Source organism: Adiantum capillus-veneris, chromosome 11 (genome assembly GCF_014529385.1).
Source record: "Adiantum capillus-veneris isolate H3 chromosome 11, ASM1452938v2, whole genome shotgun sequence".
Taxonomy (NCBI): Eukaryota; Viridiplantae; Streptophyta; class Polypodiopsida; order Polypodiales; family Pteridaceae; genus Adiantum; species Adiantum capillus-veneris.
The window spans coordinates 88,824,778-88,896,866 of NC_140941.1; the positions used below are offsets into that span (position 1 = coordinate 88,824,778).

Genomic DNA, 72,089 nt, shown 5'->3' on the forward strand with positions numbered 1-72,089 from the left:
CTCATTGACACACACATCTAAGGTGGCCAAAATTTGAGTCCACTACAAGGTTTCCATTCTTTCTTTGGAAAAAAGTTCAGGTATATAGTCAAAACCTTCAAATGGTCTATCCTCCTTGCGCTCTTCTTTTACAAGACTGTCACAATCCAAAGCTCCACACATCCATAGATGAGCTTTAGAGTTCAACCACATGGATACTTCAGATTCTGTAGTTGTAGCCAAATCAAATTGCTCTACAGGAGTCCCTTGTACATCTTTGTAGCCATGTTCTCTTAAATTGATGCGAGTGGTGGTTTCCATGTGGTGCAAGTGATATAATCATAGCCCAAGTCTTCAACCATTGTTATATGACGCATGAATGATTTTCCTAGAATAACATCATAGTTATTCTCAATACCAAAATCTACCACTACAAGTGTATGTTCACACTCAATTCCGTAAAAAGTCATCACGACTTGCTTCAAAACTCCAATAGGATTTGCAATATAGCCATCAACTGTCATAATAATCAATATATAATTCTCCTAAATGATTTTATCATGTTAAACTGATCATTTAATATAGGGAAGTGACAGGGGAGAAAAAGCTAGAATATTGGTTACGCTAGCAAACCGGCCACAATAGGGATCCAAAGCAGGGAAAATAGGGATCCAAAGGGGGGGCCATCCGCAAAAGATCAATGTGCAACAATGGCCTTAAAAGACCCTAAGGTTCAGCCCATTAAGACTTCCAAAATGCTAAGGTTCCAAAATTCAAAGGTTGTGTCCAAAGGTCAAACATTAGGGGAATTGGATGCTTTGTGTGTGTGTCACAAAGCGTCTTCATAATCCCTACATAGGAGGGGGTGAGCCTTGCAAGTAGGGTATGAGAGAGAAACTCACACACACACTCACAAGCTTCATTTGTACACAAGGGGAAAGAGGGACGGACACATGTCAGTTCCCTAGCCCAGATGCCCACAAGGTGTACTCAAATCCTATTGGATGGCCTTGGAGGTGGACCAATGAGAATTAGGCTAGAGTAAATCTAGTTTAATCAATTTAAAAACACTTAATAAAAGAACCAATAGGAATCAAGCTCTCTAGAAGACTATTGGACAGTCTCCCAAGGGGACCAATGAGCATTCAGCAGCCCAATGGCTTGCCTGATTCCTATTGGCCATGAGGAAAAGGGGTCCAATGAGAGTTTAGTTGCATTTATTAATTACCTAAATCTCTCACAAAAGGGGAAAGGGGAACACATGTGAGAAGGCTATCACTTATGCTGCTTAATTTTCGTTGGTAGGCCTGGGGAGGTCCAATAGGGCTGTAGCATGAGCAATTAGCAAGGGGGGTCGACCAAGAGAGAGAGGGGGATGATTTTTGCAAGGCATTAACACACACACACTCACACAATCTCATGTGTGAAGCAAAGAAGACTCTCTCTCCTTCTCAAGCTTTAATGGAAAGCTTACCACCTACTCCAAGCTTGTGAGAAGGGAGGCCTACACCAACAACTCTTGCCTTTGTGATGAAAATCCAACCAAGAGCCAAGCTTCAATCATGCTCATCTCCTCTACCATGCTAATTACTAAGCTAAGCTATGCTAATATCAGTGATTATGTGAGGAGATGTACATCTTTCTCATAAGAATACTCCTTCTTCCTCTCAATCTACTCTCATACCCCGCTAGCTCTCACCATTTTAAAAGGTGTGTGAGGTCTTGGGTCTGAGACCGTGAGGGAATTGATGTTGTGTTTGATAAGTGTTTTGCGTAGTGCATGAAGTTTCCATCTTCATTGCACTAGCTAGCATTGAAGGAACACAAAGAATTGTATTGTAAAATGTCCCTCTCAATGGGAGAAACCATAATACAAAGCCTTTTGGAGGGGGGACCGGCTCCATGCAAATCCGGTCCTCAATTGTTGTCAATTGCTTAATTTCTCTCTCTTTTGAAGTATTGTTCATGCTATCTAACTAGGTGTAATGCTTTTTGTTGCTCTCTCCACCCAAGCACTCTTGTTATTCTCATTAGGAATATATTCTAATGAAATGCTCACTATGTTCATGCTATTTTCCACTACACACAAGTTACTAGACCATTAAATGTTACATTGGTATCAGAGCTCAAGGTTTCTCTTTTCTTGCTCAAGAAGGGAGGTCCTCAAGCTAGCTATAAATGGTTGGTACTATTAATTGCATGTGAGTAAGTAGAATAGGGATTTTTCAGCCTTGGAGTGCGCCTGCCTTTGTGCAGTTAACGGGGCATCACCGTCGAGAGCTATGGTCTTAATAGTGGAGTCCTACGGGGCTTGCCTACGGCTTAACCACCATTGAGCTATTAGAAGCTTGACAGGAGCCGGTGTTGTTTTGGTGTTGAACGACCCTCTCTTCTATTCCTTGCAATTAATGGTATTCGAACCACGGGTACAGTAGCTTTAGTGCTTTTTCTAAAGGGGTAAAGAAGAGTAGCAACTAGGGCTTGAAGTGCCAAAGTACACCTAAAACGTTTACACCTAAAAGTTGTTAGAATGGCTGACAATAGTAAAGAGAGTGAAATTAATGTTGATAACTTTGATTTAGCTAATGAGCAAGCTACAAATGATGCCCGATGCTTGTTAACTATCTTGTTTCTACGCTTCAACAAGCTATGGGCAATCCATCCCTCCAAAGTGAAGTGCAACGGTAGCTTCGTGCTCATGGGATTCTCCAAGCTCCCCACCATGACGAGAGAACACCTAGGAAGCCTCCTTGCGAGACTTCCAAAAGAGGTCTCTCTCCGATTCGGGAAGAAGAAGAGGATCCATATGAAGGGCTCAAAAGTTTGCTCCTTGATGACGCATCTCCTTCTCAAAGGAGAAATCAAGAGCCTTCACCGAAAGAACGAGAAAGAAGTGAGTCTCCTGCCACCTTGGCGGAGATGTCTCCACGAAGACGGCAGGCTAAACGCTCTCCATCACCTCCAAAACGGAGAAGACCATTGCATACTTCTCCACACCATACTTCAAAGAGGGATGAAAAAAAGCAAGAGAAGAAAAAGGCGAGAAAGAGGACACCCTCTTCTCCATCTTTTTCATCCTCTTCCTCTTATGATAGTGACGGTGAAGACAAAGAAGATCAAGGAAAGAAAAAGGTGAGAAAGAGGTCACCCTCTTCTCCATCTTCCTCAAATTCTTCATCTTCTCAAGAAAGTGATGGTGCAACCTTTGAACCATCAAAAAGAAGAGGCCATAGGAAATCCTATGCCACGTGGAAGAGGTTGTCCAAGCTCAAGAAATTCAAAGAGCAAGGGAAGAGCATCTCTTTCCTTACCTATGATGGCACTCTTGGTGCTACGGACAAAGTCTTGGCCTTTATCCAACAATTTGATGTGGCGTTTGGAGATGAGGGCTTCACGGAGTCCTCTAAGCTACACCATGTAGCTATGCACTTTCAAAAGTCTGCCAGACAATGGTGGTCTAGCCTACGAGACAACGGTGAAGCTCCACGAACATGGAAAGCTTTAAGAGCTTCCATTATGAAGCAATTTTTGGCCACCGATGCCAAAGACAAAGTACTCATCGAATGGAGAAGCTTGAAGCTCTCTCCCTACAAATCCATTCACAAATATGTAGACAAGTTTTGCGATTTACAACTCAAAGCCAGTGTCTTTAAGAAGTTGGATTTTGGAGAGCAAAGGCAACAATTTTGTGCGGGCTTAACTGAAGAAATGGCGGAGTATGTCAACTCCCAAAGGCCACGCACCATATCGGCGGTTATACACCATACTATGGTGGCCTCTCGAATCAATTTCCAAACGGGAGCTAAAAGAAATTCTAAGCCCACGGAAAACAAGGGTTCCAATGAGTCTAAGGGGAAGGAGAATGTCCAAAAGTCTCTTAAGGGCAACTCCAACAAAGCTAACGAGAAGGGAGTCTATAAAGGCAAAAATAAACTCTCTCCTGAAGAGCTTGAGCGTTATCGCAAGGATCACCATTGTTTCAAGTGCGGCGAGCAAGGGCATGCATACCGCGCTTGTCCCCAAAAGAACACCCACCATGAACCTCCTAGAGCTACCTTGGTCGAAATCCAAGAGGACGAAATTCACCGCAAAGAATCTCCTCTATGCCATGCTTGGGGAAAGGTAAGAAAACATGATGCTTTTATTCTCTTTGACCCTATTTCTAATCACAATTTCCTATCTATAGAGTTGGCCACCAAGCTAGGCATACAAGCCTACGAGATGGGAGATGTCCTAGATGGTGCTTTCAAGGGGCAAGAAGTTTCAGTCACTCCCTTAATTGGGAAATTGAGGCTCCATGTCCAAATCTATGTGGACAAAGAGGACTTCTTTATCTCTCCTCTCAAGCATGAGGATGTAATCCTAGAGGCACCATGGTTTGATCGCATGGCTGCCAATGTTAAATTCCTTGAAAGGAGAATCTCCTTTAAGTTCGGGGAAAAATATATGTATATAGATGCTAAGGAAATGGGTAACACTATACCCATTGTACATACACAAGCTTTCAAGAAGTCAATAAAGAGCTCTATTTTTGTGTACATGATTTTTGTTAAAGATTCTCAAAATGAACCTAATGTTTTAGCAAAACAAAATATACACAATCAAACGGAAATATAGCTATCCAATTTTCTCAAGGGGTTCCAAGATGTCTTTATTGACGACATCCCTTGTGAGCTACCTCCTATACGAGGTAATGATGACCATGCAATTGAACTTCTTCCAGGAAGTTCACCGCCTAACAAACCTCCTTATAGAGTTTCTCAAGCTCAACAACAGGAGATTATGTGGCAAGTGCATGAGTTAGTTGAGAAGGGCATGGTTAGTCCTAGCTCATCTCCATTTTGTTCTCCTGTGCTACTAGTGCAAAACAAAGACGACACGTATCGTATGTGTGTCGACTATAGAGCACTAAATAGGATCACTACCAAAAATCAGTTTCCCGTTCCACGGGTAGAAGACCTATTTGATAAGCTACAAGGGTCCACCTACTTCAGTAGGATTGACCTAAAAAGTGGCTATCATCAAATAAGGATAGTTGATCAAGACATTGTAAAGACCGCATTTTGCACTATGTTTGGTCTTTACGAATACATTGTCATGCCTTTTGGCTTAACCAATGCACCAGCCACATTCAACTGTTTGATGGAGAAGCTATTCAGGCCTCACCGAACCTTTACTCGAGTGTTCTTTGATGATATCATAATCTACTCTAATTCATTAGACAAACACAAGCAACGCCTCCAGGTACTATTTCAAGTTCTAAGAGAGAATAAACTTTATGTTAATTGAAAGAAAAGTGAATATTTCTTACAAGAGATTCAGTATTTAGGTCACATTATCTCTCAAGATGGCATCCAAATGGATCCATCAAAGTTAGAGATAATAAAAGGATGGCCTAAACCAAGGAATCTTCATGAGTTAAGAATCTTTATAGGTATGTGGGCATATTATAGACGCTTCATAGAAAATTTCTCACTAATAGAAGGACCATTACATGACCTAACAAAGAAAAACGTTAGGTACACATGGTCTGCCAAGGAGAACAATGCTTTCAAAAATCTTAAAGAAAATCTTATCTCTCAGCCTGTGCTTACACTACCGGATCTCTCAAAACCATTTGAGGTCCAATGTGATGCTTGTGGTGATTGCCTTGGAGTTGTTTTGCTTCAAGAAGGGCACACCATAGGCAATGAAAGTCGAAGGCTCGACCCTGTTGAGCAAGCTCTAGGCATATATGAAAAGGAACTCCTTGCAGTTCTACATGCCTTAGACTCATGGAAGCACTATTTTTTGGGGACTCCTTTCATTCTGTGAACGGATCACCAAAGTCTTAAGTACTTCATGACGCAGACCAAGCTCTCCGACAAAAAAATGAGGTGGGCAAACTTTCTTTCGCAATTTCATTTTCATATTGCTCACATTGCTGGCAAGCATAATCAAGTAGCCGATGCACTCTCAAGACGGCCGAGAGTGAATGCGGTTTCCATAGCAACTCACAATGATCTATCTTCTATGATAGATGAGTATGCTATTGATCCCGATTTTAGAGATGTGATTTCAGCTGACCCTTGCACTAGGGAAGAAAGAGGAACCATTTACTTACAAGATGGTTATCTTCTCTACGGCAATAGACTATGTGTTACTAGCTCACTACGTGAGAAAGTAATGTATGAATCTCATGCTCCTCCTTATGCAGGGCATAGAGGGATTTAGTCTACTCTAAAGGGGATTGAAACATATTTCTATTGGCCTACCATGAAAGCAAACATACAAGAGTATGTTTCTAAATGTGTGGTATGCCAAAAGACGAAGTTTGAGAGAGGGAAGCAACCTGGATTGCTTCAACCTTTGCCAATCCCTAATTCACCATGGGAGAGCATATCCATGGATTTTATCTTTGGAATGCCTAAGTCTATCTAAACGATTTTCTCATGATAAACTGATCATTTAATATGGGGAAGTGACAAGGGAGAAAAATCTAGAATATTGGTTAAGCTAGCAGACCGGCCATAGTAGGGATCCAAAGGAGGGAAAATAGGGATCCAAAGGGGGGGCCATCTGCAAAAGAGCAATGTGCAACAATGGGCTTAAAAGACCCTCAGGTTCAACCCATTAAGACTTCCAAAATGCTAAGGTTCCAAAATTCAAAGGTTGTGTCCAAAGGTCAAACATTAGGGGAGTTGGATGCTTTGTGTGTGTCACAAAATGTCTTCATAATCCCTACATAGGAGGGGGCAAGCCTTGCAAGTAGGGACACACTCACAAGCTTCATTTGTACACAAGGGGAAAGAGGGACACATGTCAGCTCCCTAGCCCACATGCCCACAAGGTGTACTCAAATCCTATTGGATGGCCTTGGAGGTGGACCAATGAGAATTAGGCTAGAGTAAATCTAGTTTAATTAATTTTAAAACACTTAATAAAAGAACCAATAGGAATTAAGCTCTCTAGAAGACTATTGGACAGTCTCCCAAGGGGACCAATGAGCATTCAGTAGCCCAATGGCTTGCCTGATTCCTATTGGCCAGGAGGCAAAGGGGTCCAATGAGAGTTTAGTTGCATTTATTAATTACCTAAAGCTCTCACAAAAGGGGAAAGGGGGACACATGTTAGAAGGCTATCACTTATGCTGCTTAATTTCCATTGGCTATGCCTGGGAGGGTCCGATAGGGCTGTAGCATGAGCAATTAGTAAGGGGGGTCGACCAAAGAGAAATGGGGCTGATTTTTGCAAGGCATTAACACACACACACTCACACAATCTCATGTGTGAAGCAAAGAAGACTCTCTCTCCTTCTCAAGCTTTAATGGAAAGCTTACCACCTACTCCAAGCTTGTGAGAAGGGAGGCCTACACCAACAACTCTTGGCTTTGTGATGAAAATCCAACCAAGAGCCAAGCTTCAATGCATGCTCATCTCCTCTACCATGCTAATTACTAAGCTAAGCTAGGCTAATATGAGTGATTATGTGAGGAGATGTATATCTTTCTCATAAGAATACTCCTTCTTCCTCTCAATCTACTCTCATACCCCGCTAGCTCTCACCATTTTAAAAGGCGTGTGAGGTCTTGGGTCTAAGAAAGTGAGGGAATTGATGTTGTGTTTGATAAGTGTTTTGCTTAGTGCATGAAGTTTCATCTTCATTGCACTAGCTAGTATTGAAGGAACACAAAGAATTGGATTGTAAAATGTCTCTCTTGATGGGAGAAACCATAATAGAAAGCCTTTTGGAGGGGGGACCGGCTCCATGCAAATCCAGTCCTAAATTGTTGTCAATTGCTTAATTTCTCTCTCTTTTGAAGTATTGTTCATGCTATCTAACTAGGTGTTATTCTTTTTGTTGCTCTCTCCACCCAAGCACTCTTGTTATTCTCATTAGGAATCTATTCTAATGAAATGCTTACTATGTTCATGCTATTTTCCGCTACAACACAAGTTACTAGACCATTAAATGTTACATCAACCAACTGTAATTTCATCCGTGTCTATCTAAGGAAATATTTTCTCCATTTCTCCAAAATAAATTTGATGGAAATGGCAACACCCGGACCGATGTCCAGAATAGCAATGGTTTCTATTCCTTGATACTCTGTGGTGGGCAATGTGATGTTCCCCTCTTCACCTTCGCTCTCCTGCTTATATGAATCCATGATCCTTGATGAGTAAGGATCACATGCATTTTATGATCTGTAACTTCCCTCTAATACTTCTATGTTGGCACTAGAGTGTTCTCTTCCTAGTGTTGTTCTGGACACACATATCTCATTGCTGCCTGATCTTCACCCGACAATGGCATTTGATGGCCTAACACTGGTCTCGCCTCTCTACTCCTAGTTATGGGTTTGATGGGCCAGTTGCATACCTTGGAGGTGGCAATGCTGGTCTATTTTGTTGATATTAAAGATTTATTGGGACGTTCGGTTGGTACTGAGGATTAGGCTGATAAGACCTTTCCCTAACATGTCCTTGGTTGTAGTAACATTCCTTAGTGGTATGGTTTGTCCACTTGTTCTTGATGGCACACCACTTTTGTTTAGGATATGGTTGTGGCAACATGGAGCCCTCTTGCATCAGATGGTCTCCTCCACATGTCAAGCATCACCTCAATGGTGGTACTCTCTCGGGGGATTCACCATGGAAAACTTACTGCACCATGTAAGTGCAGGGGAGGGGGGGTATTTTTACAAGTTACATAAGCGTATAAGTTAGGGACGGGCCCCCAATAATTTATCTCGCAAGCTTAAAAATAAGGGAGAGGGGTATTATATTTATGGGGGGGAAGGGGGGGAACCGTACCCGGGTTCATTACTTGTAATGATTGGTCACCAATGTACACTAGAACTTGGATGAATTTAAGGGAAGTTATTTATCACATCACACATCAAATTTTGCATCAAGCCAGTCATAGATAAGGGCTGATTTGAATCAGGTCAAGGATTGATATATACTAGCTTTGGATGGGTTAAAATGGGACCAGAGTGCAGGCTATTGGGCACATAAGTTGGAAAGTCAAACTAAGATACATTGAGGGTACATCTAGTCATCAATAGAAATGGCTCCTTAGTACATTGCCAATCATATGCTACAGAGTCTTTGACTAGTTATACTCACTTAGATCATGTGAGACCTATATTTTATATCTTAGATAGGGGTATGATAGTTTTCTTCATTGATTGTTGTATAAGCATAGAAAGGGGGGTCATGTTCCCTTAGTATGAGTCATATATAGGGTTTTTATTAAAGTTGTCCGCTCGCTGGTGGCGTCCCATTTTGTATATAGAGTGAATCCCCCGGGGGTACTCTTTGGTTCTAAATTCCCAATTTTTGCCCCATTCTTCGCACAAGCTCTTCTGCTGCAAGCTACTCAATATACATTGATGTCTATTGTAGTGGAATCATTTTTGTCGTATTTGATCCTCTAGTTGTGGATGAGAATCTGTCAAGATAGCATCCGTATCCTGTGATACTTCTCCATAAATTTGGCAGTTGTTGACTAGGTTGATAGCTTCTTTTGTGACCTCGTCTAAAGTCATGCATTTTTTCAAGTGAAAATCCTTCTTGAGGTGCTCGTTCCCAAGCCCCTCAATGAATGACACTACCACGGTTTCTCACGTGGTGGGAACCTCTCAATGTATTGCTTGAATTGCAAGGTAAACTCTCGTACTTTTTCACTATATTTCTGCTTAAAAGAATGAATTTGTGACACCGTATTGTGCTTGATTCCTCTCGTGGGAATATCCTCAATGAAATCATGTGGCAACGCTTCTATGTTTCCATTGTATTCCTTTTTCAAGGGCTGTAACCAAGTAAGGGTTGTGCCTTCTAAGGTTAATCCAAAACCTTCAAATTGGATGTGAAAATTTGTGGCGTAGTCAGTTCTCAATACCTGCTTGAATGATGTTGAATGTGCATGGGGATCCCCTGATCCATTGTACTTTGATGCCATGCATTTCACAACTTGAGACGGCCGCATGGGCCTTGGCTTAGCAATATATCTCATCACTCCCGGAGCTCCTGAAAAAGCTTCCTGATAAGGAGGTGCTACCATTCTGGGTGTATATCTCGGTACTTCTCTCGCAGTCACATATGGCATTACCCGCTCAATATGGTGTGGCATAAATGACCCTGTAACGGTCATATAGCAACCTCTGATAGGCTCTATTTATAACAAGTAACAAGGATCTAGAACTTCTTGTAAACTTCTAACCTCTAGATTTGAAAAAGGAGAGAAAATCGTGACTTTTTCTAAGGTTCACCCAAAAATGCTCTTTTTTACCTTTTCCCAGATCTATGGCTTTTATACCACTCTTTTAATCACAACTACCAGCCTGTAGCTTGTTTTAGCCTTGTAGGTTGGAGTCAGTGAGCAATTAGTCCTCTTGACACCAAGCCCACTAGCTCTTTCTCTCACTATACAAATCAACTTGCAACTAATCTTCATACATGTGGTTTGTCAAGCAAGTCAAACACACATGTCAAATCACAAGTACCAAATTGCCTTTAGCTTAGCCAAGCAAGAAAAAATTATGATTTTCTCTCACAAAGATTAATGACCAACTTTTTGTAAAATTTGATTGTCGTTGTGCATTCACACACACTAGTACGTGCAATCCATACCCTAAGTCACAATTTTGCAAAGATGCACTATCTTCTTTTGGACTTTCACCACTTTAGAATCCATAAACAATAAAGGTCTCTTTAGTAACACACAGATCCGAAATGATGAGAGTACTTGTGGGAACTTGTCTACTTACTCTACTCCTAAGATGAAAGAAATTACTTAGAAACCACCTCAGAATACTCAACAAGCAACTCCCTACATGAACTCTGAAATTTTTCCGTTTTCTTACATTTTTCTCGCCTAGTGAAAACTTCACCGCTCTAACAACCAATGAAGCCTTGCAGCAAGCTCTTATTCTATCAAAAACACTTATCTTAATTGTCTAACACTCTTGCAGTGAGAAACTCATCACAACAAAACAAGACCAAGGAAACCCTGATCTCCTCTTCTTCTAATCTATCATATCTACTAACCTAACTAAGGAAACTTTGTTGGACGCGTGTGTGTTCAAATTATTTTAGGTACTCGTTCCTTGGCAATGGCACCAATGTCTCAGGACCCAACGGTCAACACCTATCACATCTCAAACAGAGACAAAACCAAGACTAAAATGTCAATTTTGGAAAGTAAGTAATTTGACTAGGTCATGGAGGCACGCCAAGAGGTTGTCAATCTCTCGTCTAAACACAATACACTGCACTTTGGTGATCAATGTTCATTATATCTACAGAAAAACCTACATTCTTTCCTCTAATCCCTTCACACGATCGTCAAACTTACAATCTAAGCATTGGGAAAAAGTGTTGGGAACCTCTGGGGTGGTGAGATAAATCACCTGGAAGGTTGAGGAAGTTGATGCTCGGATCTTGCGACGCACTTGCAATGTAGATATCCACGCGTAGAGCTCAATGAGACCAGAACATAGTGATGCCCTCAAAATTTTGATGCGACAACCATGCGGTGCAGTGCCAAGAGATGAGCTCACAATAGAAAGTAGAAGCACATGACGTACATAAGAAAACCTTATTTGCTCATTCCATTCATAACAACAATCAAAAATTTATAAAGTTGCCTTTTATACCTTGGCTTTGGGTTTTATGTACAAAAGCTGAATTTGCCGCAATAATAACAGGAATTACAATTTGGGACCGCATTCCGCACCACGTTTGGTCTTTATGAAAACATTGTCATAATTTTTGGCTTAACCAATGCACCAGCCACATTTAACCGCTTGATGGAGAAGCTATTCAGGCCTCATCGAACCTTTACTGGAGTGTTCTTTGATGAGATAATCATCTACTCTAATTCACTAGACAGACACAAGCAACACCTCCAGGTAATATTTCAAGTCTTACGAGAGAATAAACTTTATATTAATCGAAAGAAAAAGTGAGTTTTTCTTACAAGAGATTCAATATTTAGGTCACATTATCTCTCAAGATGGCATCCAAATGGATCCATCAAAGCTAGAGGTAATAAAAGGATGGCCTAATCTAAGGAATCTACATGAACTAAGAAGCTTTATAGGTATGTGTGCATAATATAGATGCTTCATAGAAAAGTTCTCACAAATTGTGGGACCATTACATGACCTAACAAAGAAAAAAGTTAGGTATACATGGTCTGCCAAGGAAAACAATGCTTTTGAAAAGCTTATCTCTCAACCTATGCTTACACTGTTGGATCTCTCAAAGCCATTTGAGGTCCAATGTGACGCTTGTGGTGATTGCGTTGGAGCTGTTTTGCTCCAAGAAGGGCATGCCATAGCCTATGAAATTTGAAGGCTCGACCTTGTTGAGCAAGCTCTAGGCATATATGAAAAGGAACTCCTCGCAGTTCTACATGTCTTAGACTCGTGGAAGCACTATTTACTGAGGACTCCTTTCATTCTACGAAAGGATCACCAAAGCCTTGAGTACTTCATGACATAGACCAAGCTCTCCGACAAACAAATGAGGTGGGAAAATTTCCTTTCGTAATTTCATTTTCATATTGCTCACATTGCTCGCAAGCATAATCAAGTAGCCGATGAACTCTCAAGACAATCGAGAGTAAGTGCGGTTTCCATAACAACTCACAATGATTTATCTTCTATGATAGATGAGTACGCTATTGATCCCGATTTTAGAGATTTGATTTCTACCCTTTCATTAGGGAAGAAAGAGGAATCGTTTACTTTACAAGATGATTATCTTCTCTATGGCAGTAGACTATGCGGTACTAACTCACTACGTGAGAAATTAATGTATGAATCTCATGCTCCTCCTTATGCAGGGCATAGAGGGATTCAGTCTACCCTAAAAGAGATGAAACATATTTCTGCCGCCCTGCCATGAAAGAAAACATACAAGAGTATGTTTATAAATGTGTGGTATGCCAAAAGACGAAGTTTGATAAAGGGAAGCAACCTGGATTGCTTCAACCTTTGCCAATTCATAATTCACCATGGGAGAGCATATCCATGGATTTTATCTTTGGATTTCCCAAGTCTATCCATAGGAATACAGGAATATAGATAGGTTCAGCAAACAAGCTCATTTTATACCTGTCAAAAAGTCTATCAAAGCCCATCAAAATGGAAACCCTCTTCATATCATAAATTTTCAAATACCATGGCTTGCCAATGTCCATAGTGTCTGATAGAGATCCTAGAATGACGAGTAATTTTTGGAAAGGTCTCTTTGAGAATCTAGGGACAAGGCTAAACTTCTCTTCGGCCTATCACCTGCAAACGGATGGCCAAAGTGAAATAGCTAACCTAACAATTCTTGATCTACTAAAAGCCTATGTAACGGAAGTAGATCAAAGGTCCCAATGGGAGAAGTACTTACCCTTAGTGGAGTATGCCTACAATAATATTGTACATACCTCCACGAGAAAAGCACCTTTCGAGGTAATTGAGGAAAAATCTAAAATTCCCCTGCTACTTAAGGTACACAGGAAGATCTTCGCTGCAGATAAGTATAGCCGAGACCTACAAGAATCTTTCCAAAAGATTAAGGATGCTATCTCTATCTCACAACAAAGGCAAAAGGCTGTTGCTGATAAGCAAAGAAGAGCCCAAGCCTTTAAAGGAAATGATTGGGTCTTGCTTAAATTTCCCAAAGCTCGATTAAGGCACACGACAAGCAAGAATCCTACGGCACACCAAAAGTACTATGCTAAGTTAGCAAAAAGGTACTATAGTCCCTTCCAGATTCTTAGACCAATCAATGAGATGGCCTCTCAACTCAAGTTGCCCTGTCATTGGCTCATACACAATGCTTTTCATGTGAGCCTACTAAAGCCTTACAAATGAGAGCTTCCTCAAGGACCAACTATTGAAGACCCACCGGAGATCGAGGACCAAGAAGAGGTGCTACAGCCCGAGTCCATTCTTTGACATCAAGACAAGGTATTGAGAGGCGGTAAGATTATCCGACGGTATCTTATTAAGTTTAAGGACTATCCTTTTGAAGATGCTAGATGGATGCAAGGCATACAACTAAAGGATAACCTAAACCTTGTCAATTCGTAAGCAAATGTACAAATGTTTAAAAATGAACAAAGTTTTTGTTTTATAAGACTCTCTTTTTCTTTATTGTGCACAAATGTTAAATAGCATGCATGCTTAGAATCAAGTTTGCGGAGATGACGTCTTCCAAACACCAAGTAGAGCTTGTCACTCTACTATGGAAGATTGATAGGACTAATGCACAGACATGCTTGCGGCAGCTTAAGCTCTCAAGCGCCAAATGGATTAGTCATCCATTCTAGAATGATGTCGTAGGGTAAGATAGGGATCCTCTACCCGCTAGAAAAAGGACTAATGAATAGGTGTTATCTTCTCTACCCCATAGTCGAGGACGACTATGATTTCAAGAGAGAGTTAATGTCATAATAACTAATATCTAATTCTCCTAAATGATTTTCTCATGTTACACTAATCATCTAATATGGAAAAGTACGAGGGGAGAAAAAGCTAGAATATTGGTTAAGCTGGCAGACCAGCCACGATAGGGATCCAAAGGAGGGAAAATAGGAATCCAAAGGGGGGGGCATCTACAAAAGAGCAATGTGCAAACAATGGGCTTCAAAGATCCTAAGGTTCAGCCCATTAGAACTTCCAAAATGCTAAGGTTCCAAAATTCAAAAGTTAGGTCCAATGGTCAAAACCTAGGGAAAATTTAATGCTTGTGGGAAGACACAAAAGTCTTTCCACATCCCTATCTTGGAGGGGGAAGGCCTTTCTTGTAGGGGATGAGATAAACACACACACACACACACTAGCAGTCTCCCTTTACACAAAGGGAATAGGGGACACATGTCAGCTCCCTACGCCAAGCCCCCAAGATGCCTTCAATTCCTTGGATGGCCATAGAGGTGGACCAATGAGAATTAGACTAGAGTACATTTAGTTTAATTCATTTTTAAAACACTTGATAAAAGAACCAATAGAAATTAAGCTCTCTAGAAGACTATTGGACAGTCTCCCAAGGGGTCTAATGAGCATTCAACAGCCCAATGGCTTTCCTAATTCCTATTGGCCACAAGACTAAGGGGTCCAATGAGAGTTTAATTGCATTATTTAATTACCTAAAGCTCTCACAAAAGGGGAAAAGGGGACACATGTCACAAGGCTATCACTTATGCTTCTTAATTATCATTGTCTAAGCTTTGCAGGGTCCAATGGGGTGCCAACATGAGTAAAATGCAAGAGGGGTCGACCAAGAGAGAGAGGGGGCTGATTTTGGCGAGGCATTATCACACACACACAGACACACTCACACAATCTCATGTGTGAAGCAAAGAAGACTCTCTCTCCTTCTCAAGCTTTAATGGAAAGCTCATTATCTACTCCAAGCTTGTGAGAAGGGAGGCCTACACCAACAACTCTTGGCTTTGTGATGCAAATCCAACCAAGAGCCAAGCTCCAATGCATGCGCATCTCCTCTACCATGCTAATTGCTAATCTATGTGAAGCTTTTATGAGTGATTATGTGAGGAGATATACTTCTTTCTCGTAAGAATACTCCTTCTTCCTCTCAATCTACTCTCATACCCCGCCAGCTCTCACCATCTTCGAAGGTGTGTGAGGTCTTGGGTATGAGACCGTGAGGGAATTGATGTTGTGTTTTATAAGTGTGCGCATGGTGCTTGAAGCTTCCATCTTCATTGCACCAACAAGTTATTGAAGGAACACAAAGTATTGTATTGTAAAATGTCTCCCTTGATGGGGGAAACCTATAATACAAAGCCGTTTGGAGGGGGGACCTGCTCCATGTAAATCCGGTCCTCAACTGTTTTGTCAATAGCTTAATTTCTCTCTCTTTTGAAGTATTGTTCATGCCTATCTAACTAGGTGTTATGCTTTTTGTTGCTCTCTCCATCTAAGCACTCTTGCTATGCTCATTAGGAATCGATTCTAATGAAATGCTCACTATGTTTATGCTATTTTCCACTAACACAAGTTACTAGGCCATTAAATGTTACATGACCTCAAGTGTCTCTAGTGACAAAATTTACAAGACATCTACACAGGATTTGAATTTGGATTTGAGCTCAAAATCAAGCCGCTCTAGCATCCAAGAAGACGATCACAAAGGTAAAAAGAAGAACAATGATCATTTATTATGCCATGAGCTCAGCAAAAAACCAAAAGCCAAGAAAAATTATCCTTAAAATTTCACTTGCAGCCCTCTAATCCATCTCTTTGTGATGTGCTCTTCTATGATCAGCTGCAAAAATTGGGGTTAATGACGTTGGCAGATATAGATTTACCAGTTGATGTCCCAATCGATATGGTTCATGAGAGTTTAAATGTTTTCCAAAGGTATGAGGTCACACTCTTACTGCGACAAAAATTGGTCATGTGCTAGGGATGACAAGCTTCCCATCTTTGAAGCCGGCTAGACGTACATATTCTCAACTCTCTAAAGACACTACAATCCAAGCATGTCAAGAATTGTTTCATGCTGATTACCCCGACTATGCAAGGAACAAAGCGCTTTTCGCGGTCTTCAAATATTACTTTCTAGTTAAGGATGCCAAAAAGCGAAAAGGAAGATGTGATGTCCCCACAACTTCTCCACACTGTGATTGAATCTACTGCCTAATAAACACTATACTTGTGGTTTTCATCAAATCCTATATACATCACTATAGTCGCGGGCAAAGAGATTTAGAGCCCAGGTTTAGTCCACTTGATCGAGCTTCCAATGTTTTGTTGCCCCCATGTCGGACTGGGTCATCAACATCCTTGTCAGCCCTATCAAGGTGGATGAGGGTACGTGATGGTTAACTTCAAAAACAAAATGAAAATCTCTTGGTAGTTTTGCAGATCAACCACAAAAGAAGAAGAAGAACATGGCCAAAGTGATGAAAGACACAACATAGTCACTACTTCGTTTGCCATTCTTAGAAATCCAGACGTATAGTCCATGACGCTCTCCTTCTACTTCCACCCCTAGTTCAATTGTGCCGGTGGCCAACTCTGCCATTCCCGATCCACTTCTTCATGTTATAACGGTGGCCTCTCCCTCATATGCACCTATACATACTTCCTCTCATCTTCACTCCTACCCTAGTTATTATTTCCCACACACCACCTATAGCTACCTCGTCAACTCTCCTATCTCAGGATCACTCACTGAGTATGTTAATAACTAACCTGCAGTGCCCCTTGAGAGCCCTACACCTATAGGCACTACTGGTGGATCTTCAATTGTGGCAAACTCTACTTTGCTATTCCGGTTGTCTAAAGAGATCCTATAAGAGTCAAAGAATGCTATTGCTACCATTGAGCTAGGAGCAACGGTTGGCTGCTACTGATCAATTCCACTCAGGCACATATGCGGCCATGGAGGGATGCCTGTGTATCATCGAGAGTGCAATAGTGGACATAGATGCTACATTCTTTGCGTAATGCCAAGCCTCGAGGGTGAATCTCAAATCATTGATGACCTAAAAGCTCAAGTTTAGGGATTTTGAAAGATGATATTACAAGGAAACGTGGGGACTCAACAACACAACACCAAAGATTACTAGACTCCGACTGCTATGGGGTATGGATGGATTGGTCTAGTGAGACATGCACAAAATCCTATGGATTATGGGCAGCCATGTCCTTCTACAAAGTTTATGGGAGGTGCTCAGTCTCAACATTTTGACTACTATTCCCAGAGGATGCAGCCGACAAAGAGAGTTCCTTGTGAGGGATTTGTTGGCGCACACTGCAATGGTCGTGTCATCCGACGACTTTAGTACCATCCAAGACATGTGCTTCCATCTTTCGCTCAGCAGATGGCAACGATTTTTAGAGAGCGCCAATTTTTCGAGAGCACGATGCAACCACGCCTATGATCGATCTTATAGCTCCACCTAAGGAGGTAGACTCTTTAGGTGTTGCTGTGGCTGGTGCTGCAATGGCAAAAGTAGCGATGACACTTTCTTTGGGTTGACACAATCAAGAGAGTGTAGCTCAACATCATTGTGTGTGCATATGCAGTCCTTTTTTAGCTTACTTAGTACATGCAGTTTCCTTTTCCACTCTTTTAAAAAAAAAACTTATTAGTACATGTAGTTTTCTTTCAAAAAATTTAGTGTTTTCTCTCATCAAGACGGTGTGTGGTCTTGTGGCGAGCAACCTACCCGTGATTCTATGTCCAACCTTATCTTTATATTAGCACATTTAGTAACACAACTTCTTGTGTTTTGTACCCTTAAGCTTCTTCTTCTTCATTGCGTACATTTTTGTTGCCGTATTTCCAACATTTGTGTGGATACTCTTATGACATCCAACTACCTGTACTAGTGTGTATGTTACATGATTGACAACTCCCATGTTGTCAATGATGGAAAGTCAAACATATAGCTTGGCTTTACTTCCCTCTTCAAGCTAACATCCCAATGTTAATAGAACATCGGTAATCTAATTGAGATGCTTTCGATGGCCTTGAGTTTCAAGCATCCTTGGTCCTCTACAATGGTAGCCAATTCAAAACATGGATTCTCCCTTAAAAACAATCGGAATCTTATTGCATGAAAAATGTTTCACTATAGGCAATTTTTTATCGATGGTCTTTCAAACTAGAAACCATGCCAAAAAAATTCTAGAATCTTTGTGGTTGTGGTTTGGTGGATCGCGCTCATTTTCCTTGCTCTAGTCAAGTGATTGTTACTTGAAAACATGCCACTCATCTTATGGCTTGCTTAGCTCAATTCAACTTATACTTATCTCTTTGGGTATTGCTCTTTCAAAATAAAAGTACCCTATTATTCCATTGGTATTACATGGTCACTATTAGGCATCTAGGTTAATGGATACCATACTTCTTCATAAGGACTTTGGCGTATTTGAAGATTTCCAAGAGCCCTATTACTCCTTGTGATGGAATCGCATGACAGTATTGAATGCTTCTCTCTCTCTCTCTCTCTCTCTCTCTCACACACACACACACACACACACACACACACACAATCACAATCAATTGATCAATTAGATACTATTAGAACATATAATGGTATGCCTTTGTGCAACTAGACAAATGATGAAGTACAAAACTCGCCTCTTACCAATTTTCTACATTGCAAGAAAGCATATTAAGTTAAATGCACCATTTAAGGCCTCTTGAACAATGTTTTTGCTTGAAACTGATAAGAGGGGAAGTTTGTATTGGTTGTATTGACTTGTTAACTTATAGGATTTTTTTTTTTGAAAATGTAGGTAATTTTCCAAATTGTTGAAGAATTCTCAATTAAGTATTAACTATTTCATTAAGAACTATGCTAGCAATCCATGGAATCAAATACTCACATTCAACCACATTATCCATTATCTACAATTTGATAATTCTTTGTGCTATAAGCTCTCAAAAATCCTACTCCCATTCAAGTCTTTTTGTAGGCCTCCTAACCTCAAATTCCAAAACAACTTCACATGGTTGTACACATCAAAACACAGTTATAGGAATGGGATAGGGAATACCTAAAAGTCGTCAGGTTTGGATAGGGAATACACACAAGATCTGGTAGTAGTACACCCGCACTTTCTTTTAATTCAAAAGGTTCGGTTTTACATAGTTACATATACGATACCACACCCAGAGTTTACAACTTCATTTTGCTTACCAACTTGATGTTTTTGCCCTTAGAGGTTATAGAACTCCAATTTGCTTCGGCTTGGAATGGTAGTGTTTTCACACTACCATTTCTTGTTGCTAGCTTGCAAGTGTCTTTATGAGGAGCTTGATCTTTTTTACTTGGTGAGCCAATGGTCCTTTTTCTCAAATAAGGCACTACTAGACTTTGCAAGCATCCTTCATCCTTCAGTCCTTCAATTATCTAAGCGAAGGCGAAGGAGTTGAAGGTTCGATATGAAGTGACTTCTCAATAACTTCTTTCCCGCTTTCGGGAGCCATGGCGAGCTCACGCTCTGCAGCAGCAGCAACAGGGGCCATAGCGTGCGGCAGAGGCGGTGGACCAAACCATGAGAGAAACACCGGCAGCAGCACGAACCCATTCAAAAACCCCAGCACCCCCATTATCGTGAACATGGCAAAGTAATACACCCTGAACGCATGGTACCTGCGTGCAAACCCCAGAAAGCCTCTTGAAGGTTAGTCTTTCTCTTCTTCAATTTCTATATTTTGCCAGTCCAACGGTGGGGGAGCAGGCATTTTGGGTGCTGCGAGCTTTTTCAGAATCGAGATGTATGTTTGTGTAGTGCTTGTGCCTGTGCTTAAGCGATCGGGTGAAGCGAGCACTGTAATGCTTTTCTGTCAATGCAGGGAATTGGTATTGAGCCTGTGTGTGTGTGTGTGTGTGAGAGAGAGAGAGAGAGAGAGAGAGAGAGATCTTTTCTCACTTGAGGAAAATAAGGGGTAGAGTGGCAGCCACTTGCGTGCCGAATCCATGAAGCAAAGGCTCCAAGGTCCACTCCAATGCTTTTCCGACTCTGTAGTTCCGCGTACCGTCGACCACCAAAAAGGACCTGGCTAAGTAGGTGAACTCAGATGCCATACCGACCTGTGTAATGCAATTCTCTAATGAGATACACCAATAAATTTTTTTACAGAAAAAAGTTAAATGCATATTTGAAAATGTTATAGTGGCTCAGGGGCGTGACTAGATTCTGATTAAAGGACTACATGGATAGCGATCCATGGGCATCTACATTTGATAGTGAGATTTGCACCACACCTAGCCCATAGCACTAGCATTGCAACCTAGAAAGCATATTCAATGACTTTTGGTTAAGTCCTAAACCCCACTACAGGGTGTGATCATTCAATTTTAGGGTAAAATGATGTAGTCTTTCTATAAAAATTGTATGGGAAATAACTCTTCAAGCTCATTTACGTACCACAATCCCAAGGTTGACAAGTGAGAGAGCTGTAATCATGCCACCATAGCACATCAAACAGGACTTCATGAGAACGTTATTTATTTTTGGAGGTCAAAGATTCAATTGCAAATACGATAAATTGTAAGCTCAAAGCTGTGATACTAACCATTTAGTTTGGCACCAATTATGTAAAGAAATCCATAGACCTCAATGTCGACCATAAGCAACACCGTGGCAATGATGAGAGACGTAGTTATGCTGAATTGGAATATAAGCACTGCCAAGAAGACTCCAACTACAAGGAAAAAACAAAGAAAAAAACAAAGGAAAAACCCGTCAAAACCACATTCCAGACATCCGAGCAAACAGAACTTGCTAGGAATTTTCATTCAATTTCAAAGCTTAAACTCTTAAAAACACCAAAAATAAATGCAATGTATATGCTTTGAATGAAAAGTTGGGAGTTAAGAATCAATACCTAAAGCAAGCCCGACCACCATATACAAGTCATGAGAGCTATGAAAGTACTGTTCGAAGAAGAGGAACGGATACCCATATGTATATACAGCTTTGGATCCGTTGAAATATTGTTTATTGAAGCTGTCTGCAAACTTTCTTGTTTCTGTGATCATATCTAAGTTGGGTTTTATTCCAGCTCCCAAGTTCTCGGCGAACAGCTGAGGGTAAAAATCAATATCCAATATGTAGCTAATAAGTTGCACCTTTTTATGAGATTCATGCAAGCAAACACAAGCAAATTTAAGTCATACATACAACGGTTTTGGAAGCTTTTAGACCCCAATAAGGAAGCTTTTCCTGGGCTAAGCAGCTTGCATGTTGTCCCGTGGAAATATTGTAGCAATTCAAATCTTGCAGTGAAAAAGATCCTGCAGAAATGCTTGATAGTAAAATGGCTGTAGCATACAATCTCGTATAAATCATGTTCATTTTGCAAAATCTTCCTTTACTAATTTTGAGAATCAGACCTTACCAAGTAAAGATGTCGACCATGCCTCTGTCAAGTTGTAAAAGGAGTTTGGTGCTAAAGGGTAGGGCAAGTTGAGAGATTGATTCATAGCCAAATACACATTTCCAAGCCAACAGAACTCCCAAACCTACAGATTACATGCCTGAAATGAGTTACTTATATATAGAAATGAGGGAACTTCATGAGAACGAATCTACTTGGCATGATTATTGATAGGAATCAGTTATACTTTTGGTTGAACCGGATTCCAGTTTGAAAGGTTCTGCTGAGCCGCATTGTACAGGTTCACGAGCTCGTGCTGGGAGTTAGGATAGTCTATGTTATCTCTAGTCACAAGCCACTACAAACAAAAGTGAAGCAATCAGTTTGCAGTTTGATAGACAAATTGCCATCGCTGATTATTGCTTTGTTCTGAGAGACCATTCTTACAATGTCGTAGGTTGGAAATCTATCCTCGGTAGTAACTGCAAAGCCATGCTGGTAGGAGCCTGCAAATTGAAGAACTTATGATAAATTTGTGTGCTCAATTCTTTTCTACTTTTGCTATACACTGTGATTTCGGCCGTTTTGTGGTTTCAAGGTGTTGAAACGTTTCATGTTTCATTTCAGGGCACATAAAAAGCGAAATGGGTTTCCCAAATATATGTTTCGTCTCTCTCTCTCTCTGCTGAGCAAATGGCTCTGCTCGCTGGTCCCAAGGACTGTCTGGCGCAGGAGCAGGAGTGCTCGCAGCAGTAGGCGCAGAGCAGATCAGAGGGGTCGCGCAGCAGAACAGGGGCAGCACAGGGCTGCAGAGAGTCCTCTGGAGGGATCGCGCAGGGCTGAAGGAGACTCATGCAGGGCTGCTTCTCTCTTGCTCTCTCTCTCTCCTGCTCGCTGCAGCGCTCTCTCTCTCTCTCTCTCTCTCTCTCTCTCTCTCTCTCTCTCTCTCTCTCTCCAAAAGAGTTAGGGGTCCCCAAAGAGATTATCTGGGGGATCGTGGCCTTATACGGGTCAGTAACTGGTTATGTACGTACTCCAGAAGGGGATTCCGACATTGTTCATTCCACCGTTGGAGTAAAGCAGGGATGCCCACTGTCCCCTACTTTATTTGGTATGTATATAGATGAGGTATCATATTACATTGATAGAGAGGGTGACAGAGGTGCTCAACTTGCAGGGTCATGGATCCCTTTGTTGTTGTATGCAGATGATATTGTATTGATAGCAGAATCACCAGATGGAATGCAGAGGGAGTTAGATGCATTACATAAATTCGCGGTGCACAGCGGACTGTCGGTAAATTTGGGTAAAACCAAAGTTATGGTGTTAAACACCACACCGCAGTGGGTTGCGAGATCGGCACCTACATTTGCATACGGCCAGGATACAGTAGAGTACATAGATGCATACACATACCTTGGTGTGGTATTTACAGGACCGAAGTTTACTCTTAAGAAAGCAGCGGATGCTAGATTGTCCAGAGCCTCTGCGGCCTTGGGAGGGTTGGAGAGGGTGTGTTCACAAGTGCAGTTTCAGGAACAACGAACAAAAATTTGGCTCTTTGATACTGTGGTGGCTTCGGCTATGCTTTATGGGGTCCAGATTTGGGGACCATCTGTGGATCAGGATAATTGATGGAGAGACCTTTGGTATCTATGATTTCCCGAATGATTAGAGCCAAGGCCTCCGTACCACACGCGATTACCCGAGCGGAACTAGCTGCCCCTCCGATAGAAATTGAAGCTCTTACCACATCAGTGTCCTTTATACATGGTTTATGGGATACAAATAATTGCCGATATACTAGATTGGCCCTCGAATCCTCTCAACAATTAGCAATGAAAGGAGATACATCATGCTGGTATGCACAATTGTCCTCGTGGTTTCAGAGACACGGGTTCACTGTGGAAAGATTACCCTCCTTCCAATACTCTCTTGAGGCTCCATCACTGGCAATCACATGAACGGAGATTAATAAAATCATCCGCCAGGATCTTATACAGTTGGACACTAAGAGGACATGGGTAGACACTACACAAGAATTGGGCACGAAGATGGCCGACTACAAAGAAAACTTCCTACAGCTATCTAAAGATGGTTTTGTGATTCGCCCGAGCTACATGGATACCCACCTGTTTCATGGTTTGAGATGTGCTATTGGTCAGATTCGTACATCCTCACACTAGGTGGAAATTGACTTTGGAATATTTAGGGGAATCCCACCCGAGAGCAGAATTTGCAAGTTATGCGGAATGGAGCCGAAGACAGAATTACACTACATATGTCATTGCACCGTATACTATGAGATACGTGGGCGTTTCCATTGCCTATTTAAAGAAGGCTTTGGACCTCTAGATAGAGTCATGCAATACCAAGATCAAAAGTGCTTAGGCCTGTACCTACTGGAACTACATCGGCACAGGGATAATCTAATGAGAAGACAAAGAGCACTACAGCCTCAGAGGCAGATCACAGATTTCTTCGGATCGAGAGAAGCAGGAATGGAAGGAGAAGCAAGAGGCCAGCAGCGAGCACAAAGGAGTACCCACATTCATACCAAAGGCACCCTCATTGACAGGGCGTTTGAGCTTAGGAAATCGAGACGACCACGATCGAGATGCAGAAGCACACTTCACCGGAGGAGACTACAACAAAGGATTAGAAGCATTCTAGCCAGACACCCAGAATGCTCCTAAGAAGTTTATCTAATACTTTGTATTTAGTTTTTCGCATTTATTTTCACACTTTCACACTTTTCAGACATTGTAACAGATTCACCACTTTTGTATCAGTTTGGTCTCATAGGTCACTCTGGCCTTTTTGAAGACGTTAATATAACATTTCATTTCATTTCATTTCTCCTGCCCGCTGCCCCTGCTCTCTCTCTCTCTCTCTCTCTCTCTCTCTCTCTCTCTCTCTCTCTCTCTCTCTCTCTCTCTCTCTCTCTCTCTCTCTCTCTCTCTCTCTCTCTCTTTTTCATTTTTTGCAACTCTATCGCGCTCTCTCTCTTTTTAATTTTTTGCAAGCCTTTTCAATTTTTTGCTACTCTATCGCTCTCTCTCTCTCTCAACTCTATCGTGCTGCCCCCTGCAGCCTTGCCCCGCCCCACACGCTGCCCCCCCCCTACCACGCCCTCTGCTCGCGCTCAACTCTGTCATACTCTCTCTCTCTCAACTCTATCGTGCTGCCCTCTGCTGCCCGCGCCCCTCGCGCCGCCCCACCTGCCTAGCCTCGCCCACGCGAAAGGAAAAGGCAAGGAGATAACGCCCACGTCCACATCCACTATCATTAATCAGACACTAGAGGAGCAAAGAAGACGGGTGCGCGCTTTACATGTGAGAATTTGCGGTCTTAAAGACAAAGGCAACGTGGACGAAGAGGTAAAAGAACTCATGGCCTTGATGGGGGTTCATGAGCCGACACACACAAGAGCCTGGAGAGTGGGCAACATAAAGAAAAATGGAAGCAGTGGGGAAACCTCAAAAGAAAGAGCACTCATCCTCCGTTTTCCCTCCATGGAAGCGAAGAAGTCCTTCTTGAAGAAAAGACCAACCCTTAAAGAGACGGGCATCTTTCTCGAGGATGATCTCTCACCCTCTCGCAGATCGCTCATATGCAGGAAGTAATGCCGGAGATTAGAGCGGCAAGGGGAAAAGGCAAGATTGCCTTTTACCGAGATGGAAGAGTGGTAATACTAGAGCGACGCTCCACATGACGGTGCGAGACTTATGGGACCACACTCAAAGTGGCTGCCTGGAACTGTAATGGATCTATGCGTCTTGATGTGGGTACTTTTGAGGATAGCTTTACTGGAAGAGACATCATCTTTTACTCTGAGACACACCAGGCCCCTGGGCAATCCATGCCTCACATCAGTGGATACAGGTGGGAGACATGCTCAGAGCACAGAGGACGGGGCTTGGGGGGAGTGGCAGTGTTATTTAGAGAGGATCTGCAGCCATTGATACATATAGCCCGTAGGGATGAGCAAGCTAGGTACATGTGGATGAGATTGAAAGCAGAGACGGGCAGATATCTCTACATTGCTATTTGCTACTCTCCCCCGAGTACTTCAGTCTATGCATCACCCAGAGAACAGTCCCCTTTTTCTATTTTGGATGATGACATATGGGAGCTCTCTAGAGATGGTGACATTATCATTCTAGGGAACTTCAATGCTAGGACTGCCCATCACCAGACAGTGTTTTATGATACTTCAGAGGAGATGCTGAGAGAGCTAGATGTTGTAGAGACAGGCCTGTCCAGACTATCACACGATGTGGAATATACTGAGTATGGGCGACACCTGATAGACATGGGCACGGCACACGGATTGGCCATCTTGAATGGCCTACAGAGATTTCTTGTTGCGGGAGGTTTTACATGCTTCCCACACAGACATGGAGCCAGCACAGTGAACTATGTCATGGCACAGTCGAATCTCATCTCTAGTATCCAGGATCTCACAGTTGGGCCCAGACCGGTTCGGGTGGCAGTGGATCATGCTCTTGTGTCGATGACCATCTCCTTCCAGTTCAGTGTAGCACACAGGCCACGGGTAGCAGCCCCTATTTACTACACCTTCACACGGGAGACGGATTCTATATACATAGACAGGATCTATAGACACCTATGCATTGAGGACCGGGGGCGACATCTGAAGGAGCTAACTACTATACTGACACAGACATTACATGATGCAGGAGCAGAGGCATACCCACACAACCAGCCTGAGCAGAGACGCCGCTAGAGAGCATGCCTCAGAATAGCTGGTACGATGAGGAGTGCCGCCAGACTAGAGCTAGACTTCAGAGGGAGGTGCTTTTGGGGGACGTCACTCACAAACAGTCACAGATTGACTTCCGACGCTTGGTGTGGCGGAAGAAGAGGGCTTTTTTGGCTCGACTCGAGCAGGATCTATACCAGCTATTCTTGAGTCAGGACTCGCGTGAGGTGTGGCGGCTCTTTCATGAGCCCCCCCCCCCCCCCCCCCCCCTGTTGTTACCTCCACAGAGACCTGGGGTGAGTACGCATCATCTTTGTACACAGTACCTCGATAGCCGTCCCTTCCCAACCCCCCCGATCCATGTCCACACACATGTGCTTTTTTCACCGCTGAGATGGTGAAGAGAGAATTGGGAGAGCATATGATCATGATGGCTTAGTTGCTGAGCATTTCATGCATGCCAAAGACCTACTAGCAGAGCTTCTAGCAGTTATGTTTAACCGTGCCATGTGTGAGGGCCTACCGAACACTTGGAGCCTATCTACGATTGTACCTATCTTCAAGTCAGGAGACCCCATGGAGCCTAGGAATTATCACACTATCATGATTGGACACACACTGGCACGGTTGTATGCATCCATTCTTGAGCAACAGCTGAGTAGATAGGCAGAGAGGGAAGGAATGCGTGCAGTTGGGCAGGCAGGGTTCAGGAGAGGCTTCTCTACTCTTGACCATATCTTGACACTCAAGGCCATCATCGAGGAGGGCAGATCTCATGGGAGACGGATCTATTGTAGCTTTGTGGACTTCCGCAAAGCTTTTGACACAGTACCCAGAGCTAGATTGATGCGCAGATTACAGGAAATGGGAGTACCCACAGAGCTGATTTGGGGGATCATGGCATTGTACAGATCAATAGTAGGGCATGTACGCACCATCTCTCACTCTTACACAGTCAGAGATCACCAAGCTCATCCGCCAAGACTTGACCCAGCTAGACACCAGGAGGACATGGATATAGCCAGCACAAGAATTGGGCAGGAAGATGGCTTTCTACAGAGACCATCTTCTCCAGCTTACGGAGGATGGTTTTGTGACAAGACCAAGGTACATAGACACCCACTCGTCTCATGGGATACGATGTGCTATTGGCCAATTACGCACATCTTCTCACCGCCTGCGGATTGAGACTGGGAGATACAACGGAGTACCAGTAGAGGCTAGGACATGCCCCTTGTGTGACATGGAGCCTGAGACAGAGTTGCACTACAAATGCCGCTGCCTTGTCTACTACGAGATACGAGGCCGCTTCCATTGCTTGTTCAAAGAGGGTTTTGGACCACTCTCAAGAGTCATGGGATACGACGATCCGAGATACCTGGGTTTGTTCTTGCTCGAGCTGCGCAGACATAGAGATAGCTTGATGAGTGGCGAGGCTAGCTGAAATCGGCCCGTAGGGCGGTAGGCGTTGGCTTTCACCCGAAATTCTTTACTTTATACACACACACAGAGCACTTTGCAAAGAGAACCTGCGACGGGAGTTAACACTTGAATACACACACGGCTCGGAAGCTAGAATGCTCCGAGCAGACGCCGACAACCTGTAGGCCCCAAAATTGGCGCCCCTTTCGGTATTTCTTTATTCTTTAGGAGGGTAAATTACAAGGTAAGGTCCTGGGAATCCTTCACGTGTATCCACCTAGATACCATTTGATTTGGCCAAATTTCGGCAACATAACAGCCCCAAAACTTGCGCGAAACCAATTCCCCTGCTGGAACTCGCTTGCACTGTCGTATACCCTCTGATTCCTGTCCAAAAACAGTAAATTCAGCACGCTGTATTTACTGGTTTTTGCCCTGTTTTCAGCCCCAAACAGTCCCCTAACTGTCCTTTGCCAGTGGGGCACGATTCCCAATGATCCTGGCGTCCGTACGGCTGAAAAACAGTGAATTTACAGCGCATACACAGCGCTGATTTTGCACGTGTACGGTGAGGTTATGACCCTCACCAGTGCCTGCTTTGGAGCAGCAGTTAGCTACCCCTATTCCTGCTCAAGGAGGCTCTTGCCTCAGCACAAAAGCATGAACCCACACAACTGTACATCAGTCAAATGAGTAGCCCTCTTGTGGGGCATCACATAACTGCACATAGGGGAGAGAGAGAGCAGTGTGTAGTGTGCAGGGCATCACTGCTAGCACCACACTGTACATGAGAGGGAAAGGAAGCACTCCATAGCTCTTAACCTGTGACAGGTTGCAAATGAAGCCTCTCCCTTCTCTAAATTCAGCGCCAATTCTTCTGCAAGAGGAAAGTGCATGAAAAGTTGACACTTGGCGCATTTACAAGCATTTGCCCGTTTCGGGCTTGCCGCTTAAAAATATCCTGACCGGTTGCCCAGTTGACTTCGCGGCAGAGTTGTAAAATGTTCCCCTAGTCATACCGGAGGTAATGACGCGAACACATTTCATGGCCCAAAATAGCAGTTCCCTAAATTTTAGGAGATGCTTCCGTTGGGCTCCCACTGGTCTTCTGACCATCTATAGTCATTGGGACCGCATCCAAAATTGCAATGTAACCCAACTGTCGGATACTTTTTGTTGGTAGTCCCACCTTGACTTTACGCCTTAATTGAGTTCACTTCCTAGTATCCACCAACTTGCTAAGTGCGACGGGGGGACCTATATGATCTTGCTCTGAGCCTAGACATCCTCTTACCATACGAATTCCAGTGCCGACCACTTGCCGTCTCCGGGTGAATCTACCGTTCACATTGGCCATACAATGTCCGACCGTTTGCTACTTCAAAAAGAGGGTCTTAAACAAATAAAATAAACCCCATTGGAAAGAAACCAACAACCAAGGTTAGCAGTTGCCACATCTCTGTGACATGGTTAATAACTGCCACGTCCTCGTGACATACCCCCCTCTTGAAATCGCAAACGTCCTCGATTGCATTCCATAAATACACGCCATTGATGATCTTGTGCTACTAACACTCTTTTATCATCGCATGTATCCGCAAGAAAGGTCGTAACATACATAGATACAAATGACTTAATGAGGCCTTCATACTTTTGCCATTTCTATCTATGGCACTGAACTCATATGTACATTTGATGTACTAGCTCTATCATTACCCCTCCTTTGCACACGTTGGGTTGGGGCATAAGTAGGCTGTAACCCAAAGGCTTCAAGGTAAAGCTACAATACATTTGGTGACTCTGACAGTTCATGCTCTTCCATCCACTTTGCATCCATAGGCGGATAGTTCTTGAACTTCACCAAATAGCGTCTTGCAACTTGTCCTTTAACTTTTCTGTCCTTATGTGCCAAAACTTGCTCAGGTACCAGGATCTCATCAAGTTCCTCAACTTCTGGCTGATCCTCAACTGGCATATCTTCTGGCACATCACCCACGAAGGGTCTTAGAAGACTCACGTGAAATGCATTATGAATCTTCCATGCATCAGGCAATTTCAGCCTGTAAGCCACATCGTTGATCTTGTCAAGCACTTGAAAAGGCCCATAGTAACGCATGCTGAGCTTAGGAAACAGCCGTTCCTTGCCCTTCATCTTCTTTAACCTTGCCTTTTCGAACCTTAAAAGAACCCAATCACCAGGTGATAGTAGCAATTCACGACGGTGACGATCAACAGCCTTTTTCTGTTTTGCCTGAGTCTTCTCTAAGGCAACTTTAATCTTCTTATACATCTCATCCATCTCTCAACATATCGATCTGCCTCAAAGATCTTGTCCTTTGTGTGCAAAATGGGAGGAACCTTTTTGCCGCCTTCAACAATTTCAAAAGGTGCTTTGCCAGTAGACGAATGCACCGTATTATTGTACGCATACTCAAGCATAGGCAAATACTGTTCCCACTTGGCCTTATTATCTGACACATAGCATTTCAGCAGATCTAAGACAGTAGAATTGGCCTCTTCTGACTGTCCATCAGTTTGTGGATGAAACGAAGACGAGAACTTGAGCGTAGTACCCATGTTCTCAAACAATCCTCTCCAGAATAAACTGGTCATGCGAGGATCACGATCACTGATAATCGATTGTGGCATACCATGGTACTTAAACACATTGTACATGAACAAGCGTGCCATCTGATCAGATTTTATCTTCTTCCTGACAGGGATAAAATGGGCCTGCTTGCTGAACCTGCAGATAATGGTCCATATATCATCATTCCCTGTTGGCGTTCTTGGAAGATCAAAGATAAAGTCCATAGCAATGCTTTCCCATGGCTTATCCGGAATCGGCAGTGGTTGTCACAACCCTGGTGGCTTTTGCCTGTCAAACTTGACCTTTTGGCAAACTATGCATGCTCGCACAAAGGCATCCACATCTCTCCTCAAGGTAGGCCAATAGAAGAACGTCTCTACCGCTTTAACTGTTGCATCAATGCCACGATGCCCTGCATACGGTGGGACATGACTCTCTTCCATGACCTTATGTCGCAATGGCCTAGTGACACAAAGTCTGCCATGCATCATCATAAAACCATCTCTGAGGAGGTAGTGCTCATGATGTTGCCCCTCTTGTAACTGTTCAAAGATCCTTGCAAAATCTTCATCAACAGTATACTGTTCCTTCATGTCATCTAGCTCATGATGATAAGGAATTGACACAACTGAAATTTGTGGCTTTCTTGATAACGCATCAACCACAACATTCTTCTTGCCTTCCACATGCATAATCTGGAAGTGGAACATGGAAAGAATGTTTGCCCATCGCATATGCTTTTCGGATAACTTTGACTGTGTCAAGAAGTATCGCAAGGTCTGATGATCTGTTTGGACAACAAAATCAGCACCTAAGAGGTAGTGCTTCCAGCTAGAAAGCGCATGAATCACGGCCAAGAGCTCTTTCTCATAGACTTGCATAGTCCTCTCTGGCCCTTGCAAAATTCGGCTTTCATAGGCTACTACCCGTCCATCTTGCATTAGCACTGCTCCGATGCTACTGCCACACGCGTCACACTGGACCACAAATGACTTCCTGAGATCTGGCAGAACAATAACTGGATCTGAAGTCAACTTTTCCTTTAAGAGATTAAAAGCTGAAATCTCTTTTTGGGTCCATCTGAAAGTGACCTCTTTCTTTTGCAATGCGTGAAGAGGCGATGCTATCTCTGCAAAATTTCTGATAAACCTTCTATAGTAGGAACACAATCCCAAGAAGCTTCTGACATCGTGCACAGTCTTCAAGTCTGGCCATGTCTTGATAGCTTCGACCTTTGCGGGATCCATTCTAACACCATCCTTTGAGACTATGTGGCCCAGAAAGTGGATCTCTTCGAGGAAGAATTCACTTTTCTTAGGATTGACAAGTAACCAGTGACTGCGCAGCTCTTCAAACACAATGGTCAAGTGACGCCTATGCTCCTCTTCATTCTTCGAATACACAATCATGTCATCGAAGAATGTTCCAACAAACTGTTGATGCGAGCGGAAAATCCGATCCATCATTCTGTTGAACGTGGCAGGAGCATTTGTTAGCCCAAACAGCATCACTAGAAACTCATAAAGACCAAATGTCGTTCTAAACGCAGTCTTGTGCACATCCTCTGGGCTTATACGAATCTGATGGTACCCACTCTTCAGGTCTATCCTGCTGAAAACGATCGAGAATATCATCAATGCGAGGAATAGGAAACCTATTCTTGATGGTATTCTTATTCAACGCACGGTAATCAATACACATGCGCCATGAGCCATCCTTCTTCTGCACTAGGATCACTAGGGAGCAAAAGGGTGAAGAACTAGGCTGAATCAGCCCCTTCTCTAATAACTCCTCAACCTGGCCCATAATCTCTTTCTGCTGCGCCGCACTAACCCTGTAGGGAGGTCTATTTGGTGGGCTACACCCTGGCACCAAATCTATCCGATGGTCCTCAGGTCTCTCTGGCGGCAATTGCGACGGTAATGAATCAGAAAAACAGTCACTAAACTTTTGCAAAAATGCTGACCTTTCTTTATCTAACACAGATAAATTTGACTGATCATTATCTGAGACATCACGTGCAAAAATCAGGTACACAGAAAGATGATTCTTTATTACAGAAGTGATAGCAGAAGCAGATACAATAGGGACTGACTCTCCTTTAAGCTTTACATCCAAGATGTGAGTTTTGCCCCTATGCTGTACAGTGATCTTTTTGTTGTAGGCATCCAAGACTCCATGCACTCGGAACATCCACGGGATCCCCAACAAGCCGTCACAACCTTCCAGCGGCATGATGTAAAACTCTTCAGTGTCCACATACGACTGAATATGCAGACGCAGTTTTCCAATGATGGGAGTAACACACTCTGAGTGGCCAGGACATGCCAACCCTGCCTCTGCTGTGTACCCCATCTCTTCAGCTTTGATGCCGAGCTTCATAGCTAACTCTGGTGAGATAAAGTTAGCTTTGGCACCTGGATCAAAGAAGATGAGTGCCGTCTGATCTCTAACTTTACCCCATGCCTTGCATAACTCACTGGCATCTGTGTTGGGCCTGTCACCCACCATGTCTGGCACTAAACCTGCCGTGGGTTTTGGCTTCTTGCCTTTCTGGTCTTCTTTATCCTCTGAGTCAGCTGCCCTTTTCCTTTGTGGACAATTTATAGAAATATGACCAGGTTGCTCGCATATAAAGCATTTGTTCTCAGCCATTAGGACCTTCTTTTCCTCGAGCGACTTGCGCACAAAAGGCTTCCTTTTCTGTTTCTTTGCCTGCGCTCCAGAAGTCCCAGCTGAATCCTTGTCTTTGGTGGCCTGTTCTGACCCTTGTGACGCATCAGGAGCCATTTTCACAAAGGGCTTCTTCGCTGAATTTTTCTTTTGCTGCCCTCCTTTATCACTGCTCGGAAATCCACTGTCCTCTCCTTTCAACAGGGCAAGACCAGTGTTCGCAACTTCCATAAGCTGAGTAAGGGTAGCCACTCTGTTCTTTGTACAGTAATCGCGAAGCCCTTTAGGCAGCCCACAACAATACTTCTCTATCTGCTCTGTCAATGGCACAAATCTGTAGGAGGTCACTGAGAGTAATGCTTTACAAAACCTCCTATTGTACTCCAACAAGCTCTTGCACGAAGCTGCCGTAAGTTGGTGCCAATCTGTCAGGACATCGGCTTCAAATTCATTTGATAGCCAAGCAGATGCAAACATTTGCTTGAAGTAAACCCAAGTGGCGGGTGCCTGTCCTTGCATTAACAATGTTGTCCACCATGTAAGCGCATTGTCTTTTAAGAAAGTGGCAGCTTTCCTGACCTTCGAGGCCTCTGTAAAATTCCCTCCCGCATAAGCTGTGTCAAACTGCTGGAGGAAAGTGAGTGCCTTTGTCTTATCCTCGAAACCACTGAAGGTACTGAACTTTACCGTTGCACCACCTTCTTTGTAAGCCTTCGGCTTCTCTAGTGCCCCCAAGTTGTCATACAGGATGGTCTGCAACATGGGCACTGTACTAGGCATGATCGGCACGTGTTGGCCATTCACATTTTGCATCAGAGGTGCGATATCTGGCTGCTGTCCAGAAAAACCAGCCATGCCAAAATGAGCCTGTGGCACCCCAAACTGGCCCTGGTTGCCGTGGAAACCTTGTTGCATGCCGATAGTACCATACATGGGGTTTGGCATGATGCCTTGCATACCCCCGAACACTGTTCCTGGCATGTACGGCTGACTTCCAGGCGCATAACCAGCCATACTTTGGAACACTGATCCACCCCCGAAATACCCAAGATGTACCGTGGGTGGTGGAAAAACTGAGTGCATAGCCTGGTATCCAGCTCCCTGTCCATTCAAGACAGCATGCTGGCTCTGGAAGGTGGCGGGCTGAACTGGCATAACCTGTGGAATAGGCGTTCTAGCCACCTGTTCAAGCATGGGAGGAACCTGCTTTGGAGCCCCCGACTCCGCAACATGCGAGTGTTCCCTTTCCTCCTGCGCCTCATGAAGTACCTGGGCTTGAGCTTCAACAAGCTCTGTACGCGGCGTAGGTTGCCTATTTTGATGTTGCACTGGTGGCGCTTGCAAGAATTCCATAAACCTCGGATTCTGCACCAGCTGCGAAAAGACATTCACCGCGGCAACTAACTAAGTCTTAAACGCATCATCCTCAAGTTGCCCTGTACTACTGGAGGGACATTCACGTTGACAGGAGGTACAGACTGACGTGGCCGTGAGCTCTCGCCAATCTCAAAAACCATAGGAATCTCCTGCCTGTCCTTTGGAGAGGAACCCTCTTCCATAATTCCCTTCCCCTTGTCGGCCATAGTGTAATCCCCGCGTTCTTGCACTGTGTGTCTTTACCCTGAACAATCCAGGCTCACTCTTTGAAGAAAAAGTGATTGATGTCCCGGCAACGGAACCATGAAACCGGCCCGTAGGACGGTAGGCGTTGGCTTTCACCCGAAATTCTTTACTTTATACACACACACACAGAGCACTTTGCAAAGAGAACCTGCGACGGGAGTTCACACTTGAATACACACATGGCTCGGAAGCTAGAATGCTCCGAGCAGACGCCGACAACCTGTAGGCCCCAAAATTGGCGCCCCTTTCGGTATTTCTTTATTCTTTAGGAGGGTAAATTACAAGGTAAGGTCCTAGGAATCCTTCACGTGTATCCACCTAGATACCATTTGATTTGGCCAAATTTCGGCAACATAACAGCCCCAAAACTTGCGCGAAACCAATTCCCCTGCTGGAACTCGCTTGCACTGTCGTATACCCTCTGATTCCTGTCCAAAAACAGTAAATTCAGCACGCTGTATTTACTGGTTTTTGCCCTGTTTTCAGCCCCAAACAGTCCCCTAACTGTCCTTTGCCAGTGGGGCACGATTCCCAATGATCCTGGCGTCCGTACGGCTGAAAAACAGTGAATTTACAGCGCATACACGCTCTGATTTTGCACCTGTACGGTGAGGTTATGACCCTCACTAGTGCCTGCTTTGGAGCAGCAGTTAGCTACCCCTGTTCCTGCTCAAGGAGGCTCTTGCCTCAGCACAAAAGCATGAACCCACACAACTGTACATCAGTCAAATGAGTAGCCCTCTTGTGGGGCATCACATAACTGCACGTAGGGGAGAGAGAGAGCAGTGTGTAGTGTGCAGGGCATCACTCCTAGCACCACACTGTACATGAGAGGGAAAGGAAGCACTCCATAGCTCTTAACCTGTGACAGGTTGCAAATGAAGCCTCTCCCTTCTCTAAATTCAGCGCCAATTCTTCTGCAAGAGGAAAGTGCATGAAAAGTTGACACTTGGCGCATTTACAAGCATTTGCCCGTTTCGGGCTTGCCGCTTAAAAATATCCTGACCGGTTGCCCAGTTGACTTCGCGGCAGAGTTGTAAAATGTTCCCCTAGTCATACCGGAGGTAATGACGCGAACACATTTCATGGCCCAAAATAGCAGTTCCCTAATTTTAGGAGATGCTTCCGTTGGGCTCCCACTGGTCTTCTGACCATCTATCCTCATTGGGACCGCATCCAAAATTGCAATGTAACCCAACTGTCGGATACTTTTTGTTGGTAGTCCCACCTTGACTTTACGCCTTAATTGAGTTCACTTCCTAGTATCCACCAACTTGCTAAGTGCGACGGGGGACCTATATGATCTTGCTCTGAGCCTAGACATCCTCTTACCATACGAATTCCAGTGCCGACCACTTGCCGTCTGCGGGTGAATCTACCGTTCACATTGGCCATACAATGTCCGACCGTTTGCTACTTCAAAAAGAGGATCTTAAACAAATAAAATAAACCCCATTGGAAAGAAACCAACAACCAAGGTTAGCAGTTGCCACATCTCTGTGACATGGTTAATAACTGCCACGTCCTCGTGACACTAGCCAGTCTCAAAGACGGATCACAGACTTCTTCAGAGCAGACACGGGACAGCCGCAAGAGCCACTCCCACAGCAAAGCTCCCCCTTGTCTCACACTAGAGGCACACTGATCGACCGAGTGACTGAACTGGGGAAACCCAGGCGCCCACGACTGCGGAGGACTACGCAGCATCGACGAAGGCTACGTCAGAAGATTCGGAGCACTCTGGTCAGGCATGCACGACGCCCGGTCAGACTACTACCATGGAGGAGATTGATGAGATCCGCCAATGGTCGATGCTAGATCTCGTGTGATTCAGCTATCCCAGCAAGCCGCCCACCACTCTAGGATCCCATAGTATATATCTTTGTTTTGTACTGTTGTTATTTTGTTACTCTGACTTTGTATCAGATCCACCACCTTGTAACTTTCTGGTCTCATAGGTCACTTTGGCCTTATGAAGACGTTAATATAACATTTCATTTCTCTCTCTCTCTCTCTCTCTCTCTCTCTCTCTCTCTCTCTCTCTCTCTCTCTCTCTCTCTCTCTCTCTCACAACACATATAAAAAAATATGTGTATTTTTACATACATCGTAACGGGAGGGCACCATGTGCCAATTGATAAGAACAAACTAGAACAGACTTTTAGCGCTTCAAACAATTTGGGGGGGGGGGGGGAGAGAGAGAGAGAGAGAGAGAGAGAAGAAGAAGAAGAAGAAGAGTTTTAACGTCATAGGAAACTATCCCAAGAGACCTTAAAGATCTGGTCGACGAGGAGTTGTACTCAAGACCTGTTATTAGAGAGAGAGAGAGAGAGAGAGAGAGAGAGTTCTTATCAATCGGCACGTGGTGCCCTCCTGTTACTATGTATGTTAAAATACACACATGTTTATATATATATATATATATATATATATATATATATATATATATATATATATATATATATATATATATATATATATAGAGAGAGAGAGAGAGAGAGAGAGAGAGAGAGAGAGAAATGAAATGTTATATTAAACGTCTTCAAAAGGCTAAAATGACCTATGAGACCAAACTGATACAATCCTTGTGGATTTAAACCAATGTCTTGGTACAAAAATAAAATGAAGTAAAGTGAAAGACTAAACTAAAAGACTAAAATTGTCAGTCTGAAATCATCATCGTCGTCATCCATGCTCGAGGATGCCCGGCATCGAGCGTTGTCCGAGAAAGTATTGCATCGGTTGTTGAAGAGCTTCGTCAATGTCCGCCTTTGTAAATAGTCGTACTGGGCATCTCACATGTCGTGCTAGAATAGTCCTGATTCTCTTATAGAGCCTCCGTCGATGTCGTGGTCGTCCTCGTAGACGTGGGCGTCCTCGTAGACGTGGGCGTCTAGCTCTCCCGAGCTCAGTGGCTCTGTCTACTAATATACCTCTGGTAGAAGTTGGCTCTGCAATCTGTTGTGAAGCATGCTCATCTGGCTACTAATATAGCTCTGTCTACTAATATACCTCTGGTAGAAGTTGGCTCTGAAGTCTGCTGTGATGCATGCTCATCTGGTTGCTGAGTCCCTACTCTAAAGAAGTCAGTGATCTCCCTCTGTGAAAGTCTCCCATTGCGTGGTCTCCTCAAGAGACTCTCCCTATGTCTGCGCAGCACTAGCAAAAACAACCCTAGGCATCTCTGACCCTCCTATCTCATGACTCTAGCCAACAGTCCAAAACCCTCTCTGAATAGACAATCAAAGCGGCCTCGTATCTCATAGTATACCGGACAATGACAAATGTGATGTAACTCTCGTCTCTGGCTCTATATCTTGAAACTGGCATATCCTGGCTTCCGCTGGTACTCTCCTAAATCTGCCAGTCTGAATCTCTAGCTGATGCGATGATGTGCGCACTGACCAATAGCCATCGTATCCATAGGATAAATCACTGTCCATATAGGCCGGTCTAATCACATATCCATGCTCTGTTAGTTGGAGGAGATGCTCCCTATAGAAAGCCATCTTCGTACCTGTCACAAATTGCTGACGTGTCAAGTCACTGGAGAACGGAGCCACCGGCCGAGGGGCCTAAACCCTAGGTGAAGAAGCTGAAGCAAAAGATTTCCGCAATTCACGTTGACGTGCTGACATGGCAGATTGTACGGATTTCCGGATTTTGCGTTGACATGCTAACGTGGCAACCTGTACGGATTTTCGCGATTTGCACTGCTTTGGAGAAGACAAGACTGAGAGAGTCTCCTTCCTCTGATTCTTTTCAATCTTCGCCTGCATATTAGAAATGAGAGATGAAGAATGACCAACTTGCTCACGATCCAATTTTGTTTTTCTTTCTGCGGGGCTGCCAAGCGTACTTGCTCGAGCTTACGCTCTATGGCTGCCATTCTTTCTTTGTCCGCCAAGCGTGCTTGCTCGCACTGAGACTCTATGGCTACCATTCTTTCTTTGTGTTCACGATCAAATTCTGCCTTTCTTTCTTCGCGCCAAGCTTCTTGTTGTAACATCATGTCCATCATCGTCTTGACCAAAGCCTCCATAGGATTTGGTGCAATCCTTGGTGTAGATGGGGAAGGGGGAGGGTCGGAAAACTTCTTGGTGGGGAAAATTCTTCTTCGCCACTTCCATGCTCATCACCTCCATGCGAAGTATCCATTCCGCTTCGGGTGATGACCATACACTGAAGTCTTGGGTCTTTAAGTTCACGAGGAACTTGGGTTCTTGAGGTACTTGAGGTTCTTTCTTTAGCTTGCAATCTGTGTTAGAGAAGGATCTTCTCTTACCCGAGCTCTTCTCTTTCCCGCGGGCGCACCCCTTGGCGGCCTTGCGTTCACACCAAGGTTGCTTTTTCCCACCTCACGGCGATTGGCCGGCCGCTAAGTGCACGGTCCGCTCTCAATGAGTGAAAAGAAAAACACGGGGAGGCTGGACAAGCCCTTCTTTCTTTGGTTTCCTGTCACTCTTGAAAAACATGATTAGGAATTGACACGCCCAAGTGGACTTGGGTTACATTCGATTGCAACAAGCAAAAAAAAAATTATTGTGGTTCTTTCCTTGAGTGATACAGAACACTGCCAAAGCTTTGATACCAATGTAAGGTGCAGCGGATGTGAATGTTGAACTTTGCTCAAGATGAGTGCTCCAAACTATGCTCAAGGTTTCTTTTACTTATAGAAGGGAGAGCCTTCCGTTCCTTTAGTGAGAGAGTGCAAATGATCACAAACAAAGTGGCAAACACTATGAATGAAGGTGCTGAGACTGAGAGATAGAGAGAGAAGAATACGACACCAAAATATTGTCAAACCCTGCTCCGAAGACCCACTCTCTATGGCGAGAGTGGTCTACTATTGATTGCACAAATCTCTACAATGCAATTGACTTGCCGACGATGTCGACGATGACTAGACGGGCTGAAATCTGAAAACGCTAATGGCTGAAATCTGCAAATCTTGTATCTGCTGAATTCTGACTCTATGTCGATGACGACAGCGATAGCGACCATGCGACGACGATGCGCTGAAAACGCAGATGCTGAAATCTACGTTTTCCGGGTTGAATCTGCAAACGCTGGTTGATCTGATCGTGCATCGAGGATCTGCTGCGGGAAGGTGAGATTTGCAAGGTTTGGGGGACTGCGGTGCAGAGTCTACATGCTGAAAACTGAAAACGCTGATGCAGAAAATGGGTGTGTCGTTGGGAATCTGCAAAACACTAGGCTGAAATGCTGGTCCAAAAACGCTAGGGCTGATCTGATGTCTTGCTCTAAAAACGCTAAGGGATCTTGTCTGTTGTCACCACGGTGATCTGCAACTGCAAAACGTTGGGGCTAATCTGCACTTGAAGAAAACGTTGGCTCTTGGTGGCTGAAAACGCGGTCCTCTTGCCGGGGAGTCTAGCTGAGAAGGTGCTCTGTTGGACACTTGGTCCTTGTTGCCTCTTCTATCAGAATACACTAGCGCTAGGTTTCTTTATATATCTGCTTGGCTAAATTGCCCTGCCCAGTTTCCCAACAAAGTCACTTATTAATAATAAGTGAAAAATGGCTAAAATAGGGGAAATAGGTCTATGCATTGTAAAAATGCTCCTAATGGAGCTCATGGTAATCTGATTATCATGATGTGTCTGGACATGCACGCTCTGCGAACAGACTCACAAAAGTGCTAGAACACTTCCTAAGCTAGCTGAACTGAATTGAACCCTTGTCATGAAGTAGCTTGTCCACATACACATAGAGCTAGATGTGCACGTGACATCAACTACAAGAGGGGGGGGGTAGCTAGCTGAGCTCGAATAATCTCATGTGGCATTGAGGCCTTAGCCCGAATCATCCGAGAGATCATAGAGACTAGAGGCCTCTCCATACATCTCCATCTATCAGTACTATCATATTTGCCGTGGTGCTCCACTGAGGGCCCCCAAATCCGAACCCCATAGAGCATAGCTGAAGCCATTAGAGTGTCAAAAAGCCACAGCTTTGTTCGAGGTTCTTGAAACTGAACCTGCGAACACATCTTCTCCAATCCTCCCAAGGTTGCATAAGCTCTTGTCAATCTAGTCTCTGTTGCTCTCAATGAAAATGCCGGTCCACTGAAGGCTACCCCAAGATAGGTGTATGCATCTGTATACTCCACCGTCTCCTAGTCATATGTAAACGTGGGTGCTGACCTCCTGATTCATTGTGGTGTGGCGTTAAAGTTTAAACACCATAACCTTGGTTTTCCCCAGTTTACCAGACAATCCACTATCGTGGGCAAATATGGACAAAGCATCTAAATGACACTACATCCCCTCCGGGGAGTCGGAAATCAACACAATATCATTAGCATATAGCAATAGTGGGATCCATGTCCCTACCAACTGTGCTCCTCTATCACCATCCCTCTCAATGTAGTCAGCAACCTCATCCACATACATGCCAAATAATGTAGGAGATAGCGGGCAAACCTGTTTCACCCCAATAGTGGAGTGAACCAAATCAGAAATCCCCTCTGGAGTGCGTACATGCCCCACTACTGACTTGTATAAAGCCATGATCCCCCATATAAACTCTTTGGGTACCCCCATCTCCTGCAGTCTGCGCATCAATCTAGCTTTGCGGAAGTTCACAAAGCAACAATAGAGCCGTCTCCCACGTGATCTCCCCTCCTCAATAATGGTTATGAGAGTCAGAATATGATCAAGAGTAGAGGAACCTCTCTTGAAATCCGCTTGTCCATCTACTCAACTGCCGCTCAAGGATGGATGGGTACAAACGTGCTAATGTGTTTCCAATCATGATAGTGCGGTAGTTCCCAGGCTCCATAGGGTCCCCTGACTTGAAGATAGGTACGATCGTGGACAAACTCCACGTATCAAGTAGGCCCTCGCACATGGCACGGATGAACATCACTGCTAGAAGCTCTGCAAGCAAACCTCTAACATGTATAAAATGCTCTGCTACCAGGCCATCGTGATCATATGCTCTCCTAGTCTTCATCCTGTCAATGTCTTTCTTTACCATTTCGGCGGTAAAGAAAGCACACGTGTGTGGGCATGGCTCTGGCGGATATGGAAGAGGTGGCTGCCTAGAGACTGTGTAGAGAGATGATGCATATTGACCCCATACCTTCGTAGAAGTGATGACCGGTGGGGTGAGTGCTCATGGAAGAGTCACCATGCCTCGCCTGAATCTTTGCTAAAAAACAATTGATATAAATCTTGCTCTAGTCGAGCTAGAAACGCCATCTTCTTCCGTTGTACCAAACGCCGAGAAGCAATCTGTGATTTTCTGTGATTAATGACTCCTAGAAGTACCTCCCTTTGAATTGGGCGGGTCTCTGTGCACTACTCATCATACCAGCTATTTTGGGGTGTGCTCCCAGAACGTTGTCGCTGTCCAGGCTCAGTGTGTGGGTATGCTTCTGTTGTTGCATCCTGTAGTGTCTCTAATCTCTGAAGTAAAAGTGTATTGGGTGTGCGAAGGTGTCTGTGCTAGTCGAGCTGTGCTGAACTGGAATGAGACGGTAAACGTGAGGAGAGCATGATCTACTGCTACCCCAATAAGCCTGGGCCCGACTGTAAAGTCCCGAATAAAGGGTATAAAACTGGGCTGAGCCAAAACATAATCCACTATGTTGGCCCCATGTGTATGAGGAAAACAAGTGAACCCACTCGATGGAGGGAAATCTTTGGAGGCCATTCAAGATGGCCAATCCATGTGCAGTCCCCAAATCTGTGAGATATCCCCCATATCCAGTGTGCTCTTCGTCCTGCGAACACCTTGCCAATCCCATATCACTGACATCTAATTCTCCCAACATTTCCTCTGAGGTATCGTAGAAAGCTGTCTGAGACTAGCCCGTCCTAGCATTGAAGTCTCCCAAAAGAATGACATCTCCATCCCTAGAGAACTCCCATATGTCCTCATCCAATATCATGTAGGGTGACCCCCCGTTGGGCGACGCATAATGAGATGTATTGGGGGCAAAATAGCATATTGCAATGTAGAGTGGCCTCCTTGTCTCCGCTCTCACTCTGACCCACATATATCTGGCCTGCTTATCCCTCCGAACAATACGAATGAGGTGTTGCAGCTCCTCCCTGAATAGGACTGCCACACCTCTTGACCCCCGTCCTCTATGCGTTTATCTCACTTCCTGCCTACAAGTAGCCTCCCAATGGTATCCCGTCACTGAGAGAGAGAGAGAGAGAGAGAGAGAGAGAGAGAGAGAATCCATGCGAGAGCCACAAAGTGGCGGAGTTCCACTCACAGAGTAACTGGCCCCAAAATCGTGCTGCCCCTTTTGGTATTTCTTTATATTGCTTCAGCAAGGTACAAAGCTAGGTGCTCTCCTTTGCTTCCTATAATTGGAATGCTAGAGAGTTCCCACACTACATATTCAAAGGCCGTTGGCCTCCCCAAAAGCACTGGGATGAAAAGCTACACACCCAAAAGCTTCACGACCAAAATCTAGTGCTCAGAGGGCTGTTCCTTAAAATGCAAGTGTGTGTACAGTGCCATGTCAGTCCTGCCGCAGATCGCAAGCCCTAGCGTACAAGACTGTCATATCAGCCTTTTATGCAAATTTGATTTTTCTTCTTTAGGGTTTAGGCCCCTCGGCCATAAACTACAAAGCTGGTAAGATTCTTGGATTTTAGCCATGTATTCTAGTTTGGCCAGGGTTAGGATTTCAAACTCCTAACCCCCCTTTGTCTTCAATGCTTGCCACGTCACTAATTTGTGACATACCCCTCTCTTGAAAGAAGAGTAATAGTCTGCAATAGACTTGCAAAACTTAATCAAATTGTTTAGTTAAAAAATCTGAGGGTTATTCAGTCATTTCATTCCGTATGGAAGCTCTTGACATTTGAGCGTAGCAAAGTTAGCCATCACACCCAAATCGAGTTGATTTTCAAAGGAGTGTCTTGATTTCACCCAATTCGGAAATATTGATGCACCAGATTCATATGCTTCATAATGCAACACAGATGATTATAGATGCAATCACAAGACATAGAGACATTAACTCTCCCACGAATACTCCCCCCTAGAACTGAAGTCCGGGCCATGAGATATTCAAAGGCCATAATTACAACCAAACGCTCCCCAAACAGCAACCTTCGTTGCTCAGAGGTTTCTATTTACAACTAGACGCTCCCGAGACAGCAACTTGCATTGGTTAGTGGCCATATACAACTAGATACTCCCTAGACCACAATCTACGTCATCCAAAAGTTTTCCCAAACAACATTGAAAGTTGAAACCAACATCAAACCACAATCAAGCAAACTCAATCGGCACCAGACAAGTTCAAAAAAGATAAATTCTATTTCAAACAAATTACAGACAGTATTCTCAAACAGAGTTCAGAAGTATCTAAATACATAGCGACACCAAGACAAGTTCAAAAAAGGTAAATTCCATTTCAAATAAATTACAGACAATAATCTCAAACAGAGTTCAAAGTATCCAAGTACATAGCAAAACTTAAAATCATTCTTGGTTTGTCTCCATTAGTTGAACTCAAAGGACGACTGGCTTTTCTACACCAAAGTGATGGTTCGGTTCCAAATTTGAATGGTAGCATCATTCTTGTCGTGCCAAGGCATGCCCAGGAGAGTGTCGCAATGCCCTAACTTCATGATGTGAAAGTTTGCCTTGCCATGGTCATTGGTATCCTTGGATGGTAACCGAAAGAGCACCGATAAGTGGGATAATTTGATGAGTTTGCCTTGTGGCTAACTCGGCCTTAAGTTCTCTAGCAAACTGATCATATCCAAAGTAGATCTCCTTGAGGAACTCTAGATGGATAAAATTCTCAGTGGCTACCGGGTTAAAGAAGAGAAGTGCCTTAAAGCCATTGATCTGTACAATTCTTTGGAACCATCGAGTACAGAGATGCCATGAATATCTAGAACAAGTCCTTCTGCAATTTCACCTTTCTTAGCACAAGGTTGCTCGAGAGTGTTATCTCCTTTATTAGGACATACATAGGATGTGGGTCTCGTCTAGAAACATTCAAAGCATTGGCCTTTTTGTAGAGTTTCTTGTCGGTCAAGTGTCAAATGAGGTCTTGCGGGTTGAGTTGTATTTGTGCGTTGTTGTCGATGTTTTGAGTGTTCGTTGGTTGATCTTCCGTGACAAATTTCTATCTTTCTTTCATAGCGAATCGCAACATGGTCCATAAGCTCGTGAATATTAGAAACTTGCTTGGACAAACAATATTCCTGTAGGGTGTAGAGGTAATGGCGATCCAAATGTATAGCGTTCACAATGTTGTCACAAAGTGATGATTCGGCATGACCTAAAGGACAAACTCCGGACAAAAAGAGATCAAAGTCCGCTAAAAGATGTAGAAGAAGTTGTGACAACTTGGAGAATCATTCCAAGAGCTAAAAATGAAAGGACATCAATTTTTATAAGTTGTACCAACTTATGGCGACGCAGTGGACATGGAGCTTGAGGAGCAATCTGAAGTGGAAGAGACAAAGGAGATTCTCGTTCTGGAATAGATACTGGCTCTCAAGGAAAGGAAAGTGAAAGGTAAGCTGGATATTTAGTCAAGTTCAAGAATTATCCGGCATTGGATGCGAAATGGATAGAGGAGGAGGACCTAAAGCATCAGGGTCCCAAAAAGCTAGCGCTAGGTAGCCAACGCAATTTATGGAAATCCGTACAGGTGCCACGTAAGCAACGTGAATCACGGAAATCCGTATGGCATTAGCAACACAAATCGCGGAGGCCCATACTACCGCCACGTCATCAACCTTTTACGCGTATCTTTTTAGTCTTGGTCCCTTTTGGGGCACCTCACCTTTGAAAAGTTTCAACAAACTCACATGAAATACATTGTGAATCTTCCAAGTATTTGGTAACTTCAGTCTGAAGGATACATCATTTATCTTTTCCTGAATCTGAAAGGGCCATAGTATCTCATACTCAACTTTAAAAAAAGTTGCTCCTTACCCTTTCGTTTTCATAGGCGTGCCTTCTCAAAGCGTAGAAGCACCCAATCATCTTCCTTCAGCTGCAAGTCACGTCGATGCTTGTCTGCTGCCATCTTATGCCTTGCTTGAGAAAAAGTAGTCTCCAGATCGTGAACATATTGATATGCTTCAAAATTCTTATCCATGGGGCTTAGAACAGATGGAATCTTCGTAGCACCCTCAATGATCTCAAATGGTGCCTTCCCCGTAGACGTATGCACTGTGTCGTTGTAGGCAAACTCCACCAAGGGCAAATACTTCTCCCACTGAGCTTTCTGATCAGAGATGCAGGACTTCAACAAGTCGAGAATCACTGAATTCACAATCTCCAACTATCCATCTGTCTGTGGGTGGGAAGAGGACGAGAATTGTAACCGAGTACCAATATTCTCCTAGATCGCCCTCCAAAACAAACAAGTAAAACGGGGATTTCTATCTGAACCTATAGACTAAGACATGCCATGAAGTCGATACAAAGACAAATGCATACATACATATAACATATGTATATATAGAATCTAGAATCTAGATATATACATACATTAGATATAAATATCAAAATCCATAATACCTTTCAAAGTGACTTCAGATAGCTTGAGCCCATGCTCCACTTTCCAAAATCCCAAATATGTCATAGATCCCAGTAGTCCCGCAAAAACGATGACCTGAGGAGAATCGAGAAGCAAGAAATGAAAGATTTTACCCAATGACCAATTGAGAACATTCTAAAGAGGAAGCCGGGCAAACTTACCACAAACACTTTAAAAAGGTTGCTATCAAATAGTGGGGCGTAAAATTTGGCGACAGCTCTCGATAGGGGAGTTGATGCTACACTGTCCTGAATTGATGGACTAGAACCATCGACATTTTTAACTACTACATGAGAACCTGCATGTCAGGTTACAGATAAAATGGTTAGCCATTTCTCTCCATCACTAGATAACACAAGAGATTCAGAATTGTAGAGTTGTCTTACCTTTCTTCCCTCTCCGCCCAAATAATATCCATAGGCAAGGGTCGTTGATGTTTGACTGCATGAAATGTTTAGTAGGGGAGTTCATTCTTATGACGAGTTAGAAAAACAAGACTGCTTTTGCTAATTGTCAACAAACTTCAAGTAAATACGACTCTTTAGGTTGAATGAATATGCTATCACATCTAGAAGGTTTGTTTTTATATTTTAATCAAGAAAATATAGTTGAGGACTGAGACATGTTTCATTGTATACCATTTTTCAGTATGTACTATTTCTGTTGTCAAAGACAGTTTTTTGTAGATGCATCTGATTGAGGAACCATATTCGCGGATGCGCCCGAGCACGATTGAAGTATGATTGGGTTTTTTGGACTTTACTCATCATATAGTTCTTTGCTTGGATTCTAAAGTCCTATGGTGCTTCACTGCATTCTATGGTTGCTCCTTTGTATTTTTTTAAGTGTCGTATGTGGAGTGTTTTAAGTGTGCCATATGGAATCCAACGTATGGAATTGTGTACATCCATACCCGTCTAAGTCTGATGTATGGTTTACGTATGGGAAAACTATGGTCAAAGATGTGTGGTTAGTTGTAAGGGCAGTGATTTGCTGAACCTAAGTGTCCCTTCTACACTCTGAAAGTAGAGGAAAAAGTATTCTGGGCATATTGTGCTATTTCACATAATTTAGCACGATCACATGTTGGGAAATGACTTCATTGTTATACAATTCCAACTCTTGGGCCTGCTACCATAAACATGGGCAAAACCAACATAAAGCTACTATGAGTCCCAAGTTTTCTCCAATCTTGTGAAGATAGAAACTGCAGCGAGGCATCCTTCTGAGCAGTTACCATTTTTATTTTCTTCATAATTTAAATAGGGTCTTCTCAGTAACATAGAGACTATGTTTTCTTATGATTGGTTATCAGCCTGAAATTGTGGCATTTTGTCATGCTAAGCATTCTGCAATGATGTCATCTAGTAGGTTCAACCCATTCCCCCTTCCGAATATTGGCCATGTATCTGAATCGAGCAGGGGTTGCATATCATCAAGGTCCTGGCAAGAGCATAACACGGTAGCCCAGATTTATAGCGTCAAACCAAAACATGGTGAGACAGTAAGGGATTGTGCTAAGACCTCAGGTGATCCACCTTAAGTGGAGGATTCGGTCAAGTATTCAAGGGCCCCGGCAGCCTGAATATACCCTGTGAACATAGGTCTCCCTTTTGAACGAGTTGAAAGGGACTTGATGAACCCACAATCGAGCCTCACCATTAAGTTGATTCATTTAGAAGAATCCCTTGCTCATTTAGTTCTCAGAAATTTGATTTTTACTTTATTTACTTCTCTGACACCTTTGGGGTAATCTCCTACTACTGAAGGATAAATTTCTGCCCTTTGAGTCATTCCTCCGGGACTAAACCGCTTGATGGATGCCTGTTGTCAATAATCATACAAGAACACTGTCGACTTTTTAACCTGGCTGCACACCCTCAATGTCAACCTCCAATCAATGAGAGCCATCTTACAGATATCTCTTGTGTCTCACAGAAATAAGCTAAAGAAAAACAAAACGGTACGTGTGCACCGTTCTTAGTTCTCCCTGTGTGTTGTAAAAAGGCGATCAACCTTGTTCTTTATTATTAATCAAAGAGAGAGTGAGAAGCAACTACCGTCACTCTTCTTGCATCCAATGCCATGAGCGGGATGAAAATTAATAGCATCCCTAGTGTATGGATGGTAGCTGTTATCCCCATTTGCCAACAAAACCAACGAACGATTGGCATTCGACTCTATTTACAAGAGAAAGGAAGTCATTAAATACCTTGTAGATGATAATGGCCAATAACTCAATTTGTAAGAAGCTTAACTTACAATAGATGAAATGAAGAATGATGCAAGAACTGAGAATGTTGTTAGCACAACAGAAGGACCAGCCAGGGCTGTTGTAAGGCTCATTTCATGTTCAGGTATTGTCGAATCGCTGAAGGATTTAACTTTTGGGTCTTCTATAAAGTTTCGTAGTATTGTCACGAGAACGAAAACGTCATCAATTCCTGTCAAACAATAGGGTTATCAACTAGCGAGATTTCAAAGTCCTGGCAGCATTCCACACAAGACATTTTGAAGAGCTTAAATGCGTTCAATTTGAGGACCTGTAGACTTGACTCTTTAGACTGCCAATTTCAACTTTTTTTTTTCTCTGTGACATGGCATGTAAGCACATTCACACCTATGCTCGACACTACCCGACTTTTTAAAGATCTACTGTTTGATCTATTAGAGAATGATTCCAACAGCCAAAGCAAGTCCCTTTTGAAAAGGTGATCCCTTATGGCAATTTCTTAAAGCTTCCATCTCTGATGAAGCTTTCATGTATTACCGTCAATTTTAACATCTTAATCAAACTTGATGTGGATGTGCTCATTACTGTGGGGCTGGCTCTTGAGAGCCACTACTTGTCTATCATGGTCCTCCACCATGTACTACCATTGGTTTTCAATAGCTTCAAGAAAATGGCTGGCAGAGAGAGAAATGAAATGAAATGAAATGTTATATTAACGTCTTCAAAAGGCCAAAATGACCTATGAGACCAATCAGTTACAAAATAGTGAATCTAATACCATGTCTGGGTACAAAAGAACTAGAAAAGAACTAGAAGTGGAACAAAATACTACTACTACTACTACAATCTAAAACTACGTGGGTGTAGCAGCTGATACAATAGGTACCCGGTAAACTGGATGTAACAGTGTGTGAAACAAAGATGGAAGAAATGGTGAGGATCCATCCTCATCTGCACTCTGGATGTCGAGAGAGTATGGCTCGAATCTTCTGTTGTAGTCTCCGTCGATGCTGTGTAGCTCCTCTCCTCAGTCGCGGTCGTCTGTATCTCTGTAGCTCCAATGCTCGGTCGATGAGAGTGCCAGTAGTGGTCGAATGAGTGTGGGACGAGCTCTGCAGTGGTGGCTGCTCCTCTGGCTGTCCCATATCTAGTGAAAAGAAATCTGTAATGTGTCTCTGGGACTGCCTCTCTCTAGCTCTCCCCAGTAAAGTGTCTCTATACTTGTGTAACTCAAGTAGATATAGTCCAAGACATCTCTGATCCTCATAACTCATGACCCTAGATAGAGGACCAAAACCCTCTCTGAATAAGCAGTGGAAACGCCCCCGTATCTCATAGAACACTGTGCAATGACATGTAGTGCAACTCTGTCTCTGGCTCTCTCTGGCATAATCGGCATATCCTGCTGTCTGCTGGTATGCCTCTGAATCTACCAGTCTCAATCTCGAGCTGATGTGAGGATGTGCGTATCTGACCAATGGCACAACGCAAACCATGAGACATATGTGTGTCCATGTAGCTGGGCCGAATCACAAACCCATCTCCTGTGAGGTGGAGAAGATGCTCTCTATAGAAAGCCATCTTCGTGCTCAACTCCTGAGGCGGCTCTATCCATGTCCTCCTGGTGTCGAGCTGGATCAGGTCCTCACGAATGAGTCTAGTGATCTCCACCCGTGTAAGAGACAGCGAGGGTGCCTGAAGAGAATACTGGAAAGGGGGCAACCTGTCCATGGTGAAGCCATGCATCTGAAACCATGAAGTCATCTGTGCATACCAGCATGAAGTGTCCCCCTGTAGAGCTAACTGTCTGGAAGACTCAAGGGCCAGTCTAGCATATCTGTCTCTAGTAGTATCCCATAGGCTGTGCACAAAGGACACTGATCTGGTAAGCGCCTCAATCTCCATGGGGGGGGCAGCTAGCTCTGCTCGAATGATCGCGTGAGGTACGGAGGCCTTGGCTCTAATCAATCGGGAGATCATAGATACCAAGGGCCTCTCCATACGTCTCCAACCATCCTGGCCTACAGAAGAGAGAGAGAGAGAGAGAGAGAGAGAGAGAGACTTTCAAACCAGGCAATACACCTTTGGAGAGCAATGCAGAACGAATCCATGACAAACAAGGGAGCATACCTAATCCAAGAGCAAGGAAGGGAACAACTGATCCTGCTAGAGGAGTAAGCTTAATACCAACAGCGGCAGTCAATCCATAACCAGAAACCACCGCAAAAGCTACAACAGTCAAGCCCTGCATTGTCTCAACAATCAGTCAAAAAGAAATGGCTCTGAAGAGAATAATCAAAAGCCTCTTTAATGCAAAAGAACCATACACCTTACCACCAGAACAAGCGCTGTGTGAGAATGCACGGGTGTTTTGAAATTAGCGAAAGCCAAGAACGAATACAAAGAGACCAGAGCGGCACTCAGAATTATTTGCCAAATGGGTGTTTTGTTTGCGTCAATTAGCACATCTTGAGTCGATCTCTGTTACAAGGATATAATTCAGAAAACCATTCAGCCTCTAGAAAGCAGTTGTGCTCTGACAATGCGTTACCTACCCACATGGTGAATTGTACTTGAAGGTCTCCAAACTTTTTCCCAGTTGCAAAGTTTGTATGAGACTTGCTGTCTCTTAGAGGAGAAAGCTTGTCGATCATTAAGTTCTCAAATTGCAACACCATTTCCTTCCTGGCTGAGGGTTCTAGACTGGCGTTGAGTCTCTTTGTAAGGAGCTCAGTCCAAAGTGGATGTTCATGGTGAAAATTGTTTGATCCCCATCGAAAAGCCCCAATCTTCACAAATCAATCTGCTCAACTTAGAGATCTATTGAGGATTGTGAAATATGTATCCATCAATGACTACTTTCAACAGTCCTTGAGACTTGAATTGAAACGGTCACTGGACATAATGAACCAAGTAAAAGCTTAAGCCCTTATGCCATGAAAAAAACTTTACCTTGCTTATGTTGCCAGACGCACCACGTTCAACACTACCAAACGCCGCTGTAATAGGGATGTGAGTGCCAAACCACGTAAGGCAGCATGGTTTATTTTTTAGCAAGCATTGGACAACCTTCACAAAAAGTTAAAAACTTCGTAAATATCAATGCAGAGATTTTTTGATAGGTTCTCAGAGTTGTCTCTTGTCAAAATGAACTTTTGAAATGTGACTCAAGCTCTTTGCACTGATGAAATCTCAAACACTATTACCGGTGGCTCAAGGAAATTGGTGCTTGCATTCTTCGCAGTATTGATTGCTCCATTAAAGTAGCTCAAAATCTGCAAGCACAGAACTATTATGGCTTCAAGAGTTCCAAAATAAAAAAACAGAAGCAATTGGACATTCCTATATTTAGTTCATATAAACATGCTCTACCTCCTCACTTGACATTTCCTTGTAGGATTGCCGCCAATTATATCCCATGGCTGCGAAAGCTGGCAATGCAACTTTTAAATCACGAACAATCTAAGACATAAATTGAGTATATGAGAGTCCTTCAAGGCTCGATGAAAGCTGCTAGTAGGATAAAAGACAGTAGAGGCAGCTAACCTGCTCGACTTCCCCGTCAGTGTAAGCACCACTCTTGTCCAAGGTGCCTTTCAATTTGTTGGTGCACAGGTATTTAAGGAATTGGCTCTCAGCAAAGTACACAAGTAAACTAAGTGCTGCTGTAGTGTCATTGTATGCCACTGGCAGAGAGAAAAAAGTGATTGCATTCAGGTGGATTAACTGGAAAACTCTAGAATCTAAGCAGCAGCTACAGCATGATGCAATGATGATAAGAAACAGATCAGCTACAGCGGCACTATGAAAAGCAGCAGTTATGCTCATGAGCTGAGCTACAGAGCTGCAATATGTAATGGTGAGACAGCATGCTGGTAAGAAACAGAGCTACAACATGAAAAGCTGCAACTACGCATTTAAGCTTATTCAGGTGATGCAAAGCAGGCTCAAATCAAAATTGTTACTGATGTTGTTTGATGAGACTGGTCACAACGACATACTAGTTACAATGATAATTGGAAGCAAGCGCAAAGCACCCAGCCTTGTACCTTGTTGAAGCAATATAAAGATATACCAAAAGGGCCCCCAGGGTTTTGGAGCAGTACACTCTGGGAGTGGAACTCTGCCACTCCGTCTCTCTCGCGTGGATTCTCTCTCTCTCTCTCTCTCCAAGTTGTTTGAAGTGCTAAAATTTTGTTCCAATCTGTTCATTTCAGTTGGCATGTGGGTGCCCTCCCGTTATAGTGGTATCAGAGCTTCAGGTGCTCCCCCTTCAGCACCAAAAAGCACAAGGGCATCCTCCCAACAACCTACACGTTCTATTCCGATTGGGGGAGTTTTCAAGAACATGGTGCAACCAGCTGCTCACTTCTACTCGTTGCAACTGCCTTTGCCACCACCTCCACACACACACACACACACACACACACCCAGTCACCTAGGTATAACGGTTGGAGCCTGTATGCCTACCCCTATTATCCACATCCTGGATTTGCACCACATCAACCAAAGGACTTCAAGGATGGTGGATCTACAATAAATTTCACATTCTCGGGAGTGAAAGATAGACAAAAGCCTTACAATTCCTGCAATAGTTTGACAATATCTATTCCTTGGGGAATTACAATGAAAAATCAAAGATCTCTTGAGTTGCCAGTTTTCTCAAAGACAATGCTCTGCAGTGTTGGAGTTCTAAGCTACCAAGCCGCACACTCCAAGGACTTGGCAAGCTTTCAAGAATATTTTTGCCCAGAGTCACATGACATCCCTATTTGAAGTGTAGCTTTTGTCAGAATGGGGTAACCTGAAAATGCTTGCCACATGAATCATAGAAGACTACAACCAGTGGCTCCTAGATGTCTATCTTCCGGTGTCTTCTTCAAGTTGATACCCTTGGAGGACCAGTGTAACAAACTTGGACACTCTAAGTCGGGAATCTACCACAACACACGTGAGAAAACTGAAAGAAATGAACAAAACTGAGAGAGAGAGAGAGAGAGAGAGAGAGAGAGAGAGAGAGAGAGAGAGAAATGAAATGTTATATTAACGTCTTCAAAAGGCCAGAGTGACCTATGAGACCAAACTGATACAAAAGTGGTGAATCTGTTACAATGTCTGAAAAGTGTGAAAGTGTGAAAATAAATGCGAAAAACTAAATACAAAGTATTAGATAAACTTCTTAGGAGCATTTTGGGTGTCTGGCTAGAATGCTTCTAATCCTTTGTTGTAGTCTCCTCCGGTGAAGTGTGCTTCTGCATCTCGGTCGTGGTCGTCTCGATTTCCTAAGCTCAATCGCCCTGTCAATGAGGGTGCCTTTGGTCTGAATGTGGGTACTCGTTTGTGCTCGCTGCTGGCCTCTTGCTTCTCCTTCCATTCCTGCTTCTCTCGATCCGAAGAAATCTGTGATCTGCCTCTGAGGCTGTAGAGAGAGAGAGAGAGAGAGAGAGAGAGAGAGAGAGAGAGAGAGAGAGAGAACACTGCACGGCGAAGCTCCGCGCGTAGAGAGATTGGCCCAATGATTGGCGCCCCTTTCAGTATTTCTTTATTATAAATGCTTCACAAAAAGTACAATGTCCGAGGGTCCTTGTCTCAACAATGCTCCCAAGCTTATTTGCCTAAGACTGAGGCCTTGTCACTTTATTTATAGGCCCTGGCCTTCCAAAAGTAGTGTACATGAAAATTTCAAGTCTGAAAGCATCTGGATCCCAAAAAGCTAGCGCTAGGCAGCCAACGCGATTTACGAAAATCCGTACAGGTGTCACGTTAGCAAAGTAAATCACAAAAATTCGTACGGCAGCCACATTAGCAGCGACCATCTTATCACTCAATTTTGGGTCAATCAAATGCACCACAGTTTAAGATCCAAGGGACTTGGAAGAACACAATCCCTCTCATAATTCTTTGGGGATGTTAGTAAAATGCTCACCACGTTATGTATCTCGACATAGCCCAAATGTTGGCAGTAGAGTGACCAGCAATATCAACACATGTTTCTTGGGCCCCTTTATTTTGCTCACATTGAGTGAGGAAGTATGATAAGAGCTCAACGGCTTCTATTCCAACACCAATACATACACAAACGAAGGTAAATCTCTCTCTCTCTCTCTCTCTCTCTCTCTCTCTCTCTCTCTCTCTCTCTCTCTCTCTCTCTCTAGACTCTCTCTCTTTTTTCTTTGTTAGTGATTTACTCATCGATCAAACACGAGAAAGGACACAAGGCCATTCCAAACGACATATGCAAAGGGACTTTCACAAGAAGTTTTGGACAAATTCTCACAATAATTCCCAACATCATGAGCTTCTGTGAGGGAGGCACCACATACCTAGCTAGGTACGATTGGGGGCAGGGGACCGCCAGCCCTGTGGGGGGGCCGGTGGTCCCCTGCTCCCAATCATACCGAGCTAGGTATGCGGTGCCTCTCAAACAGAAGCTCATGATGTTATTCATTGTATGAAAAACACTGGAAAAGATTCCGTTTTCCTACATGAGAAAATTTCTAAATCTTCTTGTGTTTTGAAGGATTACAAAACAACGGGAGAAACCCACTATTGGGGATGAGTTACCAGGTTGTTCAAGCTGTTGAAGTTCTTCAGGGTAATCAATGTCTCTTCCTTCCTTGAAGCAGTCCATCGGAGAGAGCTTGTAACAAGGAAAGTAATCAAAGCCCCAATCAGGGGGAAGCCCATATAAGGAACGATTAAAATCCGGGAATATCTTGAGAAGAGCCAGCGTATCTAGAACGCATGATGACACATTGCGATAACCCCAAGCCAGGTAGTTGTCACGCCGAGCTGGTCCCTTTCTCAAGCTCAAGGGGGCAATTGGTCTTTCGCAGAAGTCACCCTGCAGACAGAATATCACATAAAGCTACTTGACAGACCATGCCATGTGCTTTACAGCTAGTCCAATATGCTTCAATCTGGACTTCAACTGCTTATTGAACATACAAAATTGAATGAGAGAAGGAGAGAAAAGATATGATAAAAATGATATGATAAGAATGGGGGACAATAGGGCATTGAGTTGTCATTTTCCGACACACTTTAAGCATACAACATAAGGACAGAGACCAAAACAAGCTCTTTTTCTTGATCTGGAGTGACCCATTGCTGAAAGCTAGTAATCAAGCTCTGCTTGCTAAAATTTTCAACACGCCAGCCATGGGCATTGACCGTCGGTACTTTTGAAGTGGCTAGCAGTGCATTTCTCATTATTTTCACAATTGTGCATGCATGTCTGTAGTGTGGATTGGTTTTGTGATTCTCTGTTAAGTAAGTTTGTGGATAAATCCGTTATATGCATCCAAGAACGTCTATCAAGTGTAATATGTTGGTGTGTGTTAGGAGATGGAGAATTTAAATTTAAGCTGGACTGACCAAGGTGGTCGAGTTGGTCCATGACCAGGCATAAGTGGCGAGGGGTATGAATGCCCAAGGCCAAGCTAGGGGGACCTCGGTCGGTCGTTAAATTACTCGTTAAATTCTCCTTCTTCTAGCATTGTTAGTGTATAAAGGGGCTCCCTTCCGAAATTTCTCACTTTAGTGCTGGCCATTTGTCCAGGCCTTTGACTATATTGGGTATGAGGAAGGAGATAACAAGATTGATGGTTTAGAGCCTTGAAGTTCTGGTGATCTATTTTTGGGCTAGCCACACACAGCCATTCTTTTTTATTAGTAGGTAGACTTTATTTTTGAGTAATCTTGACAAGACAAATGCCGCTTTCTTGAATAGCAAAGATGCCATTGACAACATTGAACATAATCAATACAATAACCAGCCTATTCTCTGCCGCACAAATAGATAGAACCATCACTATAAAAACTGAAAAAAGGGAATTCATGTACCTGATTGAGCTCAACTGCTCTTCCATCAAGTTGAAGAGTCTGAGTAAGATTGTATAAAGGCTTGACAGCTTCCGTTAAAGCATCCATAGCAAGACCATAGTCAGGCAAGGCATCATCCAGTGATGACTTTGAATTGATGGTCACAGACTCCTTGCGTGGTAGTCCGCCGAATCTATGAAAATAGTCTGATTACTAGGAAGCAACACGCTTCACGGCATGCACACATCACATTGAATGCACTTGGATTCCAACCTATGTGCAATTTTGCGGATCTGCAATTACATAAACTTTAAGTGCATTTACTGCCACTCTCCTCTCAAGCAATGCAAGCAGTGAGAGTGCCATGACACCCGAAGGGAGTCGCCCCTAACTCTCTATGCATCTTCATTAAAAAAGAGATTGAACAATCACACATCATGCAAAAGTTAGTGTTCTTCAACTTACTGAGCATTGAAGAAATCTTTCTCTGGGACAACTCGGGAGTTTTGTTCCACCCATAAAACCTCAAGGTCTGACTCCTCCTTTGCATTCCTCAGCCCGATGCAAAATGATGCAAGCAAGATGATTCCAATGCTGGGGAGGAAAAGAAGTGCAGCAAACACTTCCAATAAGTAGAAAAAAGAGTATGTATATCATTGAAAAATAGATCGTGTGCGCTCATATCAATCTTTCACTACTCAAGGAATGGCTCAAACCACTGATTAGCAAATTCCATTTCATTAAAGAACTCCGACATCAGTACTATGCGATGCTTCTCATTGTAGATCACCTAAAGCCTAATGTTCTTGATCTCTATTATCAATTTGTGGCAGATATGCAATAGGATGCTCTAATATGACATTCCTCAATTTAAAAGGGCTCCTTCATTGCTAAAAGATCAGGACCATCTGGTTATGTAAAAGAAGACAAGATATGCAGGCTTACAGCATCGGTATGAATGGGCGATGTGCCACAAATGCGCCATAGTTGGAGAACAATCGATTGACAGCCTCATGATACCTCCCAAGCAGCTTCTGGAAGGATTGCATGGATAACATCAAATACAACAAGTAGTCAACCGATCAGTAGAATATGCTGCTAACAACCATTAATGACCTCAACTCTGCTTCCTCTACAATCACTTATCGACTTCGACAGCAAAAACTCTTTTCCACGCGAATACATGCAGCAAGACAAAGGAGCAACAAAGTGCTTTCTGCTAATGCATTTCCCCTAAATGAATTTGGAGCAAGAGTGTATAGACTCCTGTATGGATGTGATGGTAAATGAGTGCATACATGTGAGCAAGCATGGGGAGTGTGTGTGTGAATATGAGAGAGAGAGAGAGAGAGAGAGAGAGAGAGAGAGAGAGAGAGAGACCCCCATGTTGTATTGAGAGGAATTTGCGAAGCAGACGGCTCTCCGCCAATACTCACAGCAAAAAAGTCTTCACTCTAGATCATACAGCCTGTACATTTTGAATCAGATCCTTCATGAGTAAAGTCCCTCTACTCTTATACGAAAAACATGACGGCTTTCTCATTCAGTCAGTAGTAGCAAGTATGCAAACGACCTCTGGGTTGTAATAATATGACTGCAAGTACCAACACATGATTGCAAGCAAAAATTGTTCTTAACTGAACGAGTGGGCATTATTGGAGCACTGTAGACATAACTACTAAAAGCTTTGCTCTCTTTTAGTAGACAGTTTGAAAGCAATTTGAGAAAGTGTTTGATTTGGAGAAAATTTCATGCAAAATTGAATGAGGCACTGCCAGACCGCCGGTGTTTCAAAGAATCTGTGGTCAACGTTTACACGATGATATGGTGGTAGTTTTCATTGCGATGACAGCTGAACAGCCTGGCCTTCTTAAACTAGCCAGCCGATGATCGGGCAGCTCTCCTGCTTCACTCAATCAATTTTGGGCTGTTGATTCCACACCACCGCAAGCAAGCCTCGGCCATCGATGACAGCGATCAAATATGGCCAGCCCAAACCTTGTAACCCTAGCTCTTCATTGGCATATATACCTGGGCTTCTACTGAGAACGATCTCAATCCATTCTATAGAAGTGAATCAGAGATGCTCAACAGGCAAGCAAGACAAAAGGGAGACATTTCAACGATGGAGCTAGAGATTCAGTGTGAGTGCGCGCACCTAGAAAAAGCTATGGTGTGCACGAGTGTGCCGACTAGTCTGCGTATTAGCGACACTCCTGACTTCACTTCCATATCCGCCAGCTGCTGATTACCTACTCCGAGAGTGCATGTCCAATGGGGCGTATACCTTGTCATGTGTAGCTGCTTCCATGAGCTCTGCGGGTAAAAGAATGGCTATGGGGTGGAGCTTTTTTTCCTTTCTGATTTTCTTTTGTAGGTTTTGGGCCTTTTTATTTGGGGGGTGAGGGGGTTGTCACGAGCGATTTTCTTTTGTAGGTTTTGGGCCTTTTTATTTGGGGGGTGAGGGGGTTGTCACGAGCTTGCAGCCCCTTCAAAGGTGGAGAAGGGAATCACGGGCAGCTGTGAGCTGTGTGTGGGCTGGTTTGCTCGCTAGACGGAAGCCGTACTTTCTGTGTTCTTGAGTTCATGCGCGAAAGTAAAGAGCGACAGTGTGTTTGAGCCTTGGCGCATGGAAGAGTAGGTGAGCCTCAGCATTTAGCACTGATTGAGTGGAGTGAGTGAGTGCGCGCGCGCGCTGTGATGCATTTAATCTCAGAACGTGTGGTCAAAAATCTTCTTTATTTTTTGCGTCATTATGGAAATTATGGATGATGGTCTACTGTGGTCAACTTGAAGTTGAACGAAGATTGATTTCAAAAAAAGGGAAAATTATCAAAATACCCCGCTAATGTGTGGAAATTCCCAAAATACCTCTCAAATTTTAAAAATTCCCAATAATTTGTCATGAATTCCCAAAATGCCCTTCAAATTTTCCAAAATTCCCAAAATACAGAGTAAATTTCTCTGAAAACAAAAAAATTTGTAGCTTTTCATAAGAAGAGTGATTGTCTACCATACAGGATGCTAAAACTAAAATTTGAGTTGGTTATGCAGGCTTTGGAGATGAATTGCTTCATTATTTTTTAGACATAATTGCCTTTTTCTGCGAGGTAATTTGCGACAAATTACATGCTAAGGACTCAAAAAACGATCTCAATTGTCAAACAAGAATAAAGATTAGAAAACCTGAAGAATCCAACAAAAATAGATACAAGGGTATTTTGGGAATTTTTGAAATTTTAGGGATATATTGGGAATTTCCACAAATTAGAGGGGTATTTTGATAATTTTCCCTTCAAAAAAAGTGTAGTTTTTATGGGTAATTTATATATTTTTTTCAATTTACAAAAAAAGTAAAAAATACCCTAAAATTGGTAAATTGCTCGTCAAAAAGCAACCTTGGACTATGACCTAGAGTCATCGCAGTCCAGGGTTGGGGGCTGACAATCTTGGCCATCCATGCGGACACCCTTCCCTATCGTAATCCACAAGCAAACACCGATCATCAATGCTTGGCAGCTCAATCCCCATAATCTCGAGTGCATTTGTCCAATAACTGACAGCGACATGTGCATGAAAGAAGAAGGTCCACATCAACCAGGTCACGTAAGGAATGGCGACGTGTGCATGAAAAAAGAAGGTCCATGTCAGACAGGTCAATGCAAGCAATGTAGTGTCCTCTATGCACGTTCAATCTTCAATAGTCGGCCCTCGAAAACTAGCTCTCGCCATGGCTCGTGGCCTCCGCACTGCTCACCATGCGATCGCAAGCTTTCCAAGGGAAGGACACTCAGTGTCCACTCCCTACCCCTTCACTATATGCGATCCATTGACCACCTATTTCAATAGGATCTAGAAGCCACACCTACCATTAGGCATGCCGCATCGTAGTCTCGGTTCCGTCAACAAGAGTATCTCCCAACAAAACAATTTTCCAAAGTGCACTCAATTCCTTTAGATTTCTATGTGTTCCTCAAAAGGCATCAAAAGGCAATTTGAAAATAATCAGCTTTCTTGGCTGGCTAACAATGATCAAATGGCCAAAGTTCGTATGGGATTCACACTTGGGTTTGTTTTTTATTGATCCTTTGACATGTATTTGTTTCTTTCTTAAAGGTGGGTCTACACACTCATATAAGAGCTCAAGTTTCAACTCATTAGCTCCAAATTTTTTGTGCTCATGTTTCTTTTTCCAAGCTTGCAAATTGTAAGGTACTAGTATGTGACCTGCACGTTGCTGTGGCCAAGGAAACAATGCCTCTATTCTCATAGGGCTATCTTCTTTTCCAAGTGGAATACTATCAATACTCTCTTCTTACATGTATAGTCTATCGCATTTATAAAAGTGATGCATGACACGACCTCTTAATAGATGCTGCAAAGCATTCTTTGATACCAAGATTGGAGAAACTTCTCATAGACATTATTTTTCATGAGGTGGTAACCCTTGTTCAACAAACTTAAGAGTGCTCTAATTCTATTGGGTGTGGGTGTGGGTGTGGGTGTGTGTGTGTGTAATATATATATATATATATATATATATATATATATATATATATATATAGAGAGAGAGAGAGAGAGAGAGAGAGAGATTCCTCCTTTTGGTGTACCTTGATCTAGCAATGCTACCAAGCTTGATTATAGAGATTAGATAAGTTAACATGGTGAAAAGAGATGAAAGCTAAGAGAAGTCAACTTTTTTAAAAAACTTTTTTAAAAAATAATAATAAAACCTTTTTTTTAAAAATGAAGTGGGTTCTAGAATTGGTTTCAATGATAAGAACACAATTGGATTCAATGTCTCTGCTCCATTCTCTTACTTGCTTCTATCCTTGTATCTTTCTTATGAGCAAGACATGGTAGTAGTGCACATCATAACTCCTTAGGGTTGACAAAAATGCTACCAAGTTGAGAAGTACAAATTGGGTAAGCTAGTAAACGTTTAAAGATGAAGGCCCATAGCTTCTACATTGTATAGTTATAAAACTTTTCATATCCAAGAGTAGAGTTATGAGAAGATTAGGGCTTATACTTTCCAATGTACCAAGAAAGCTTTCAATTTCAAAGAGATGAGTTGGATTTCTTTTAATATTAAAAATGTGATTGACCCTTCCATCTATGTTTCTCTCTAGATGCCTTGTTTGCATCTCTATCTATGTTTTGTGCACAAGCATAGCAATGTTTTACATAATTACCTAATACAATAATCCATAAGTAGCTTAGTACAATAAGGTGCACACTATTTGTTCATGTACACTTTCATGTCATTTGCACCTTAACTTATTTGATAGAAATGAAAGCAAAATAAGGTCACTCAATTGTTTATTGAGTTTTTGCCATTATGTTAAACTGAAGGACGCGGTGCAAAATTGAAGTTGTGACTTGAAATCATGCATGTCATTCATCTGTATCTGCCTCTCTCCCCAAATTATAAAAGCATGTTCCTTGTTGAGAGGGCAAATTGTATTCAACCATTTACATGCTTGAGCCTATTCCCTTATGCACAATCTATATCATACCAACCATTTGGCTTAGCTCTTGCTGCTTTAAATGTGAGATCATATATTGAGGCAGTGTAGGAGAGCCTCTTCTTGTATACACATTATGTCCCTTGAAAATTTGAGAGTATAGATATCATAACCTACTTGAGTGCTCAACTTTTTATCACATGAAATTTATTGTCTTGCATTTTAGCTTGGATCATGGCCTACATTTCTTGCCTCCTAGAAACTTCATGGATTTAATTTCTTAGTTACCACCATTATATGCATGGTCTTCAATTATGCTACCTATAGTATTTGGTCCCATAGGTCAATCTAATGTTTAAGAACGATGACTCTCTCTCTCTCTCTCTCTTTCTCTCTCTCTCTCTCTCCCCTCGAAACTTTGAGATCACTGTGATTATTTCTACAATATTAAAATTCATACCCCCTCTCTCTCCTTGAGAAAGTATGCAATTGTGTAAGCACTTGCCTTCAAGAATCGAGGCTCGTTAACTATATTTTTTAGGCCTCTTGCTTTCTTCTCCTCCTCCTCCTCCTCTCTCTCTCTCTCTCTCTCTCACACACACACACACACACACACACACACTCAAAACTCATTGGACAATATTTGTCACTCAATTATTTATTTTGGTGATGTCAATCACCTTGTGTGTGTGTGTGTGTGCGCATGCGCGCGTGCACGTATGTGTGTGTGTCTTATTTAAGCTATGCAGCACAATTGACTCCTTTCCAACAGTGTTTGGAGAAGGTTTGCCTAAGCTTATCCGTTGAGTTTAAATTAATAGGTCTCAAACCGCGTTAATAGAAAGTAAAGCGGGTAAAAATAGTTTTAAAAATGCTCTAAAATTACAGATTTTAGAGATTATTAGTATTTTTGGTGTGCATCTTAATGAAAAGGAGATATGCATTGTAGATAATCAACAAAGTGAAGGCCATTTTGGCTACAAAAGGACAGGTACCAAAAGGTTCTCAAGGGCTTTAGAGAGAGAGAGAGAGAGAGAGAGAGAGAGAGAGAGGCACATTGCCTAGCCAAGGGAGACACACATGCGGCCACCAATATTTGTTAATACACTGGTTTGCGAGCATCTTATCTGATTGACACTATGCAAGGGTAGAAGGGGAGAGTTACATGTGGAAAAGTAACGAGTTTAGAAAAAAAATTATGTCAATAAAGAGGTTATCAAATATTCTAATATCATAGAAAAAATCTCAAATTATTTTAAAGATTTGAAGCATTTGATAAAATTGGAATGATACAGAGATGACTCACATAAGTTAAGTGCTCTCTCTCTCTCTCTCTCTCTCTAGGTCTATATATATACATATGTGTGTGTGTGTGTGTGCGTATGTAAGTAAGTAACTAAGCATGTATATACACACATACCGTTTAAGGACGATTACTCTCTCTCTCTCTCTCTCTCTCTCTCTCTCTCTCTCCCGAATTTTGAGGTCATTGTGATTGTTTCTACAATACTAAAAATCCCACTCCGTCTCCCTCCTTGAGAAAGTATGCGAGCATGTAAGCACCTGCGTTCAAGAATCAAGACTCTTTGGCTATATTTTTAAGGTCTCTTGTATTTTTCTTCTTCTTCTCTCTCTTTGTCTTTGTTATATCTCTCCCTCTCAAAACTCATTTGATAGTATTTGTCACTCGATTATTTATTTTGGTGATGTTAAAAATTGTGTGTGTGTGTGTGTGTGTGTGTGTGTGTGTGTGTAAACCTGTGTGTGTCTCTTATTTAAGCTATGCAACATGATCGCTTCTTGCAAGCAATGTTTGTAGAAGGTTTTCCTAAGCTTAGGGGTTGAGAGTTTAGATTAAACGGTCCAAAACCGTGTTAATAGAAAGTAAAGCAGGTAAAAATAGTCAAAAAATGCTCTAAAATTACAAAATTTAGAGATTATTAGTACTTTTGGTGTGCATCTTAATGGAAAGGAGATGTGCATTGTAGAGACATCAACAAAGTGAAGTCCATTTTGGCTACAAAAGGAAAGGTGCCAGAAAGTTTTTGAGGGCTTGTGGGGAAAGAGAGAGAGAGAGAGGGGGGGGGGGGGGGGGGGGGGGGGGGGGGGGGGGGGGGGGGGGGGACACATTGCCTAGTCAAGGGAGACACACATGGGGCCACCGCTATTTATTGATACACTGGGATGCGAGCATCTTTTCTCGTCAACACTATGCAAAGGGCAGAGAGGGAGGGTTACGTGTGTGGAAAAGAGTTTAGGAAACTTTTCATGTCAATGAATATCTTATAGAATATTCTGACATCATTAAAACAGTCTCAAATTATCTCAAAAATTTGAAGCATCTGATAAATTGGAATGATACAGAGATGACTCACATAAGTTAAGCTCTCTCTCTCTCTCTCTCTCTCTCTCTCTCCTCATATGTGTGTGTGTGTGTGTAGAGAGAGAGAGAGAGAGAGAGAGAGAGAGACATATACATATATGTATATATATATATATATATGTATATATATATATATATGTATATATATATATATATATATATGTGTATATATATATATAGTTTATTTATTTATTTATATGTATGTATGTAGGTCTTGAGGCATCTTGCTATTGTTCCAATACAGTAACTATGACATTCAAAATTTATCTGCTCCCCTCATCTCCCCCCCCCCCCCGCCAAACCCTTTAGTTGAAAGAAGACGAAACAAAAATAACCCATGTTGTTAGATATATCTTTTGGGATTGTTTCGATGGCATAAAAAATTTTCTTCATCTTCTCTCTCTCTCTCTCTCTCTCTCTCTCTCCTCCTCCTCCCCATAGATATTCACTTTTGTTAAAGACTTGTCTGGTAATATTTAAAGTCTCTTTAGATTGTTCATACACCGGAACATTTTGTTATCTCTTCCTTTCTACTCCTGGGTCATTTATTGGACTCTGCAGTTCAAGAAATTAAATACGATACTAAAAAAGTCTCCTCCCCCCTCTCTCTCTCTCTCAAGTTGATTTTTGATTGGCACCCTTGCCTGCCAAAATCTAAGGAATTTATAGATTTTTAAGCATGGCCCACAGGTTAACTCTTAAAAATAAAAAGAACAAAATATCCAAGAATTGGTAAAAGGTCCATTAACTCGGCAATCTCTCTACCCATTTGAGGTACAAATGTGAGGGTTGGTCTTTGTCGGACATTTAATCCATTTTTTATAGGTGAAAAACTTTAGCTATCCTTTCAAAACTACACTAATGCCAAAAAATAATATCTTGAAAATTTGAAGGGTGCGTGAGCTCAATAGTAGAAAGATTTTCTCTCTCCCCCTCATGCATGTGCATGTGTATGCACACACAAGCAATGTGATAGTCTCTCTCTCTCTCTCTCTCTCTCTCTCTCTCACACACACACACACACACACACACACATGGTCAATAATGTGGATAACGACCCCTGCAGTTGCATGTTATGCATGTCCTGAAAGGGAGACAGCCCCAAGTCAATGTTGGACGAGCTTTTTTTTTCTCAAGCTCTTCCAATTTTTTCTAAAACATATCAATATTGGTCTTGAAAAAAGGCCCTTGAAAAGATAAAGCCAAATATATCTTCAAAACTTACATTTCCATTAAACAAAAAAATCATTAAAACTTTCGTTTTTTTGTTATATCTTCAAAAAGTAAATTCGCATTAAGTAACAAAACCTCCACTAAAGTTATCCTTTTGTTGTTACGTGTAATCAAACTTGAACATTTATTTTATGTAAAATAGAAAGTTTTTTGACTTTACATTTGAAAAGGGTTGTCATTCTTACATTATGCAATTATGCAAAGGCTTCCATTTTTTACAACCTTACCCTTCACTTTTGTATTTTAGATTAGATGTTTTGTAAGGTGTTTTTTGAAATGAACGAGGGAGTCACACGTGGAGGCCCTCTCCTTCCTTGAAAATTTTAAGCTGTTTCATATATAGTGTATATATATATATGTATGTATGTATGTATGTGTATATAAATATATTTGAAGAGAGAGAGTTTTTGCAGAATGTGATTTTGATGGAACCGCCTATCTTTCAAGGCTGTTGTTATCCTCTCTCCATTTAACTTACCATGGAAAACTTTACTATCTTTAGGATAGTCTTTTCATGTAGCTAGTTGTACTTGGCTCTCACAGTTCCAATTTGTTGCTTTAGTACTCTCAATTTGTTATCATCTAGGCATTCTAAGAGATTTTTCAAGTAATACAAATAAGCCTCTTTTGAAAGAGAGAGAGAGAGAGAGAGAGAGAGAGAGAGAGAGAGAGAGAGAGAGAGAGAGAGTCAGAGTAGTTAAAAATTCCTTTTTATTGCTACATGTAGTAGATAGGTTATCCAAATTTTCTTTTAAGGAACAGATTCAGAGTCCCAGTATCCAAATTTCCTTTTAAGGAACAGATTCAGAGTCCCAAATTAATTGGAGGTAGAACTAATCTTCTTCTTCCTCTCTCTCTCTCTCTCTCTCTCTCTCTCTCTCTCTCTCTCTTACTAAAAACTGAGGATACTTTGATGTGAGTAGTTGTTGAAAATTAACGTCTTTGTGATCTCTCTCTCTCTCTCTCTCTCTCTCTCTCTCTCTCTCTCTCTCTCTCTCTCTCTATATATATATATATATATATATATATATATATATATATATATATATATATATATATATATCTGTGTGTGTGTGTATAATATATATATCACAGACACAACCTCTCTCTACTCTCTTCTTCTCATTGAGCGATGTCCTCTGATCTCTCTCTCTCTCTCTCTCTCTCTCTCTCCGGGATGATAAACTTGAACTACATTTGGAGGTGACATGTTGTTGGCTTAACTTTGCGATAAGCAAGCGAGCCCCCCTCTATTTATAGAAACATACTCAACCTTCGAGTTCCCCCCCCCCCCCCCCCCCCCCCCCCCTTCTCTCTCTCTCTCTCTCTCTCGCATGCATACACACTCATTGCAACAATCAACAACTCAGTGGGTGAGGGGACGGGGTACCACATTTTCTCGCAACATGTGGAAGTGTCAATTTTCATAAGAACTTTAAGATAAGAGTATAGGATTGCCTCTTTAGAATAATTTTCAACAAAAATACTATATTATTAATTTATTAAAATAATATCAATATTGATTATGAAAAGATCCCCTTTCAAAAAATAATCCTAATATATCTTCAAATTCAAAAGTCAAATTTGTATCGAGGAGTAAAATTCCCCTCCAATTTACCAAATTTACCAGGTTTTTTATGAGACATATTTAACATGATACATTTACCCTATGTAGAGTGAAAAGTATTGGCAAGACAGAGAAAGTAAGTCTTTTGACTTTTCAATGTGAAAAAGATTGTCAAAACGTCATTCCAACACTGTTACCCCTTCACTTTTGCACTTTAGATTAGATGTTTTGTAAAAAAAATTGAAGTGAAGCATTGAGTGACACATGGAGGGTCTCTCCTTCCTTGAAAAATAAGCTGCTTCATATATAGTATAGATAGATAGTTGAGACTACATTTTTAAACTTGAGTGCCAACCTTTTCAAAAACTTAGGGGTCTAAGCTATGCACCCTCTTGGTTTACATCACGAGCTCGTTAAAGCTATGGAATCTTTGTGTAGCAATACTAAAGATGCTCGGGAAGAAAATTCTTCTTTTCCTCTGCTTCAAAGATCACTGAGATGGCAGTTGTGGAAGAAAAGAATACCCAAGTTCTATTCAACCATAAGATTCTCCATGAGGGACATGATGATTTTCAGCTTCTCCCCCAAAATATGATTATTTGTAATTTGAAGTTACTCTCACCCTATCTGAGAGCCTTGTCCTGTACTTTTTATTGCTTGTTATAATTCAAAGTTCTACTATTTTCAAGAAAAAAAAAGTTAGGTGTCTTTTGTAAGAGGAGCAAGAGTTTGTGAGAAATAAAATTTAACATAGGATTTGTATCTGTGTGTTGTAGCACATTCTCTCTCTGTGTGTGTGTGTGTGTGTGTGTCTCTCTCTCTCTCTCTCCACATGGAGCCTGAGACAGAGTTGCACTACACATACCACTGACAGTCTACTATGAGATACGAGGCTGTTTCCACTTGCTGTTCAGAGAGGGATTTGGACCACTCTCTAGAGTCATGGGGTACGAGGACTAGAGATGCCTGGGATTGTTTTTTCTCGAGCTGTGCACACACAAAGAGATCCTTATGAGAGGAGAGGCTAGCCAGTCCCAGAGGATGGATCACAGATTTCTTTAGAGCAGACACTAAACAACTGGAGGAGCTACAACCACAACAGAGCCCACATTCTCCTCGCACCAGAGGCACGCTGATCGACCGAGCGACAGAGCTAGGGAGATCCACACGCCCACGATTGTGGAGGACTACACAACATCGACGGAGGCTACGTCAAAGGATTTGGATCACTTTGGCCCGACATGTATGACGCTCGGTCAAACTACTGACCACGGAGGAGATCGATGAGATCCGCCAGCAATCGATGATGGATCTCATGTGATTTAGCCCTTTTTGAGGATACACCCACATTGTGTTGTCTTGGCCCCCATTCACTTCACCCTCCTACTCATCCTGCACAATCCTAGCTAGCTGCTTAGCTCACATCTAACAATTTAGGATTCTATAGTACCCCCCCTTTCCTTTTTACTTTTGTTACTCAGACTTTGTATCAGATTCACTACATTGTAACTTTCTTGTCTCATAGGTCACTTTGGCCTTTTGAAGACGTTAATATAACATTTCATTTAATTTTCATTTCTCTCTCTCTCTCTCTCTCTCTCTCTCTCACACACACACACACACACACACACACACACACACATTCAACTTAACGTGTAGTTATATTGATTACCAAAACGATGTGTACATGATGAAACTACCAATCAAACAACTATGTACAAAGGTTAGAAGTCCAATATTGGACATGAACATGAAAATCCCATATCCAACCATATCCAAGATGGCAAAGAAGCCATGCCAGAAAATAAAAAATTCAAGGAAAATGAACTTCATGGAAGACTCATGAAAACACTTGGCTTGATATTCTTACAACTTAAAAGTCGTGTGAGATATGTGCAAAGTCAGGGAACATAAAAATAAATTGTTGCTATAATCCAAAGTTCAAGGTGTCCAAGTGCCTCCCCATGAGATACAACGTAATCAACTTGTTCCCTAAGCAAATTAGATGAGGTAGAGTTCAATAGATACCCCGAAAAAGGAATTAGAAAGCAACAAATAGACCAATATTGTAATCAATAGAGTAAGCAATAGTGCAGGATTTATACAAAGCGTGAAAGTATAACAATAGCAGTAGTAATTGCACCTTCTATGGGGTGAATGAGTAGTGTAGAGGACCTACTTGTGAACTGTGATGCAAAAACAAAAAGAAAATGGTAATATCAATTGTTAGGCTTGAAGGAAATAGTCTCCACCACCAGCTCAAGTGAACATGATACTCTTGAAAGAGACCCCATTGAAGCTAGCTAGTGCAAAGGTAGAAGCAACAAAAAAGAAATTCGCTTAGGAGTAGTGTGATTTTTTGAAAATAGGGTAGAAAGGTAAGCTAGATCACCATGAAATTTCTTATAAACATGTAGAAGCACAAAGCAAGCCCTACCTTCGTCTCTTGAAGGGTTGACAAAAAATTAAGATTGGGGCCTATACTAGCAGCTCTTTTCTATATACTTGAAACATATTTCTATTGGCCTGCCATGAAAGCAATCATACAAGAGTATGTTTCTAAATGTGTGGTATGCCAAAAGACGAAGTTTGCTAGAGGGAAGCAACCTGGATTGCTTCAACCTTTGCCAATCCCTAGTTCACCATGGGAGAGCATATCCATAGATTTTATCTTTGAATTGCCCAAGTCTATCCATGGGAATACGGGAATATGGACGATAGTAGACAGGTTCAGCAAACAAGGTCAATTTAGAACTGTCAAAAAGACTATCAAAGCCCATCAAATGGCAACCCTCTTCATATCACAAATTTTCAAATACCATGGCTTGCCAATGTCCATAGTGTTGGATAGAGATCCTAGAATGACAAGTAATTTTTGGAAGGGTCTCTTTGAGAATTTAGGGACAAGGCTAAACTTTTCTTCGGCCTATCACCCGCAAACGGATGGCCAAAGTGAAATAGCTAACCTAACAATTCTTGATCTATTAAAAGCCTATGTAACATAAATAGATCAAAGGTCCCTATGGGAGAAGTACTTACCCTTATGGAGTATGCCTACAATAACACTATACATACTTCCATGGGAAAAGCACCTTTCGAGGTAATTGAGGGAAGATCTAAAAGTCCCCTACTACTTAATGTACACGGGAAGATCTTTGCTACACATGAGTATAGCCGAGACCTACAAGAATCTTTCCAAAAGATTAAGGATGCTATCTCTATCTCACTACAAAGGCAAAAGGCTACTGTTGATAAGCACAGAAGAGCCCAAGCCTTTAAAGAAAATGATTGGGTCTTGCTTAAATTTCCCAAGGCTCGATTAAGGCACATGACGGGCAAGAATCCTATGGGACACCAAAAGTACTATGCTAAGTTAGCGAAAAGGTATTATGGTCCCTTCCAGATTCTTAGACCAATCAATGAGATGCCCTATCAACTTAAGTTTCCCAGTCATTGGATCATATACAATGCTTTCCATGTGAGCCTACTTAAAGCCTTACAAAGGAGAGCCACCTCAAGAACCAACTATTGAAGACCCACCGGAGATCAAGGACCAAGAAGAGGTGCTGCAGCCCGAGTCCATTCTCCGACATGAAGACAAGGTATTGAGAGGCGGTAAGATTATCCGACGGTATCTTATTAAGTTTAAGAACTATCCTTTTGAAGATGCTAGATGGATGCAAGGCATACAATTAAAGGATAACCTAAACCTTGTCAATGCTTACAATGCTTCCCTAGAGTAAGCAAATGTACAAATGTTTAAAATGAACAAAGTATTTGTCTTGTAAGACTCTCTTTTTCTTTATTGTGCACAAATGTTAAGTAGTATGCATGCTTAGGATCAAGTTTGCGGAGATGATGTCTTCCAAACACCAAGTAGAGCTTGTCACTCTACTATGGAATAATTGATAGGACTAATGCACAGACATGCTTGCGGCAGCTTAGTCTCTCAAGCGCCAAATGGATTAGTCATCCATTCTGGAACGATGCCGTAGGGTAAAATAGGGATCCTCTACCCGCTAGAAAAAGGACTAATGACTAAACTTTATCTTCTCTACCCCATAGTCGAAGACGACTATGATTTCAAGAGAGAGATAATGTCATAATAATTAATATCTAATTCCCCTAAATGATTTTCTCATGTTAAACTGATCATTTAATATGGGGAAGTACCAGGGGAGAAAAAGCTAGAATATTGGTTAAGTTGGCAGACCGGCCATGGTAGGGATCCAAAGCAGGGAAAATAGGGATCCAAAGAGGGGGCCATATGCAAAAGAGCAATGTGCAACAATGGGCTTCAAAGACCCTAAGGTTCAGCCCATTAAGACTTCCAAAATGCTAAGGTTCCAAAATCCAAAGGTTAAGTTCAATGGTCAAAACCTAGGAAAGATTGGATGCTTGTGGGAACACTCAAAAGTCTTCCCACATCCCTATCTTGGAGGGGACGAGCCCTTTTAGTAAGGGATGAGAGAGAAACACACACACACTCTAGCAGGCTCCCTTTACATAAAGGGAATAAGGGACACATGTCAACTCCCTAGACTAGTTGCCCCCAAGGTGCATTCAAATCCTATTGGATGGCTATAGAGGTGGACCAATGAGAATTAGGCTAGAGTACACTTAGTTTAATTCATTTTAAAACACTTATAAAAGAACCAATAGAAATTAAGCTCTCTAGAAGACTATTGGACAGTCTCCCAAGGGGTCCAATGAGCATTCAACAGCCCAATGGCTTGCCTCATTCCTATTGGCCAGAAGACGAAGGGGTCCAATGAGAGTTTCATTATTGCATTACTTAATTACCTAAAGCTCTCACAAAAGGGGAGAGGGGGACACATGTCACAAGGCTATCACTTATGCTTCTTAGTTATCATTGGCTAAGCTTTGCAGGGTCCAATGGGATGTCAACATGAGTAAAAATCATGAGGGGTCGACCAAGAGAGAGAGGCTGATTTT

The 72,089-nt window shown here is 42.6% G+C and overlaps 1 protein-coding gene across 5 annotated transcripts; it reads right to left on the reverse strand.

Annotated features, from left to right (window-relative positions):
- Nucleotides 1-19,546: 19,546 nt before the first annotated feature.
- LOC147447612 (uncharacterized) lies at nucleotides 19,547-59,103 on the reverse strand. Of its 5 annotated transcripts, none has more exons than XM_086523331.1 (27): nucleotides 58,770-59,103; nucleotides 57,863-57,950; nucleotides 57,428-57,516; nucleotides 56,948-57,076; nucleotides 56,504-56,675; nucleotides 55,223-55,502; nucleotides 52,205-52,344; nucleotides 52,031-52,120; nucleotides 51,865-51,933; nucleotides 51,611-51,727; nucleotides 51,214-51,447; nucleotides 50,993-51,139; nucleotides 50,789-50,903; nucleotides 48,688-48,869; nucleotides 48,486-48,605; nucleotides 46,812-46,866; nucleotides 46,587-46,723; nucleotides 46,407-46,500; nucleotides 22,282-22,340; nucleotides 22,082-22,192; nucleotides 21,856-21,979; nucleotides 21,639-21,751; nucleotides 21,343-21,541; nucleotides 21,031-21,159; nucleotides 20,883-20,911; nucleotides 20,385-20,545; nucleotides 19,547-20,104 (listed from the first exon to the last, which is right to left on the reverse strand). In XM_086523331.1, the coding sequence occupies exons 2-27, from the start codon at nucleotides 57,866-57,868 to the stop codon at nucleotides 19,858-19,860; spliced, it is 3,348 nt and encodes a 1,115-aa protein (XP_086379457.1). In that variant the 5' UTR covers nucleotides 57,869-57,950; nucleotides 58,770-59,103; the 3' UTR covers nucleotides 19,547-19,857. The 5 variants fall into 5 exon arrangements, with proteins under 5 accessions (XP_086379457.1, XP_086379456.1, XP_086379454.1 ...); XM_086523330.1 differs by having other exon boundaries at nucleotides 58,641-59,103; XM_086523328.1 differs by lacking the exons at nucleotides 57,863-57,950; nucleotides 58,770-59,103 and adding an exon at nucleotides 57,599-57,826.
- Nucleotides 59,104-72,089: the final 12,986 nt, after the last annotated feature.

Excerpts from the sequence above, each read along its gene's own strand:
- LOC147447612 (XM_086523328.1), bottom strand. The coding sequence starts at position 57,667 with ATGTATTCGCGTGGAAAAGAGTTTTTGCTGTCGAAGTCGATAAGTGAT. Across the intron at positions 51,140-51,213 it reads AAGTACAATTCACCATGTGG|AGATCGACTCAAGATGTGCT; the intron begins GTAGGTAACGCA and ends TCCTTGTAACAG. Across the intron at positions 46,724-46,811 it reads TGGGCGGAGAGGGAAGAAAG|GTTCTCATGTAGTAGTTAAA; the intron begins GTAAGACAACTC and ends CCTGACATGCAG.